Raw genomic sequence first — 72,089 nt, forward strand, 5'->3', positions numbered from 1 at the left:
AGTGTGATGCTGACCTTGTGATGGACTAGACCAAAGAGACTGTATACAGACCTGTTAAATATTGATGTTTTGGTGGGAGAGGCAAGAAAGATCTGGAACGTGGAAAGCTGCTAAGGAGGGAAAATCAGGTGAGTTGCCACAGTGGAGAACCAGAGTTCCTGAGGGGCAGGGTGGAGAATTTCACAATTGTGTCAAGGGCTGAACCCATAGCAATGGTCGTGATTTCCTACCGCATTCTATTTTTCTAATGATTACATTTTCTCATCTACTTATTTTAGTAAAATACAAATTCTGGATGAAATTTTCCCCTGTAAAGAGAAGAAGCAGTATGCATAGAATGTGTATATTCAAATCTAACAAGATATAGGAAAGTGATTAGTTAGTAAGGGATCCTGTCCATATTCAATCCCAAAGAATCAACATTGGAAATATATATTTTTTTAAGTGAGCTTTGTTTTTTCCTTAATCCAGTTGATATACAAGGAGACCTTGGTATATATTCCATATTTGCCTTTCATTGCACACTCTTCACCCCAGCTAATAATTCCCGTTAGGAAACTGGTCCCTTCCACTTCAGTAACATGGGGTCCCCCACTATCACCTTGACATGAATCTTTACCACCCTCATGGAAGCCAGCACAGAACATGTTACTACAGATGGTGACCTTTGTAGACCGAAGGCACGTGGCTCGGTCAACAAGTGGAACTTTAAGGTACTGAAGAGTTGAAGCTGTTCTCCCTTTGCTGAAGACTCTTCCCCAGCCACTCACATAGCCAGATCCAAATTTGAGGAAGATGTTTGTGTATTTCTTGTTGGCAACACAAATAGGTGTCACATAGCCATTCAGCTTTAAGGGTTTATCCAGTTCCAGAAGGGCAATGTCATGGCTGTACTTATTAATAGTTGCGTTGTAGCTGTGGTGAGGAATAACTTGAATCACATTTCGCTTTTGCTCTGTAGGTTCTGTCTTTTCAATGTTATGTTTACCTATTGAAGATAAATCTCATTTTCAGTCACAAAAAGTCTTTCACATAAAGAAACAGATTTTCCTAGTGTTTACCCAGCAGCACTGATGTAACTGGAAGCTAAGAGTCAAAGATCTCAATCTCATATTGTGATAATTTTGGTAAAATGTAATGTAATGCTGTGCCAATGCATGTTTTTTTCAGACCAAAACGCCATTTAGGACCATCACAGAGATAATTCCATTTACCCATGATGTTACAAGTCTTACACTGGTGATAATGAATCTACTTGTCATGAATTATCCTAGACTTTTCCAGTTTCAAGTATTCTGACCCCTTTCCTGAGCACGAATTCTTGGTTATTAATTCAGATGTTGGCTGAGGACCCACTACAGGTTGTGCCAGGCATGATAGACACAAGATCAGTGATATGACATGGGCTTTTGGGATGGCTCAGTCTGGTGCGGAAAAGGACACATCAATAGATAATTGCACCCCACTGAGATGAATGCTAATATGGGTACACCAAAAGAACTATGGGAGCTTGGAGGATGGAGCATGCTAGGTTTTGAAATTATGGCCCCTCTACCACTAGCCCAACTTACTTGGTAACTCTTCTATCAGACCTTAGTAAAATATGATGTACCAATCATATAGAAGATACCGTGATGTTGCAGATTATTATCCTTTTTCTTTATTTACCTGCAGTAACTATAATTTTAACGCCAGGTTTGATACAGTGGGCAGCAGTTACGACCCATTTTTCATTAATGATGGAACCTCCACAGAATGCCTCAGTTTCACTACTCAAAAGGACCTGTGGAAACAAAATTAAGAATCTTACTGCATAATATATTTGATCCAGAACAAAATAAATATGTGCACTGTTTACAGGAGTGGGCAAAAAGTTGGCTTCTAGGTGCTGGCAGAAATGGAGTGTTTCTGGAAAGTGTCAGCTTTGCACATGAATTAGTGTTTCTGGAGCACGATCAAAAAATCCATTTCTATATCTGTCTTGAAGAGAAGGCACAATGAGAGAGACTGGGGGAGCTCTAGCTGAGGCGAATCTAAGGAATGGCTTCTTTTGGTGATTTGGGCCCTTGGGTTCCTTTCCCAGGGGAGTCAGATTCTCTGATGGCACAAATAACTGCATGGGGATACAAAAAGTACATTAGAAACACACTAACCTGAATCCTCAAGATGAAGAGTTATTATTGAGTCTTCTGTCTCTGCATAAAGAAATTTCTTTGCTGCAGGTCACTTGAATGAGAAAAAATACTGATTTTTTTTTTCTAGGAGGTCTTTTCAAGCCCTTTCCAAACTGGAATATTAAGAGAGGAGATGTAAGGCCTCCATAAGGGCCTTACGTGCTCCTTGCACTCTCCGTTAACCGTATTTGACTCCCCCTGGCTGACTATGTAAGCTGCCTTTGTCCTAAAAGGTGTACTTAGCTCTGCTTGAGTTTCGAGCAAAGTGGACAGAGGCATTTGGGTGCTGCATTGAGCCTGGGCATTATTAGACAAGAGACCAGTCCATTCTTTCATCTGTACATTCATTGCATAATCACTGAGGACAATGAATATTGTCACCACCTCAATGTCTAGATCAACTTGGAGAATTTCAGTTCCAGTGTAAACAAAGAAGAAAGCTGAGAAGTGTGAACACTAGAGGGCACACTCAACATTCAGTAAAGCCTTCATGGGAGCCAACTAACTCCTCCCGAACTGATGCCCTTTTACTAAAGCACAGGTAGCCCTAGGCATAAACCCATTTATAAACAAGAGAGAGGGAGTGGTCAATCCCTTTCAGAGTGGGTCAGAGATAGTCCTTGGGGCATGTTCTTTTGAAGGTTGTTTTTATCCTACTGAACACCTACAATGTCCTAGACACTGAAGTACTAGCCTCTGGCCTGGAACATATGGGGACTCACATTACTGGCCTCTGACCTCCTTTTCCATACTCTGGCCTTCCCTCTCTTTCTAGCTGTTGCTTTTTATTTTGAAAAGTTGTAACAAGATAGAAAAAACAACTAATAATATAATAAACACCAGGGTGCCTACCACGCAGACTTAAGAATCTCCCTAATTTTTTTGGAACATTTATTGAGTGTTGACTTTGGGCCGGTCATTGTGGTAAGTGTTTTACGTACATTTCATACTCACAGCATAATATCCTTATGGAGTGATATTAATATATCCATTTATAGATGAGCCAATCTAAGGTTTAGAGATATGCATTCGCTCCCCTGAGGTTAGTTAGTGGTAAAGCTAGGATGCAAACCCCAGTCTGCCCGACTCCAGAATTTGTGCTTCTAAGCACCCAGTCTCTCTCCAAGTGTGGTCTCTGGACCAATTGCAGTAAAATCATCTGGGGTGCTTATAAAACACAGACTTAGGGGCTTATTCAGACTTAATTAATCAGAATATTTGGTGGGGGGGGACTGGGAAAAATGAAGCTCTCCAGAATATTATTATTATGCATAATTAAGTTTGAGAGGTGTTATATACACAGACTTAGGGGCTTATTCAGACTTAATTAATCAGAATATTTGGTGGGGAGGGGGACTGGGAAAAATGAAGCTCTCCAGAATATTATTATTATGCATAATTAAGTTTGAGAGGTGTTATATACCTACCGAATCAGAATTTCCAAGGCTTAGTAATCTTTATGTTTTAAATGTGCTCACTCCAGGCAGGGATAGCTCAATAATACTTTGTGGGGCTCAGTGAGAAATGAAAATGTGGGGTCCCTTGTTCAAAAGCCAGGAAAAAATGTGCTATTGAGGATACTGGAATACAAGACTTTTTTATTTTTTCTGCAGTCTCTCTTGCAAACTGTCACTTTATTTTTTTAAATTTGCTGTTTTGCAGGGGAGGGTAAGTCAATCTTCCCTTGCTACTGGCCTACTGCAGCAATTCAGGCAGAGAGGTGATTCTCAAGGGATTGCAACCTCTGTGCCAGGGTGTGCTCAGCACCTGGAATAGACATGGGCAGGAGGCTTCCTGTCACCATTCATCCTCCAAATGTGCTGTGGCGTACATTCCTGGTCTGGAGATGCCATGTGGCCATGCCCCCTCCCAAGATAGCACAGGGCATGTACACTGGCCCTCAATCCTCCCTGCACCTGTGCCCAGTCCCCTGTGGGGGAAGGAGGGCAACAATGGTAGCTGGGTGGGAACAAGTAGGGGAAGTATGCCTGGGTACCATTGGTTAGGGGGTGGCAATGGTCATTGGACAGGTATGGGAGGAGAGAGAGGCAGGGGTGGCTAAGGCACTAGGAGTAGGGGAGTGGGAGGTTGAGAAACCACCCCAGAGAGGAGGGTGAGAAGTGGGACTGCAGTGATTTGAAGTCTCAAGTCCCCAGCACATGCTCTGTTGTCTCATTGGACTTCAATTACAGAACACAAATGCAAAGCATTGAACCCCAGATGCGAGGCCCTGAGTTCCTCAGTGCCCAGTTTTGTGCAAGTGCACTGGTCGCGAGACCATGTGGCTGACCCTGACCCTGAGTGATTTTCATCACCGAGCAAATTTGGGCAACACTGATACTGATGGTTACAACTGAACACATCTAATTAACCAACTGGATAAGAATTCACATGCAGTGATATCATGGTGCTTCTCCCCTGGACACTGTATTAGAGAGAATTGGACATCTCTCAGCTTAGTGGGCTACTTAGGCCAGACAATGATATCCACAGCCCCTGGGCACAGAGACTGTGACATTACCAAGTCTGCCTCCTGCCAAAGACTTGCTGCCTGGAGCTTCTACTGCATTCTGGTGGATGGCTGAGAAATATGGTTGTGTTGTTTTAAGCCTGAAGAACATTCTTTGTCAATCCCCGATTGGTATTAGACATTTTAGAAAACATCTTTGCAAAGAAAAAGACTAAACTATATTTGTGTTTAATGATATTACCAACTACTATGTTCTGGAATGTTTGCTTGGCCATCTCAGGATCACAGTTATCTAAATATTAGTCATTTGGGGGATGAGCTGTCTGCAAGTTCTTGCAAGACATCACTTCAGAGAATGATGGGGAAAGTGGGAAGGCATACATTCTAAGAAAGGCATCTCAATTCTCATCTGTCAAATATTTGTGTTTGTCATAGCCTAATAGGAGCCTGTTTTCCCTCTTTCAGACTCACCCACATATATACACACTAAACACAGCCACACGCATCTACAAAATGCAGTAGCACATTGTGTTTATGCTCCTCATTGACAATCCAGCCCAGAACAATAGCTGTTACCCTGTTCTCTTCCTAACCTTTAATTCCAACCTAGTCTTTCCCTGGGATTCTAGTAAACCCTTATTCTCCCTTCCTACCTACCCAGCTTTACAATAACACTTTTTATATGTTTGCTCTCTCTTGTATACAAAGCAAAACCATTTCTACATGATGTACAGCTTGCTATGCCCACAGATGTGATTTACCCTTGGTCCTACGTCATTTTGCTGGGCACAGTAAGATTACACATGTCATGTTCTTATTTCTCCTGATTGGAATTTTATCATCTGAGCTAGGAATGATAGAGGGTTACCTTTTTCAAGTGAAGATATTTCTATAGTCTTAGGACCTTCATGTAGCACCCCCGCCTCGCCAAAAAAGAAAGTTCTGGTTCATACATATGGTAACTTTGCATGTGTCGCCCATTGAGGAGTGTCCTAATCGAATGGAAGGATTGGACCTATGTAGCTAGCCATGCAGGGCAAGAGCTCAGGTACCTTTAAGGATAGCTTCAGGCCAAAGCTGAGGGAAGCTGAGATGGGAAAATGCTAAGACATTTTAAAGATTGTTTAGGTCAAGAGTAGATTAAGGAATGGACAGACTGCTTCTCTGTACATTTTCTGTAGGTTAAAACGGTTAAATATTGGTAAATGCGTGTGATGCAACCTAATATAATGATAAGGAAAGTTTAAGCACTTGGTTTCTATTGTATTCCTTTTTTCAATCTAGTAGACTGACCTTCAAATGGTTAAATCTTTCGAATAATATGCCTCATACAGAATTGAGGTCCACGGTAAAACAAAATAGAAAGACCAGATACCTCACACACAGCACCACACAGATCTTAACCCAAAGCAGAAAAGGTGGGAGAAGTTCTGGGGGCCAGGTTGCGCATGCGCAGAATTGGCAGACAGCAGGGTCATGGCCTGGGACCAAAACCAAATTCAAGCTTTAGAAAGCCGAACCACGGCGTTGCTTCCTCAAATCTCTCCCTTTTGAGCTGTTGAAAGAGATCTAGTAATTTAGGCATTGTGATTCCCTTTTTTCTCTAACGTTCAACATTTTCATTTCTTCGCTGTGTAGTTGTATGAAAGTCAAGCCCCGTTTTAGTTTCTCACTCGGCTAAAGATACACTGACTCGAAGAAAATATCCTCTGCTCCTGCACAATGCACACTTAACCCTCCAGTTTCCTCTCTCCTCCTGAAGGGTCCCGAGTCTCTGCTTCCTTTCCCCGAGTTCTCAAACAGCTCTGAGCCCAACGCTGGGCATCTGAAGGGAAATCGAAGGAAAGAATTCCCTCCGATTGGCCTCGCTCCGCCCTCCGGTCCCGTCTTGGGCTTTCTAATCTCTGCGAACTTAGGGGCGGGGCAGCCCCGCCAGTGCCTTTGACCTTGGGGGCGGGGGGTCAAAGCTGGGACGGGAGTGGGGGGCGGGGGACGGGGCTTGTCGCGCCGCTCCGGAACCGCAGAGGGTTCCTGGGAAGCGACCGTCGCAAGCGAGGCGCGGCTGGGTCAGCTGCTGCCTCCAGCCGGGCAAGCTGAGCTGGAAGCCCTAGAAACAAGCGGACGAGCTACGTGGACGGTGAACGTGGCTCCCCAGGGTCTGGTAGCTGGACTGGATCTCAGCGATCTCCCAGCCTGCTCTAATTTTTCGCCAGGTGAACGAATGCCCTCCACACGCCCCCGATGGGGTTATCCAGCCACTGCTGTCCCCAGTGACAGAACAGCTCTTCGAGTCAATAATTGGACAAACATTTGTTAACCAAAGTTTGCTCCCAAAGCTGCTCAGCCTACGTCACCTACCCTGTGGTTGGGGAAAGGATTTCTCAACCATGGCCGGAATCTGCCTGCCTGCCTGCAACTTTCTCCCATAGGTCCACAAAGAAGAAATCTTTTTTCCTCTGTGGCTCCAGCAAACAGCTCACCTAAACCTTTTCTTTAACAGACTAAACATTTTCAGTTTATTTAAACCTTTCGTTATTCCAGATGAAATCAAACTCTCCATGTTTTTTGTGGGATTTCTTCACTCAGTGATCACTTTACCAACCCCCACTCCCCCAGCCTCACCACCAATTTGAAAGGTAAAAGAATCAATTCTGAATAGAAAGACCCACAGACTTACAGCCAACTGATATTTAGCAAAGGCATTGTCAAATACATTGGGAAAAAGATAGCCTCTTCAATAAATGTTGCTGGGAAAATTGGATATCCATAGGCAGAAGAATGAAACTAGACCTGTACCTCTCACCATATACCAGAATGAACTCAAAATGGATTTGAAGACTTAGTATAAGATCTGAAACCATAAAACTACTAAGGGAAAATACAGGGAAACACTTCAGGAATTAGGACTGAGCAAAGACTTCATGAACAAGACCCCAAAAGCACAGGCAACAAAAGAAAAAATAAACAAATGGGACTATATCACACTAGAAAGCTTCTACACAGCAGAAGAAACAATCAACAGACTGAAATGACAACATACAAAGTGGGAGAAAATATATGCAAACTATACATCCAACAAGGGAATAATATCCAGAATATACAAGGAACTCAAGCAACTACACAGTAAGAAATCAAATAACCCAATTAAAAATGGGCAAAGGAACCGAATAGACATTTTTTGAAGAAAGACATACAAATGGCCAACAGGCACTTAAAAAAATGCTCAACATCACTAGTCATCAGGGAAATGCAAATTAAAACCACAATGAGATATCACCTCACCCCAGTCAGACTGGCTATAATCAAAAAGATGGAGAATAATACACGCTGGCAAGGATGTGGAGAGAATGGAACACTCTTGCACTCTTGGTGGGACTGTAAATTAGTACAACCACTATGGAAAACAGTATGGAGGTTTCTGAAATACCTACAAATAGAACTACCATGTGATCTAGCAATCCCACTACTGGGTATATACCCAAAGGAATGGAAATCATCATGTTGAGGGGATACCTGCACTCCCATGTTGATCAGAGCTCTGTTTACAATAGCCAAGATATGGAACCGACCTAAATGTCCATCAACGGACAACTGGATAAGGAAGATGTGGTATATATGCATCACGGAATGCTACTCTGTCATAAAAAAGAATGAAATTCTGCCATTTGCAGCAGCATGGATGAGCTTGTAGAAAATTATGTTGAGTGAAATAAGCCAGGCACAGAGGGAAAAAGTACCACACGTGCTCACTCATAAGTGGGAGCTAAGAGAGAAAGAAAGAAGGAAAGAAAGACCACAGTGGTGTGTTGGACTTGCAGAGGGAGAGAGCACACCTAGGGTTGCAGAGTGGGGTGGGGCAGGGAGGGAGGGGGATTAATTGGGTGGGGGACATGGGGAATAATTACAATTTGTGGTAATGGGCATGCTGATAGTATTGATCTGGCCATCACATCTTGGGCACAGGTGGGGACGGTCAGCTTTGTACCTCATGAATATGCATAATCAATTTAAAAAGTCAACTAGAAGGAGGAAAAAAACAATAAGAACAAAAAATCTGAATAGAAAGGCTTTTATGAAGCATTAGCATTTTAAAACACTCTTTTCTAGGTGACATTGGTAAATAGCATTTCATATTTCAGAGCCAGAAATTTAATATTTTGGCCACTGAAACCCCAGGTGTTGCTTGCTTTCTTTTTATACCTTGGCAATTTGTCACAGTCTTGTCTGCGATTAAATCTAGCGTCTTCACCCTACAGATTAACCACGATGTGGTGGAGCTGGCCCATTCACAACTCAGGAGAGATTCTGGTTTGTTTCATTTGCTGTTCCATCTTTGTCTAAAAGTGAGCTTTGCACACTCAATTTAGCTCATATTTTTTTGAAAACCAGTAACCTTTCCTGAGGAACTGGATGGAGGTGGGTGTGGAGAGACCTCTGGTGAGGAAGGAAACAATGCAGAAGTATGACAGTGTCTTTCTCAAGTATCCTAGAAAGTAGCTCAATTCCTCAGCTGTGGAAAAGAATAAAACCTAGAGCTTCGTATGTCTTCAAGTCAGTAATCTCAGTTCATATGGATGAAAGACGGAGTGAAAGTGTGTGTGCTTGTGCATGTGTGCACACGTGTGTGTGAGTGTTCTTGAACACTCCAAATGATCTCGGCTAGGCAGGAAAAAGAGAACAGGTACAATAATGGCTACTGTGCAGGGAGACGGACACAAAAAGATTTCAAATGATGTGTACCATTTCTATCTTCTTCCTCACAGAACAGCTACAACTATCCTCTCCTCTGCTTGCAAAGAAAATGAAATGTCTTCTAAAGTTACTATATTTTTAAAGGAAAGATCTGCATCTGATTTACAGGGCATGGGCGGGAAGCAGAGATTATGTGACTAAATTGAAACTTTAGACCTCTTTTTTTTAGCTCTCACTTAAGAGTATTCGCCATTTCATTTCTGGGATGACAAAAGGACAATGTTAAGCCCACAGTGCATGCATCCTGGCATTTTTTAAAAAATCCTGGTGTGTTTCTTTTTTTTAAAGGAAGTCATCTTCTTAGCTAATAATACGAGGGTACTTCAACAAGTTCATGGAAAGATTCATATTATCTTTTAATTCTATTTTTCCACAAACTTTTTGAAGTACCCTTGTACACTCCTGGGTTCCTGGATCCTCCATTCTACGCACTGCTCTATGTCCCACAAACTCAAGAAAGATAGTTGCCATAAAGTAAGATCTTTTGTGGTAACCACCTTATCCATGGAAGTTGGATACATAAGGAATGAAAATGTATGACAACACAAAAAACATAACTAGGTAGAAAGAATTAGGCATGTGAATATTAAATAGAATGAAAGTATAATTAGAGTGGTTGCACCCAAAAGGGATTGTTCAAAGAAAGGTCCATGAAGAAGACCAGTCTTACAAAGAGTTGTTAAGGGTAAAGATATGGATGAGAGAAGGGAAGGGTTAATGGTGGGTGAGTGAAGCAGCCCTGGTAGGGTGCACTTAAGTAGGGACAGAAGGTGTGTTAAGGGACATAGAGTGTATTTTATTGTCTATAAGATCAGGTCCACCAAATATATATATATTTTTTAAAAAGATAAAAGAAAGGAAGATACAGAGTCTTGGTTGTGATGTTCTGTCACCCTTTGATACCATTTTCCACAATGTTTGTGCGAATTCCACCCCACCCTCCCATCCCCAGGTATATGTTCAATATCTTACAGTCATTATACTGGAAAATGGCAGGCATTCTGAAGAATCCTGGCTAGATACCTAGTTAGTTTCAGAAAATTCCAGTGGTGTTAAATTTGGGGAAATTTACCTGATCCTGGCTTAAATTGTTACCTGCCTGATGATTGCAAAGTCTTTAAGGCTAATGGTTTCTGATGGCAGAAGGTCCAACCTCAGTATAGAAAACACTTTGGAGTGAAACATCCTTGAAATCACTACCAAATCATGATTGTGGCCACTAGGAAGTTTTAAGTTAGACTAAACTATTATAAGTGCTGTCCAATAGAAATTTCTGCAGTGATAGAAATGTTCTATCTATACCAGTGTTGTCCAATACAGCAGCCATAGCTACATGTAGCTATTATGCACTTGAAATATGGCAGCTGTGATTGAAGAATTGAATTTTAAATTTTATTTAATCATAGTTAAATTTAAATTTAAGTAGACACATGTGGCTACTGGTTACCTTATTGCAGAGCATAACTTCAGATAAGGACCAGCCTGGCTCCTTGGCTGGCGTGTGGGTAGGGGGTCCTATTCCTTCTCATAGATGGAATCACTTAGGCTTTAGCTGTACACTCACAACCCAGCTTTTGCTACAAATCAAGCTCTTGGATGTTGTATCAAAAATGTGCACAGGTAATTCTGCACATGTGGGTGGTCTGCAAACCACACTTGGAAAACTAGGTACCATGAGTCTGTTATTAGGTATTTTGGACCCTGGCTTCTGTAACAAGTTTGTTTCCTTTGGACCACTGGTTTTGAAACTGTAGTGTGTATCAGAATCACCTGGTAGGTTTGTTTGCACATGGATTGTGGAGCTCCACCCCCAGAGATTCTGATTCAGTAGGTCTGGGGTGGAAGCATAAAATTTGTATTCTAACAAGTTCCCAGATGATTCTGAAGCTACTACACTTTGAGAAACACAGCTGTGGACCAAGCCCCTATCTCATATCCTGCTTCCAGGAGCCTAGTTCTTGCCTTAACCCTTCCTACTTGAGTTCTTTTTCTTGACTCCCTTTGAAATAATCCAGTTTCTTTGGGCCTAGAGACTTTCTGACTCTCATCAGTTTTGCCAGGGGCTGAAGTGGAAGTACCAGTGACCTCTTTTCTGGACTTCCCGATTGATCAGTTGCTTGTCTGGAATCCTGCTACGCTATGTTCTTGGTGCCAAATTCTTCTTGACCCCCTATGGTAGCTGTCCCTGGACTTGTGTTTCACCAACTGTTCACATAGGGGAGGTTTCTCATATTGCTTCATGCTGAAACTTGCCTAAATACTTCTCTGATCCCAATAGGTCTGTTTAGTGTCCTAGCCTCAGTCTCCCACCTGGCTTGTCCCTTGCAAGCTGAGCTCCAGTTTCGACACACCATCAGTATAGAGTACCTGCCAAGGGAATTGACCTGGTTTGGCGTTTTCTCCACCAACAATCCTAGTGAAGTCTTTAAATGACTGGGTGCTTTGAGTGACGTTATCCAAAACGGTTTCATCTTCAGTAGAATTTTCATTGTCTATATTGGAAAAAATAGTCTCAGCACGGGTGAACGTCTCAGAATTGGATGAAACAGAAACTCTTCCACATGGAAATGGCACTAGAAAAATAGAAAAAAAAAAATAGTAGTCTGATATATCTCATTGGCAAATGGAACATGTATTTCAAAAATTGAGAACAAGACTCATCCTTGTCACTTCCTAGAATCAGGACCAACAATTTTTAAAATTTTAAATCTAATGAATGAATGTCAAACTAAATGGTTGATTGCATTATTTTTGTTGAAAGTTTTCAAGCCTGTCATGAAAAGAACATTTGGCTCAGGAATTCATCATCTTTACAGAAATAGGTATTCCGGAATCAAGTCTGGTAAAATTTTTATAGAGTCTAATGACTTTCTGTTTAGTTTCTTTACTAAAACGTCTTACTCCCAAGTGCCATCCCTGGATGGAAGTCTGATGATTTTGCCATGTAACTTCAAGTTTAGAATTAGGTAAATAGGATTTCTGCTGCTTATCATTTACAGGGTTTCTTCTGAAGACTAGAATACCTTGTAGATTTCAACATGGGTTTTAGGTATTTGCTGGGGAGAGATCATTGTGATTCAATTACCTGGCTGTCAAATATTAATCAAATAAATCACTAGTATGATTATCGCAGCCATATTCACCCTGGACCTGGCCATTTTTTTTCCCCTTGGGTGGTTTGATTTCCTAAAAAGAGAAATCATCTACTGATACATTGGGGCCCACTCAAATGGAAATTGATTTTTTTGTTTTTGTTTTTTTCCAGAGTCTCAGTCTTTAATCACCATAGGGCCTCACACACACGCTCATGCTCGGGCTTCAGATCCTGTTGAAAGAGGCCAAGTCCACACTCTGTACGTGCTCCTCAAACTTGGTGATCTCCTCTTCCAGCAAGTCAGTCCCCACCTTGTCGTCCTCTACCACACACTGGATCTGCAGCTTTCGGAGGCCGTAGCCCATGGGCACCATCTTGAAGGCACCCCAGACTAGCCCATCCAGCTGGATGGAGTGCACACAGGCCTCCAGCTGGGCCATATCCATTTCATCATCCTGGGGTTTGACGTCCAGGAGGATGGTGGACTTGGCCACCAGCACAGGCTTCCTGGCTTTCTTCTCTGCCTACTGCCGCTGCCTCTCCTCCCGCAGCCCCGCCACCTCCTTATTCTCCTCCTCATCATCACGGCCAAACAGGTCGATGTCATTGTCCTCATCGCTCTCTGCTGGTGTAGCTCCACTTGGTGCATGGGAGACACTGCTGGGTCTGCGGGGCTGTGGCCCGGTGGGTGGCCGAGCTCTTCTCCAGCAGGCTCAGCCGGGCCTCCAGCTTGGAGATGGCCTGCTGCAGGTCCTGCACCACACCTCGCAGGTTCTGGTTCTCCACTTCCAGGCTGGTGATCCTGACAACAAGCTTCCAGACAGAGATTTCTCAATGTTCTCTCTGGCTCTTGTCATGTCTCGGCGCATCATGCTGGCGCCATTCTCCTGCGTGGAGGAGCCAGCCACAGGCCCGTTCACCTGCTCATAGAATTTCCTTTCTGCATCATCATATTTGAACTTGTCGAACCAGATCTTCTCCTGTACTAGGAAGTTTGTAACCATTTTTCTGACGCCAGCCAAGGACGTGGGGACCGAGCGGGAGGGAGTCAAATGGAAATTTGTAGTCAAACAAAGTCCCCCCATACTTCATTTTCATTTCTCACTTTCCTTCTAGCCACATTCCTTATAACAGACATTTCTATAGCAACCAGCTGTGACAAAGTACCGTGAAGACAGCATGTGGTTGAAAAAACAGGAAATTAGTTCAAAATACTTATGTATAAATATACATGATCAACAGTGGCTAGAGAAAAGGGACCATTATCATTGAGAAGGCAGAAAAGCTTATTTTAGGTTTGGCCTACTTATTCTGCTAAAGCTAAGCCTGCATTGAAATATAACACTTAATAGTTAGAGGTGGTTCTCAATTCTTTTTCTCTTTTATAACTTAGCAGGGCTTGTAAGGGTTTAGCTACCGTGCCACCTATCTGTACTGGATGTTAGGTTTTTAAAGTTAACATACACATACTCACACACACATGCTCCTCCCAAGGTAGGCTAGCTTTGAGGCCGCGTATGTGAAAAACCAGGCAGAAGGACAGGCAAGCAGTCCCTGAAGCATTAGAGACTCTTCATTTTAGTTGCAGCATATATGCTCCTGGTTTTTTTCTTTAATTTCCTCTGCCTGGTGCATTACTGAGATAGATATCGAACCCAGTTTTAGAGCAAAGGTGCACAATTTAATGTACCAATTTAATAAAATATCAGACTTTGGAAAAGCAAAAGAAATATACCAAGTTTGCTTCAAAAAGGCCCCTATTGGGCCGAGCCCGTGGCGCCCTCGGGAGAGTGCGGCGTTGGGAGCGCAGCGACGCTCCCGCCGCGGGTTCGGATCCTATATAGGAATGGCTGGTGCACTCACTGGCTGAGTACCAGTCACGAAACAGACAAAAAAAAAAAAAAAAAAAGGCCCCTATTTATCAAATATAATTGATCCTGCAGAGCCTACTTTTTTTAATCAAAAGTTTCTACTGCTTTCATCTTCAGAGAAGAGCATGTGAGTATGGAGTGGAGATGTCCTGAATACACCAGTCAGCTGTCAACATGGTGGTGTGGTTGACATGACTGGGAACGTTGCTTTGTCCACTGCTGTATAGACTGTGCTGATCGGACTAGCAGAACTTAAAGCAGCGAGTGGCTGGAATCATTCTGACACGAACTGTTTAAACTCAGCTTGAGACCCAAGTATAGGAAATAACTTTCTCAGAGTAAACTAGCCAGGCCCTGACAGAATCATGCTTAAAATTCACCATCTTTGTACTGGAAGCTTATCATTCAGTTAACCTTTTGTGTTCTTTTTATGGTACAGTATTATCACATTAATTTGACTTGATGAATTACAAATATATATATAGAAATTACACAAATCACTTTCTTTGTGATATAAAAGTCAGAGAAAAAAGTTGGACACAGAAAAGAATTCAGGCTGTACATAATTACAGAATTTATATTTAAAATGATGGTGCAATTTGGAAAATTAATTTGTCTAATTCAAGCTTTTCTATGATTTCAAAAGGAAGTAGATACAAATAGGGATTAAAATTATGTAGGCTAATTAAAATGAAGGTTCAAATATAGATTTTCTTTAAAAAAAAAACTGATTTAGATTCTGACCTATTGGTTCACAGGACTTTTGGTCTTCTGCAAGTTGGTATCCCTCAGTACAGGAGCAAACCACCTTGCTATCAGCGGTATTTTTACAAAACTGCTTGCATCCGCCATTCTTAATGCTACATGTTGAATCTGAAAGAAAGCAAAATCAACAGGAATAGCATCATTTAACACGCATTTCTAAAAAGTACATGGAACTACCGACTCATATATGGGTCAAATATAAGCTGGGTGCATTCATGGTAAGAAACTTGGGAGCTTGAGCTAAGAATAGAAAGAGAGGTAAAATAAAATTCTCATTAAGGTAAAAAAATGGTGCTAGCAATATATTTAATTTGGCATGAAATTAAGTGTTTAGATATTCTACTTTTGCTAAAGCATTAGCTGCAATTAAAAACACCTGTTTGTTGAAGTATAACATATATTCAGAAAAGTACAGAAAACTTTAACACAACTTTTCACAAAGTAAGTGCACCTGTTTAAACACTAAACAGATAACACATAGGACATTATCAACAGCCCAGAAGCTCTCCAAATGCCTTCTCCCAATCACTCCATCCTTCCTCCTTTTCAAATGTTACCATTACCCAGGCTTTTAACACAGTGAACAGTTTTGCTAGTTCATGAACTTCATATAAATAGAAGTTCACAATATGAACTCTTCTGTGTCTTTCATCTAACGTTTTGTCTGTGAGATTATCCATAACAATAGTTCACTTACATTGCTGTGTAGTATTCTATTGTATTAATATTACAACTTTTATTCATCCATTCTACTGTTGATGGATATTTGGAGTGTTTGCAGTTTTGGGTTCTTATTTATAATGTTGTACTAAACATTCTTGTACATATCTTTTGGTAACATAGCATGCATTTTTAGCAGATTTATACTAATGAGTGGAATTATTGAATCATATGTTCAGGTCTAGTAGATACTGCCAAGCAGTTTTCTAAAATGATTGAACAAATTTAAATTCCCACCATCAGTGTATGAGAGTTCCAGTTATTAGATACACATATTACAGATATCTTCCTTCACTCTGTGACTTGCCTTTTCACTCTAAATAGTGTCTTTTGCTTAACAGAAGTTCTTAGTTTTAATATAGTTCAGTTTATCAGTCAAAACTTTTTGTATTCTGTTTAAGCAATTTTTGCTTACTCCAGGGTGATAATTATCAAACTTTATTGATTTATATTTCTTGTTAAGATCTTTAGTATACTTGGAATTGACTATGGTATATGGTATGAGGTAGGGATCCAGATGCGTTTTTCCCCGTATAGATATCTAATTGACCCATTGCTATTTATTGAAAACACCAACCATTCCTTACTTCACTGTGGTGGCACCTCTGCCATCAGTCAAGCCTCCATATATGTGCAGGTATGTTTCTGGACTCTTCATTGTGTTCCATTGATTTATTTGTGTATTCTTGAGTCAATACCATACTGTCTTAATTAATGTAAGTCTATAATAGAGTCTAGCTGAGATCTGCTGAGTTAAAAAAAAAAAAAAAACAGGCTCTGTCCTTGGGACTGTTTTTGTCTCTAGAGCAGTTCAGGAACACAATGAATATAAGACACCTTTTGCCTTATCTACATGCTCAACAACAGTACAACTTTCAACAGAAATGCTCAGTTGTCAGTGTAATTATAACATTGAATGTTTGAAAATGAGTGACTGTATTACATACTTCCTCTGTGCCACCTTAGTTCCTCTCGGACTCACTTGTGTCTTTTTCCAGCTCTGTGGTGATTAACTCTGCATGGACTTCAACTGATCTCATATGCGTGGAGCCCTGAATTGCCTTGGCTCATAGCTATACTATGTGACTTTTGCCTCTTGCTTTGGGGCTTCCTTGTTGATGTTGAGGCATGGGATGCCGTATGACTCTCTGGGTGCCCAAGCATGCCTAACTTGGAAACGTGGAGGAGTTAAGACTGCATAGGCTGAAATTTTGACCAATGGGAGACAGATGCTGGCGGACAAATTCTTTCACCTCTTCTTTCTTCTCAAGTGGACTATCATGAGGCCAGTTTATATGGCTTTTTGGAGACAGTCTCAGGAGATGAAGCAATCAGTTGCAGTTATAGGCAAGTAGTTTGACAGCTCATCCTCTTATTGGTTCTCCTTTCCTTGCTGCCTCACTCTCCTGTCCCTTATTCTTGCCCCCTAGCACTGCACACCCTAGTAAATAAGCTTGTGTCACAGGCTCTTTTTTCTGGGAGAATGCAGGCTACCACCGTGACTATATGATTTTGGAGTATATATCATGAATTTTTGAGTGACAAATCTAAACTCTTACACTCTATTTTACATATGCTAGCATAAACTAATGTAATAATTAGCTCATAGTTCTTACTGATACTTCAGGAAATATAGGGAGTCAAATCAACTGTTGCCAGATGGACAAAGGAACCAGCCTGAGCTTTAACTTTTGATACCAATAATTTACTAAGTGCACGATCCAACTATTTGGCATTTGGTTTTTTACAGTTAGTTTTTAGGACCTTTCTCCTCACTAATAATGATAACATCCCTGGTTCTTTTCATGTTGCTAGCTATCATTTTGTTGCTACAAAGTGATACTAAAGTGTTCAGCCAAATCAAGTACCACCTATAGAAAGTGTTCAGTCAATATGAGATTGTGATAAGTTAACAGTGGTAGGTGGTAGGTGTAGCCTGGTTTTGTCCAGAGCAGACACAATGGGAAAGAGTAAACTCAGTGTGGTTTCCCCAATTCTGATTCTGTGTCCTTGGCTAAATAACCAGACTCCTGTATCATTTTCCTCATTTGTCATTGCCCTTTACTTCCTAGTATGTTACTGCTGCTGTTGGTCTCTGGCTGGGTCTGTGCATGTAGTGGGAAATATTGCTGCCTAATCAGCAATCTTTTGCCCTTGGGTAAAAGGCTCAAGATTCTACACATGGAATGACAATGCAAAGAATTCCAGGGGAGAAATCCCTAGAATAGCACCTAAGGAACAATCAGAATGGGACTCATTCATCAATTATTAAGTTCTTAGATGCCAAGCAGTATGTTGGCTATGGGTTCTTCCCGGTCCTGAAGCTGGTCTCACAGAATATCTTTTGAGGAACATCTCAAAGCATCTGTTCTTCTTCTCCATGTTAGCACAAACACTATTTCTAATTTCCTTCATACTTACTACAAAAGTTATGTTCTGCTTTACTTTACTCTGTCTTCATCTTCCTTGATATATCAATTGATGTGACAACCAAAGACTAGACAAAAGATGTTCTATTGAATGTTTACTACAAAATATGCTGTTATTCAACTAAACTCAACATATTTCCTTTTCTTCCCTCCACAGAAATACACAGTAAATAAGACAGTAGTGTCTGTGATGTTCTGGAAAAAAGAGAAAAATAAAAGAGTGTTTATGCGCTTGTGATTTTTTTCTTTCTATCCTACCTTAGTGTTGAAAAATGCCTCTTGTACTCTTTAGAGAGGCCAAGAGTGACCGAATTCTTACAGACCTTTATATATCTGAAAGAGATTCAAATTTGATATGCAGCTGGTGACATACAGAGGTCTTTATTGTAGCCAAAGGGACCCAATATCCAATTAATTGTTATTCTAACTAAAAAGCATACCCTGAATGTTTGCACCTCTCTCCCCTAGCAAAGAGCCTGACGAACAAGGAAAAAAGAAAACAAAAGGTCTTAAGAATGGAAATCTCCTCCTTTTTTCCAAGACAGTGTAAGGCAAGACTCTTGGGGCCCAGATACTCCATAAACTGTGCTATGCAGTAGCTTTTGAGATTAGTCTTTAGTTCAGTTTGAAACAACAAGCTTAAATGGGAATTTGTATATTCTTTTGCTATTGCTTTCCTCTAGTGTCTGAGATAAAGGGCTTTGTGAGAGAATTCCCATTTTTGTTTCTGAACTGAGCTGAAAAGATTTTTCTAAACCTTGATCAAATTGACTGGGTGAGATCAATAAACCCCAGTGGCCAGCTGTGGTGGTGGCAGCAGTACAACTGCAGAGCTCTGAGCAAACCACAATGTGGGAACCCAAGAGTATCGAGATGTACACTCAGCATTTTTGATGTGTGGACCATAACCTCACACACGTAGCAAACCCTGTTACAGAAGTTTTGTGCTTATGTTTACATCCCTCTGTGCTATTCTCATCCTTTTAAAGTGTCTTTATTTTTAAACTAGATAAAGACCTTCATATTTTCAATTACTGTTCACTACATTGTGCTCTTCAGTCATAACTGAGACTCATGGAGTTATTTATCCCCTCGGTTCCAACAGTTATATTATTTAAGCCAACAATGAGTAGCTACTCCAAAGATTTCTGTAGATTTTCATAATAGCAGAATCAAATTATCTAGGTAAATCTGAATTTGAAATTACAATCTTTTGGATGAAAGTAGCACTTCAGAGATGTTGAACCAATTAACACACCTGCAGGAAAGGTAACCCAGGGATTGGCTTGTCCCCACACTGGGAAACCTAAGGAAATGGCAGTCCAAGCCAAGTGTACTAGCTCATCCACCTGCATTCATTTTTTTTCTTTCTTTTAAAATGTTTTTTGCCCTGTAACCTTTTCCTTTTCTCAGCTTCTAAGATCTCTCAGATCTCAAAGGAAGATGATCAATGAATTTCTCTTTAGTACTGAAAGGATTTCTGAACAACATTACAGGTGACTTTTTTCCCCCTTTCTCAATAGGACAAGTGCAGCTACTACATTTTATTTCATTTTAGGCCTTTTTTGTCTGTCAGGCAGATTGCTATAATGCTGTCATAGAGTCCTGATAATTTTCTACTCTTTGTCCTTAGTCATGTAGGCTGTGGTGTTAAATTCTTTCCTTGGGATTGAATTTTTGTTTTTCTGGAGTTTCGGAGTAGAAAGAGAATCCCTCATTAGCACTGTGTGCTTTTCACAATCACGTTACCAGTAGTATTGTATCCAGAAGTAATAAACAAGTAGGTAAAGGACTTCGGGATTTACTGATCCAGTTACCAATACGTCAGCAAAAATATATTCCAGGCTATGAGAAGAAAAGGTTTACAATGATCCTAGCTTTGCCATGTAACTCTTTTGATGTAATCAATATAGTCAAATTCAGGAATGAGCTCTAATTTTTGTCAACAAATTTAGCATGTGAAATGGTTTGCATGCATGGAGAAGTTCCTATTATATGGGATAATTGGCCTGTTCTATACTTAATTGACTTCCCTTGTCTATGTTGATAGCAATTTAGTCATGAGTTCAAACAATTTTATGGGTTCAATTTTCTCTTTATTTTGAGTATAGTAGTTAGAAGCATGTATTTTGGTCAAACTGAAGTTCGAGTCCTGGCTAAACCTTTTATGCTTCTGTAATTTTGAGCTTTTGAAGCTGCAGTTTTCCTATCTGCAAAGAATGGGGGCTGTAATGGTACCGAGCACATATGGTTGTATTAAGGATTAATAAGTTAAGTAAATAGAACATCATTACCACTTAACATTAGCTACCAAATATTGTTATTGCTCTTAATATAGTTTCTTGAACTCATGTCCTGAAAACTGTGACAACAGATGAATATTTATAAGCTTTGAAAGTATATGTTTTTAAGAGGAAATTATGCTACATAAATATTGCATTTTTCAGTTTCATCTGGTTTCAAAGGGAAACTTTGAGCCATGAGTAATCAAAAAATACTTACCTAATTCACAGTTCTTTCCTTCAAATCCATATCGACACCAGCATTCATAGGAATTAATGTCATCCTTACAACTGCCGCCATTTAAACATGGATTGGACTCACACTGATCTCCATCTTTGAGATAGGTTAAGAAACTGAATTAGCAGATAACCCGCTTTCAATGCCCAGTCCTCCCCTGTGTAGACTCTTGTGGATGGGAGTCAGATTTTAGGGTCGGAGCAGAACTACTGACCTGGAAGCCACCTGCTTATAGGTATATGATGTTCCTGTCCTGCTGAGTTTCTGAAAGCCACCCAAGCAAAAGTTCTTAGGCTAACACTGTCCTAGGAGATTGCCCTGAGGAAGGCATGTACATAATTTATGCAGCTCAAGGGGAGAGGGAAAAGAACCTCTTTGTTTAGAAATGTACTGTATTAGCATAGAGTGAGAAGGATTTTCACTCCTTCCTTAAGAATGATGGCAAAGTTAATTCCAAATCAAATCAAATTACTTCAAGAAATATAATCTATGTGTCATGCAAGGCCTGCTCTACTACAGGTTTTGCAGAGCAAGCTGAGCTAGATAATATGTGGTGCTTCTGCTCAAGGAACTGGCAGCCTAGGCATGAAGCAAATGCATCTACTTCCTTGTACTGTCATTTAACTTTTAAGTATTGTGTGCAGTAATGGTTCAAGACAATAGAAAAGATGCCAGAAGCATCTGTTACTGCTAAAGATATTCTTCTGTCGATGAGTTAGGTTCCAAATGGTCGAGGTAAAGTGAGAAATAACATTCGATAGATCGTAAAGAAATTTAAAAGATTCTGCAATGTGCTTTGTTTATGTATAGATTGGCTATGTTTCCATTCTACCTTTCCTGAAGTTTCTACATCTGCAGAGTTCTTGAAAGCCTTTGAAGACACTCCTGGTATAAAAACAGAAGGAAGGAATAAGCGAGAGGGGAAGGGAAGGGTCAGGATGAGAAAGAAAACTTTAAGCCTGGTTTCTTAGCACTCTTCTTCATTCTGGACTTCTAAGGAAGCTTCAGGAGAGAGGGATGGATAGAACTACAAGGGAGACTGGCAAGCACTTCAAGCTAAGAAAAATATCTCTGAAGAAAAAATGAGAGCTAGATCAGTAGGACTCAATAGATGAGAAAGAAAAGAGTAAGAGATGAAGACGACACTAAGAATCAAAGAATGAGAGAAAAGGGGGAAGTCAAAGACAAGTTTCTCATGATAGACCATGCTTTATGGCAAAATTCGCTTGCATCTAGTGTGTAGATTCCTGCCCGTTCTCTTTCCTCTCTGTCAGAAGCGTGTATCCAGGTTCCATTGAATAAGGGACTAATATTCCTTTCTCAGAAATAGTCCCTCTCTGGAAAATCTGCTTGCTGTAAAAATTCGACCTTGTCCCCTCTGCCCCTTGATCCAATGTGCCTTTGCACAGATACTTCAATTTGTTCCAATTCTATGAAAACAAAATACTTTATCTCTAGTTTATTATTATTGATGTGCAGAACTGGTCTAAAAAACAAGCTACATTTGCACTTTATGTTATAGACCAACAAATGTGAATTATTTAGGATGTTTCACTGAAAGGGTCTGGGCTTCCCGCCAGCTACAGAGGAACTCATTTGCTGAAACACATCTTTAAAATTAGTGTCATTTTATCTTGCATTTAGTCCTCCTTTGGGTTCTTGTCTGGGTGTACTTTGTGCTGAGGCAAAGCCATAGACAGTAGGGGTCAAAGACAACAAGAGACAAGACTTTGCCAAGTGAGAAATTCCTGCTTAAGACTACTAGTTTCCTGTTTAATGAATAACTGCATTTAGATTTGGAGGCCATGAGGTGTAACAGTGAAAGCAAGGGGTTGGGCAGTAGAGAACTTGGGTTCTCTTCTAGGATTCATGACTCCCAACCTGGGTATCCTTTGGCAAGTCCCTTAACCTCCCTAAGTCTCAGTTTCCTCTTCTTCCAAATGGAGTTAATAATGCCTTACTCACAAGAATGGTGTGAGGGTTAAATGTGACAGTCATTCCGTAAACTGTATACTGCTTGACAGATGCTAGTTATTGTAGTCTAGGGATCATTCTTCAACCAGGCTCTTAATGGGGTGAGATGATGGCACAGAATGGTACAGCAGTGAGGAGCCTGGGTCCTTGGTTGGTTGGTTAGGAATCTTCATTGCAAGTGAAAAAACGCAAGGAGTTTGTTTGTTTTTTGTTCTTGCTTTTGTTTTTGTTGTTTTATTTTCTGGTTGACAAAGCAGTAGTGACTGAATCATGTCCTTTAAGTTTCCCAGGTATCTATACCTGAAGTATGACAAACAATGCACCTATGTGACCTAGAAGGCAGGGGTCCAACTTCAAAATATGTTCCTGGGGGTGGGGGCGGGGTGTGTGGGGGTGAGCAATGAGGGGATCATGGGGTTTAAATAGAGCCAGAATTTTTTTTTTTAAAGTAGACATCAATTTCCTTTAAGAAATAAACTATAAGTTTCAAAGTTTTAAATTCCGTGGGAATAGAGTATAAGAAGACTTGTTTGAAGTAACTTTAGGGGGCTATCTCAGTAGAAATGGTAGCATTTATCACTAAGAACAAGGAAAGGTAGATAAAGCAATATAACAGAGTGAACCTCTTTTTCCTCTCACGACTTAAAATAAAAGTGGAGGAATTATGAGTTACGAGGGCAGGTGAATGTCCTGTAGTGTCTCCAGAACAGGAACTGTAAAAAGTAGAATTGGATCTCATATTGATGGAACTCAGTGAATTTGGTGTCCAGGTTAATTGTTTCTATCCATGCAAATGGCCTGTGGTAAGTCAACCTGTGAAACTTACCCTCCCTCAAAATCCTACTGCTGGAGGAAGGAAGGAAACAAAGACCACAGTAGGGCAGTGGTCTTACAGAGGGAGGGAACATTCCCAGGGCTAAGAAGCAGAGTGGGGGGGAGAGGGGGAGGGGGAGGGAGATTGGGGGATAATTGAGTGGGGACATGGGGTACAAAAGCAATTTCTGGTAATGGGTATGCCCCCAATATGAATCTGGCCCTCACATCATGGGCATGAGGGGTGACAAGTAGCTTTGTATCTCATGGATGTTCATAATAAAAATAAATAAATCAATTAATTAATTAAATTAAAGATTCAGAGTTAGGTATGATGCTAACATTACCTGGTTGTTGAGAAAAATCCTTCACAACTGTAATGAACAAATATAAAACTAATATAAAAATAATTGTTATTAGAATAAAAACTTTATTTTTCTCAGGAAAAAAAAATCCTACTGCTGGATTTTGAATTAGTTTTAAAATTAGTTGTCATTAAATTTAGACTTTTTCTCCTTTCGGTCAATTCATTGGACAAATATTTACTGAGTCTATTTGTTACAGACAAATTTGTTCTAGGTGTTGCGAATATATCAATAAACAAAACAATCGAATATCCCTGCCAACAGGAAGCTTGCATTCTAGTGGGATGGGACAAATAAATGATCCATAGTGTAAGTAAGAAAATGATATATGTTCGATGGTGCAAAGTGCTATTGGAAAACATGGAGCAGGATATGGGTGTCTAGAGTGGTGAGGCTACAGGATGGGGGCAGGTTGAAGTATTAATAGATAATCAAGGTCGGCCTCATTGAGATGGTGACATTTGGGCAAAGACCTGAAGGAAGTGAAAGAGCAAGGCTAAGGGAAGCTGGGAACAGCCAGGTAAAAGAAATGGCCCGATAAAGCCTCTAAAGCAGGGGCATTCCTCGAATGTGCAGGGAGCAGCACGGAGGACAGGATCGCTGGAGACCTGCGTGTAAGGAGGAAAGCAGTAGAGGAGGTTAGAAGGGCAAAGGGAAGGAAGACCGTGGAAGGCCTTGTAGGCCATCAGAACGAGGAAGACTTTTAAGCAATAAACATTTAAGCATTTAAGTCAATCAGCATTCTCTGGTTCTCTACTGAAGACTGCAAATTCTCATTAGGACCCAAGATAACAATCAATTCAGTTTCTTCCTTCCAGCCTCCTGGGGTGGAATGATGTTCTTTGTGAAGCCCTAGGGAGGGGTAACTTTATGTGCCAGCTGGTATCTCTCCTACACCGGCATAAACTTGTAGTATAGCCCCATTCAGTCATGCGTTAAAGAGTCAAACCGATTCTTCTGAGTCTTTTTAACAGAGTTTAATATTTTACCTATTTATACAGAGAGAAAATATGTCATTCTCAAATTTTTATATACCAGCTAGAGGATAAAATGAATTGCTTACCAACATACTGCTTCCAAAATTCAGTCTATAAAAAAAAAAAAAAAAAGACAAGTTAATGGCACCATATAAAGTGTTTTGCTGTTAATTCCTTTTCTTTTATAGCATTTATAATACACATATGTGTACGGATAGTTCAAAATTCCAAAGAGAAATTTCTTTTCTTTTGGAGTTTTCAATTTTTTGCTCTGCATTTGAAGAATATCATGTAGAAATACTCACGGTTTTTTCAGTGTTTTCAAAAACTTCTCGTGCTTCTTCAAAACTGCACTTTTCTTCTATACATTCCCTCTCAAGGTTCCCTTGAACAAACTCTTCCAGTTTACCTGAATTATACCTCTTTGGCCGATTCAGAATTTTGGTGGCATTTTCACGATCAAGAAAAACTGAAATATAAAAGAACTACACATTCGCTTTGGAAAAAAGAAAACATCATGAAAATTAAATACATCTCTTAAGAAAGGCTTTGTTTTTAAACCAAGTAATTCCAAAGCCAATTTCTCTTTGGGGCACAGAGCCAAAATCTGTGATGTTTCCACAGTACTGTATACACATGGAGATTTAGGAATTAAAATTCAATTTTACTTTTAGTCAGGAGAGCTCCAGTAATAAAAGGTCAGATTTTCAATCTCATTTGAATTTACTTTGGATGAAAAAGAAAGTTCTCAAATAAGCAGTTAACTTCACACTTTGTCATCACTTGAAAATAGCTCATTGCAGATCCTTGCAAGGTGATCCATCCCCCTGGCTGAGCTGTGTTTTCAGGATGCAGTTGCCCAATGACTTTGCAACAAATGTCTCCTGAAGAACAGAAAGCCTCATTTTGGTCCAGCTGTAAATGTGAGACTAGTGTCTCTCACTAGATGGTAAAGGAAAACCACTGCATTAATTTTTTTAATGTTCAAACCCACAACACCTTCAGTGGACATGTGTTATAGGAATTCCAGTGATGCAAGCATTTATCTGGAATTTGAGATGTGGTTTATTTTAGCTATGACTGCCTAGTCTGTAGGGACACTCCTGAACTCCGGAGGACCGAGGTCTCTATCTGAATTCTCTGCCTCCTTCCCTCCCTTCTCTGTCTTTCTGTGTCTGTCTGTCTGTCTCTCTCTAAATATCATATATATACACACATAAAGGTGCATGTGTATTTATGTATATACATATACGTGTCTATGTGTATACAAAATATAATTAATAACAGGAATTCAAGAAGTTGCCTGGAGTTGCTTCTTTCTTCTAGAGAATAGCAATATATTTGATACCATCTCAACAGAACCAAGTGCTTATAGGATGAACTTTCCAGGGCATATGGGACTACTTCCTCATTAACTACAAAAAAAAAAAAGAAAAGAAAAGAAACTAAACTTTATAAAAATTAAAATTTTTCTTTTTCTTTTTTATTATTGGCATATTCATTATTATAAATTGTGATTTTTCTTTATGCCCTTTACTCGACGAATCATTCCCCAAACCCTCTCCCTCCCTCCCCTCCATCTCTAGTATACTTAGGTTTGTTCTCTCCTGAAAGTTCAACTATTGCTGTGGTCTCTTTCTTCTTTCTTTTTCTTTCTTTTCCTTCCTTCCTTCCTTCCTTCCTTCCTTCCTTCCTTCCTTCCTTCCTTCCTTCCTTCCTTCCTTCCTTCCTTCCTTCCTTTCTTCTCTCCCTCCCTCCCTCCTGCTCTCTTTTTCTCTTTCCTTCTTTCTTAGCGCCCAGTTATGAGTGAGAACATGTGGTATTTCTCTTTCCTTGTCTGACTTATTTGACTTCAGATAATTTTCTCCAGACTCATCCATGTTGCTGCAAATGGCAGAATTCCATTCTTTTTTATAGCAGAGTAGTATTCCATTGTGTATATATACCACTGTTTCGTTATCCAGTCATCCACTGATTGACACTTAGGTTGGTTCCATATTTTGGCTATTTTAAATAGACCTGTAATGAATATGGGAGTGCAGGTATCTCTTTGACATGATGATTTCCATTCTTTTGGGGATATCCCCAGCAGTGGGATTGCTGGATCATATGGCAGTTCTATCTCTAGTTGTTTGAGGAAACCCCATACTGTTTTCCATAGCAGCTGTGCTAATTTGCAGTTCCACCAAGAGTGTAGAAGAGTTCCTTTTTCCCTGCATCATCACCAGCATTTGTTATTCTTGGTCTCTTTAATAATGGCCAGTCTAACTGGAGTGAGATGATATCTCAGTGTGGTCTTGACTTGCATTTCTCTGATGACAGTGATGCTGAGCATTTTTTTTTATGTGTCTGTTGGCCATTTCTATGTCTTCCTTTGAAAAATGTCTATTCAGCAAGTGAGCAGATATGATGCTGATGGGGGAAGGGGGGGAGAAGGAAGGGGGAAAAGGAAGAATTGGTAAAGGGACACGAAAATCAACTACATTCTATATTGACAAATTAAAATTAAAAAATAAAATTAAAAAAGTCATCTATACAAATTAGATTGTTTCATCATCATTTTAACAGTTCATCTAATACATTCAGGTGACAACTAAAGAAAAAACAACAAAAATGTCTATTCAGCTCCTTTGCCCATTTAATTGGATTGCTTCTTTTTATACTGTATAGTTGTTTGAGTTTATTATATATTCTGGATAGTAATCCTTTATCTGATGTATAGATTGCAAATATTTTCTTCTGTTGCTTGTGCTTTTGGGGTTTTATTCATAAAGTCTTTACCTAGTCCTACTTCCTAGAGTGTTTCCCATACTTTTTCCTTTAGCTAGTTTATGATTTCAGGTCTTACGTTTAAGTCTTTAATACATTCGAGTTGATTTTGGTATGTGGTGAGAGGTACTGGTCTAGTTTCATTCTTCTGCATATGGATGCTCAGTTTTCCCAGCACCATTTATTGAGGAGGCAGTCTTTTCCCCAATGTATGTTCTTGGTGCCTTTGTCATAGATCAGTTGGCTGTAAGTACGTGGACTGATTCATGGGTTTTCTATTCTGTTGCATTGATCCAAGTGTCTGTTTTTATGCCAGTAGCATGCCATTTTGGTTATAATAACTTTGTCATATAATTTAATTTGAAGTCATGCAATGTTGTGCCACCAAATTATTATTATTTTTTTTTGCTAAAGATTGCTTTGGCTATTCAGGGTCTTTTGTTGTTCCATAGGAATGTTAGGATTGCTTTTTATATTTCTGTGAAGAATGTAATTGGTATTTTGGTGGGGATTGCATTGAATCTGTAGATTGTTTTGGGTAGAATGGACATTTTCATGATGTTAATTCTTCCCATCCAAGAGCATAGAATGTTTTTCCAACTTTTGGTGTCCTCTTTAATTTCTTTCATTAGTGTTTTGTGGTTTTCATTGTAGAGGTGTTTAACTTCCTAGGTTAAATGGATTTCTAGTTTTTTGGTTTGTTTTTTTTTTGCATGTCTACCGTAAATGGGCTTGCTTTCTTGATTTATTTTTATGCTAGTTTGTTACTGGATTATGAAAACACTACTGATTTTTGGATGTTGATTTTGTATCCTGCAACATTATTGAAATTGTTAACGAGCTCTAAGAGTTTTTTCGTAGAGTTTTTAGGTTTTTCTATACATAAGATCATGTCATCTGCAAACAGGGACAGTTTGACTTCATCCTTTCTAATCTGGATGCCCTTTATTTCTTTCTCTTGCCTGATTGCTCTGGCAAGTACTTGTAATACTATGTTAAATAGGAGTGGTGAGAGTGGGCATCCTTTTCTTGTTCCTGTGCCTAAGGGAAAAGCTCAGGTTTTCCCCATTCAGGATGGTACTGGCAATTGGTTTATCATAAATTGCTTTTGTTGTGTTGAGACAATTTCCTTCTATGCATAATTTGCTGAGAGTATTTATCATAAAGGGATGTTGAATTTTGTCAAATGTTTTTTCTGCATCTGTTGGGAAAATCACATGATTTTTGTCCTTGGTTTTGTTGATGTAGTGTATCACATTTATTAACTTGTGCATGTTGAACCAACCTTGCATCCCTGGGATGAATACTACTTGATGATGTTGCATACTTTTTTTTATTGGTTATGAATATTCATGAGATACAAAGCTGATTGTTACCCCTCATGACCATGAGGTAAGGGCCAGATTCATACAGGCAGCATACCCATTAACACAAATTGCATTTGCACCCTATGTCCCCCACCTAATTATCCCCAACCTCCCTCCCCCTCCACTTTTCCCTGCCCCCACTCCACTTTGTAGCCCAAAGAATGTTCTCTCCCTCTGCAAGTCCAATGCCCCGATGTGGTCTTTCTTTCCTTCTTTCTTTCTCTCTTAGCTCCCACATATGAGTGAGTACATGTGGTATTTATCCCTCTGTGCTTTGCTTATTTCACTCAACATAAGTTTCTCTAGGCTTATCTGTGTTGTTGCAAATGGGAGTATTTCATTCTTTTTTATGGCAGAGTAGTATTCCATGGTGTGTATATACCACAGTTTCCTTATCCAATCATCCATCGATGGACATTTAGGTTGGTTCCATGTCTTGGCTATTGTAAATAGAGCTGCAATGAACATGGGAGTGCAGGTAGCCCTTCAACATGGGGATTTCCATTACTCTGGGTATATACCCAGAAGTGGGATTGCTGGATCATGTAGAAGATCTATCTGTAGTTGTGTGAGAAATCTCCATACTGTTTTCCATCGTGGTTGTACTAATTTACAGTCCCACCAACAGTGTAGGAATATTACCATCTCTCTACACCCTCACCAGCATTTATTCACCGTCTTTCTGATTATTAGCCAGTCTAACTAGGGTGAGGTGGAATCTCAATGTAGTTTTAATTTGCATTTTCCTGATGACTAGGGATGGTGAGCATTTTTTCCTGTACCTGTTGGCCTTTTGTATGTCTTCCTTTGAAAAATGTCCATTCAGCTCCTTTGCCCATTTTTTAATTGGGTTATTTGGATTTTTACTGTATAATTGTTTGAGTTCCTTGTATATTATGGGTATTAATACGTTGTCAGATACATAGTTAGCAAAAATTTTCTTCCACTCTGTAGGTTGTCATTTCACCCTGTTGATTGTTTTCTTTGCTGTTCAGTAGCTTTTTAGTTTGACATAGTCTCATTTGTTTATTTTTTCTTTTGCTGCTTTTGCTTTTGGGCTCATGCTCATAAAGTCTGTGCCCAGACCTAGTTGCTGAAGTGTTTCACCTATATTCTCCCTTTGTAATTTTACAGTTTCATGTCTTATACTTAAGTCTTTAATCCATTTTGAGCTGAGTAAGTGTATAGTTTCTAGTTTCATTCTTCTGCATTTGTATATCCAGTTTTCCATGCACCACTTGTTGAAGAGGCAGTCCTTTCCCCATTGGAGATTTTTGTTGCCTTTGTCCAATATCAGATGGCTATAAGCCTGAGGGGTGATTTCTGGGTTCTCAATTCTACTCCACTGTTCTGAATGTCTATTTTTATACCAGTACCATGCTGTTTTGGTTATAATAGCTTTGTAGCATGATTTGAAATCACATAGTGTTATGCCTCTGGCTTTATTTTTTTTTTGCTCAGGATTGCTTTGGCTATTCGGGGTCTTTTGTTGTTCCATATGAAAGGTAAGATTGTTTTTTTTTTTCCATTTTTGTGAGAAATGTCATTGGTATTTTGATGGGGATTGCATTTAATTTGTAGATCACTTTGGGTAGTATAGACATTTTCACAATGTTAAGTCTTCAAATCCAAGAGCATCGAATATCTTTCCATCTTTTTGTGTCTTCTTTAATTTCTTTAAAAAGTGGTTTGTAGTTCTCATTGTAGAGGTCTTCACCTCCTTGGTCAAATTGATCCCTAGGTATTTTATTTTTTCATGAAAATTGTAAATGGGATTACTTTCTTTATTTCTTTTTCTGTTAGTTCATTATTTGAGTATATAAATGCAACTGATTTGGGGGCATTTATTCTGTATCCTGCAACATTACTGAAGTTATTAACCAACTCCAGGAGTTTTTTGATAGAATCTTTAGGGGTTTTTTTCTATATACTATCATGTCATCTGCAAATAGAGACCGTTTGGCTTCATCTTTTCCAATCTGGATGCCCTTTATTTCTTTCTCTTGCCTGATTGCTTTGGCTAGTACCTCCAGTACTATGTTAAATAGAAGTGGTGAGAGTGGGCATCCTTGTCTTGTTCCTGTTCCTAAGTGAAAGGCCCTCATTTTTTCCCATTCAGAATGATACTGGCAGTGGGCTTGTCATAAATGGCTTTTATTTTGTTGAGATATTTTTCTTCTATACCTAATTTGTTGAGAGTCTTTTTCATGAAGGAATGTTGAATTTTGTCAAATGCTTTTTCAGCATCTATTGAGATAATCATATATTTTTTGTCATTTAGATTGATGATGTGACATACCACATTTATTGACTTTTGTATGTTGAACCATCCTTGCATCCCTGGGATGAATCCCACTTGATCATAGTGTGTATAATTTTTTTAGTGTGCTGCTCTATTCTGATTGCTAATATTTTGTTGAGGATATTTGCATCTATGTTCATCAAGGATATTGGCCTGTAATGTTCTTTTTTTGTTTTATCTTTGTCTGGTTTTGGTATCAGGGTGATGCTGGCCTCATAGAATGAGTTTGGGAGAATGGCTTCTGTTTCAATTCTTTTGGGAAAGTTTGAAGAGAAGGGGTATTAGTTCTTCTTTAAAGGTCTGGTAGAATTCAGCTGTAAAGCCATCCAGTCCTGGTTTTTCTTTGTTGGAAGATTGCTGATAACTGCTTCAATCTTGCTGCTTGTTATTGGTCAGTTCAGATTCTCTGTTTCTTCTTGGTTCAGTCTAGGTAGTTTGCATGTGTCCAGAAAGTTATCCATTTCCTCAAGGTTTTCATATTTGTTGGTGTACAGTTGTTTATAATAATCTCTAGTGATTCTTCATATTTCTGTGGTATTGGTTGTAATGTCTCCTTTTTCATTTATGATTTTTGTTATTTGGGTCTTCTCCTTTTTTTTGTTAACCTAGCTAATGGTTTGTCTATTTTATTTATCTTCTCAAAAAGCCAGCTTTTTGTTTCGTTGATCTTTTGTGTTATTTTTTTGAGTCTCTATTTTATTTAGTTCTGCTCTGATCTTAATTATTTTTCTGTCTACTGCTTTTAGGATTGGATTGTTGTTGTTTCTCTAGTTGTTTGAGGCATAGTGTTAGGTCGTTTATTTGAAGTCTTTCCATTCTTTTGATGTAAGTGTTTATTGCAATAAACTTCCCTCTTAGTACATGTTTTTGCAGTATTCCACCAGTTTTGGTATGATGTATCTTTATTTTCTTTAGTTTGAAGAAATTTTTTGATCTCCTGTTTAATTTCTTCTTGGACCCGTAGGTCATTCAGGAGTCTGTTGTTTAGTTTCTGTGTACTATACAAGTACTATACAAGTGTACTATACAAGTTTCCAGAGTTTTGCTTGTTACTGATTTCCACTTTTAATATAGTGTGGTCTGAAAAGATATTTGAGATGATTTCAATTTTTACTGGTTTGCTGAGATGATTTGTGACCTCACATTTGGTCTATCCTAGAAAATCTGTGTGCTGATGAGAAGAATGTGTATTCTCTAGTTGTTGGATGAAATATTCTTTTTATGTCTACCAGGTCCAATTGGTCTTAGGTGTAGTTTAAATCTTGTGTTTCTTTTTTGATTTGCTGCCTGGAAGATCTGTCCAAAGCTGACAGAGGGGTATTCAGGTCACCCACTATTATCATATTAGGGTCTATCTCTTTTTTTATATCTAAGAGTGCTTGCTTTACATATCTGGGTGCTCCAGTGTTGGGTGCATACATATTTATGATTGTTATGTCTAGTAACTGGATAGATCCCTTTATCATTTTATAAGGGCCTTCTTTGTCTCTTTTTTAGGTTTTTGGTTTGAAATCTATTTTATCTGATATAAGAATAGCTCCCCTTGCTTGTTTCTGGTTTCCATTTGCATGGTATATCTTTTTCCATCCCTTCCCTTTTAGTCTGTGTGTGTCTTTATAGGGGAAGTGGGTCTCTCAAAGACAGCATATAGTTGGGTCTAAATTTTTAATCCAATCAGTCACTCTGTGTCTTTTCAATGGGGAGATTAATCCATTTACATTTAGGGTTGTTACTGACAAAATAATGTTTTACTCCTGTCATTATATTGCTTTTTGTTTAGATGTTTTAAATATCATTTATTCCTTTCTTCCCCTTTTATTTTTCATCTTCAATGTTGGTTGGATTTTTGAGGTGGCATGATTTAGCTTCTTTTTTTTTCTCTTTTGCATTTTTGTTTTAATGGTGAGCTTTGCTCTTCTTGTAAATCTATGATAGCGATTATTGTTTTTCAGATTCCAGATGCAGGATTCCTTTGAGAATTTCTTTCAGGGCTGGTCATGTGGTAGTGAATTCCCATAATTTTTGTTTGTCTGTGAAATACACTATTTCTCCCTCATTTCTGAAGGGTAACCTTGCTGGGTGTAGGATTCTTGGCTGGCAATTTTTTTCTTTTAGTATTTGAATATGTCATCTCATTTTCTTGTGGCCTGTAAGGTTTCAGTTGAGAAGTCTGTCTGCTATTAGTCTGGTGGGGGCTCTCTTATAGGTGACTTGATGCTTTTCTCTTGCTGCTTTTAGAATTCTCTCTTTGTCTTTGAGTTTTGTCAGTTTGACTATAATGTGTCTTGGAGAGGATCTTTTTGGATGGAGTCTGTTTGGGGAACTTTGGACTTCCTGGATCTGTAGGTCTGCAACTCTCCCTATATCTGGGAAGTTTTCTGTTATTATTTCCTTGCATACGTTCTCTATGCCTTTTCTTTTCTCTTCCCCCATTATTTGGATGTTTGTGCACTTGAGATTGTCTGCTAGCTTTCTTAGATTTTCTTAATTTTTTAAAATTCTTTTTTCCTATTTTTTGTATGCCTGGGTTATTTCAAAAAGACCATTTTTGAGGCCTAAAATTCTTCTGCTTGCTGTAGTCTGGTGCTCAAGTTTTCTGCTATTTTAAAAATTTCATTGAGTGAATCCTTCAGTTCTAGGAGTTCTGCTATGTTCTTTTTAAATGTATTAATGTCTTTTAAATTTTCTCCTTCATATCCTGGATATTTTTTCTTGTTTCATTGTGTTCTCTATTTGATTCTTCTCTTGTCTCTTTGAGTTTTCTTATGATCTGTGCTTGGAATTCCTTTTCAGACATCTGAATGGTTTCCTGCTCTATGGGGTCTGGAACTTGAGAATAACCATATTCCTTCATTAGTGTCATATCATCTTGTAGTTCTAGTATTTTTTTGTTGATGTTTGGTCATCTGGTAGGATACCTGTTTCTTCTATTACTCTGGAGTGAACTATGAGGGGAAAAACTTCCTCCTCTATTTGTAGGCTCTGTTGGTGACACTTCTTGCATCAGTGTGGTTGAATGTGCAGTGGACTGCCTCAGCTACTGCTCTTCAGGGCTTGGGTGTGGTATGGCAGCTGTGGTGGTGGCAGCACGTGGGGCCATCAGTCACCTGGGCTCCTGCTCAGTCTGTGGTCACTATCTAAACTTTATCCCCTAATTTTAATTGTAGCTGATCACATTACAGAGCATTCTATTCTCTTGACATCCTCACTTTTCTTTGCAAGTCCTCTTTGGGCTCACTTTTTTCCTGAATTTAGTCTAGACATTTTTTCTTCAACTCTTCACTTGCCAACTTTATCAATTTTTTTCCTTCCTTTTCAATGCTGTGCCTACCCTGCAAGCCTAATTTCTAGATCAGTGCAGCAACCTGCCTTCTTTCTTCTCTTCTGAGGCAGTGGGGTACCATGCGGGAAAATCACAGGACTGCAGATGGATGCTGTCACATATCACTGCCCTTGAGTCTCCACCAGGCCCACCTCTCTGTTCAGCAACTCATTTACATGGCTCTGGGCACTCCTAAATAGCATCCATGTCTGCATCCATTCATAGTGGATCACTGCTCTTTTCCTTCCTTACTCCCTTCCATATAATGAAACGACTATTGTCATGATCTGCAATGGCCTCCTGAAGGACAATTTTGAGTTTAGGTATTTCTAGACTGCTTTAAACCTTTTCTAATTGTTGATCCCTCCCTTTACAGGAAACTCTTTCCATGAAATCACTCTATTCTGGTTCTTCTCTTTGCTCTAACTCTTGTTATCTATCCACTACTTGAATTGATTAACTCCCCTTCCTCTGCCTGGTCCTTAAATGTTCAGGGTTCTCCCAGGCTTCAGCCTCAGCCTTTTCCCTTTTTACTCCATACATCTTTGCCAGGGCTGGGACTAGTGTGAGGTAAATGATGCATCTAGGGCATAACATTTAAGGACCTTTCACTCAGCATTTGCCCTATGGGACTTGCTGGCTGCACCCTAGTGCAGCCCTGACCCTTTCCATGAAATTTACTGAGCACTCAACCACCACTTCCAGGCACTGGACTAGGTGCCATGGTAGTTATGCTCACTCTCTGGATGCTCCCATACATGTGGTTGTAACTATGTCTTAAACAACACTGAGTCCCAAATTCCTATCTCTAGGCAGATATATCTTCTAAATTCCAGATCATCTTTTCAGTTCCCTAGTTCCTAACGTGGCCAGTGAGAGCTGATGTTTATGTAATGCCTCTGATTGCTGAACACTGCATTCAGTACTTCACATCCATTATTTCACTTCCTCTTCATAAGAGTTCCATGAGATAGGTACTGTTGTTTCATTTTTGTAAGTGAGGAAGACCGAGGTTCAGAGAAGTTGAGTAATTTGCCCAAGGTAATATACTAAAGCAAAGGAGCCAGGATTTAGACTCTGGCAGTCAGACTACAGAGCCTGTGCTATACTGTGTGTCCCGTAGTCACTTCAAACTCCAAAGGCCCAAAACGTACTCGATACACTTCCCTTAAACCTATTCCCCTTCAATAGCCAATGGTTATTAAGTCACATCTTTTCTACTTCCTTAAAATCATTTGAAATCTCCTGTTCTCTGTATAGCTACTGTCTAGGTTCAGGTCCTTGTGTTTCACCTGGATGATTGTAATAGTCTTAAGACTGGTCTACCCCCCACCCCAACATCAGTTCATAGGGTGTTGCCAGACTGAATGTCTTAAATCAGCCATCAGTAGTGCTCCCTATATTTATACTTTTGATATCTCTACATTGCCTTCTATTGTCCAATCTCCTTAGTTTAAGGCCTTTATTATGTGATCAACTGGCTCTGCCTAGTCTTGCTTCACTTGTCATAGTCAACACTGAAATCATATAGAGCTCCTAAAATACCTCACATTCTTGTGGATCTGTATCTTTGCACATGAGCAATTCTCTCTGCATAGAATGCTCTAAATCAGACATTTAAGGAGTGTGAACTCCTACCCGTCTTTTAAGACCCAGCTCACAATATTGTCTCTCTGCCAAGTGTTTCCCCATTTAATGTGTACCTTTCTCTATGTTCCTTTAGCACCTGGTACACATTTTATCACATAATATTGAAATCTCACACCTGACCTCATGGTCAAAGAGAGAATCTGCTTTATCTCCATGCCCTTAGTACCTTGCCACAATACCTGGCACCATAGTAATAACTCAGGAATGTCTGAATGAGTGAAAGACAGCTTTAATCCACACACTTTGCAAAACCAAATTGACTTCACAAAACAGTTTTGATTTCAAAATTCCAAATTGATGCAATAAATACCTAAGGGCAGCAGCCATGAAAATGCAACTTCTCAGTAAATCACTCACAGAAACTCCCTTTAGGAGCCACTGACAGTTTAACAGCAGAAGAGAGTACAATCCATCCTTAGGGAAATTCCCCTGGCTCTTTTCTCTAGGGCCTATTATTTCTGACTACAATGGTTCCAGAATCACTGCCTTTCTCCTCAGTATTGTATGCGGGTCATACATTTAACCTCCCTTCAGGTTTATCTCTAGTCATTATTTCCCCAGCTCTGAAATCCTGGTTCCTCTTTCTTTGTATCTATCCTTTTTCCAACATAGGAGGTCTTCAGAGGGGCAGCAGCCCTCTTATAACCTCCATCATCTCACCACTTATCTCTAAGAAAGTGTGTGGATCCTTTGTCCTCCCAGATGTCACACCAGTGAGATATGTCTAATGACCTGGATTTACGTCCTGCTTTGTGAATTTTCCAGCACATTTTCTTTATCCCTTGACTTTACCCACTTTGCTCGTTTGATTTAACCTTTGCATTCTCGCATCACTATTTCAGCATTTCAGTCTGATTCCATAGCTGACATCATGTCTGGACTGGGACCCACAGGGCCAGTCTGCTTTCTGGGGTTGTTTAGTGTTGGCACCCCTGATCCTGGCACTGTCAGCTACTAGATTTGATTCTAGTAGGTTGACAAGTAAGTGTGATAAATGTTTCCTGTGAGAACATGCTGTTTGTCCAAATGGGATAATTTCTTTCTCTGTGTGCCATCCTCTGGGGAGTATATAAAGTCACTGTAGTTGTGAAAAACCAAAGTGATATATGTTGCATTAACTAAGTTCCTACTGTTTACATCAATTCCCGGACTTGTTTTTCTCCCCTAGGAAACTAAACTGAGTATTGAGTTTTCCCAAATGTCAACTCTGAGATGCTTGGAATCAGAGACAAAATAATTTCTTCATAATCTATTAAAAACTTTGGTGATAAATAACAACTTATTAATGAAAGATTAATCTTCATGTTTTAACTAAAACTTTAAATTGAAGTAATATAATTTAAAAAATTAGAGACATGTCTCATTACATACTTTAAAATTTTGAAACACATAATGTATCTTAAAATCAGATTTTTGTTTGCAGTTCTAATGTTTCCTATTTTGATTTCAAAGTGGTAAGTCCAAAACAAGAATAACATAGTTAATTTTTTTGCATAGTCTGTTGTTTCCTTGTTAAAACATTTTCCCACTTTTAATCTTTTTTTAATGAAGGAGATGAATGGTTTCTAAGAGGAAATACATTGTCAAATCATAAGCTCAACAGTGTCCATTAAATAAAAATTAATCATAAGCATCATAAATCTATTTCATTTTACAAATGAAGATGAAGAAGACCGAGCTACCAGAGAGCTGATACTTACCAACTCGTGTGCTGTCTGGTAGAATCTGAAATATTGCTATCAAATTATGTAACCATTAGTGAAGAAGACAGCACCAGACATTTCTTTATATAAAAGAGAAGCATCATCAATGTATTTTTTAGAAGGAAACAAACCTGCACATTCAGCACAGAGTAGATATCCTAAAAGGCAGATGGTGATGAGGCCGGGTGATTCTGCCATGATCATGTTCAGCCACTGCATAACATTTGCTAGTAGGTTGTGCAAGTGGCAAAGTGGATCAATTGTTCCAAAGTACAAGCTGAGCTGTATTTACTTCTGGGAAATAATGTCTATCTCCCTGAATGGGTCTTTGGGCTATTTACAATGACCTTTTGGGTCAAGTGAAGAGAATGGGCTGTGATCATCATTAAAATTCACCTCGGATTTCATGGGCTTCTGCCACTGTGGCTGATTTGAGGCTGAAGCAGGAAGTGACATGTCTTCAGAATAGGGATAGGTATGGTGGCTACAGTTGCTGTGGTTGCAAAATTCATCAGAGGAACCCATCTTATCTTTGTCAGGGAGCACTGATGTCACACAGTTTAAAGGTAAAGAGATTGAAAGAACAGTCATTTGGTCACTCACTTTAAAACACCTTAAAACCTGCTTATATACCGAGTCATCCAATGAATCCCTTAGGCTCCTCCTCATAATCAAGAATTTATAACCTTTGTTGTGCTATGTACCCATATGGCGAAAGAGATGGACCCTATCTTAGAACATATGTATGTATAAATATAAATACACACACACATACATATACACATATATATGGTGTATATATAAAAATGTATAACTATTATTATTATATAAGTATAATAATAGTATCATTATATGAATATAATAGTACATAGTAATGTATGGTATTATAACAATTCACATATAGTACTAAAAACTCAGAAGAGTACACTACTATTTGCTTGCCATTCTTTGTGATGTTGTTGTGATGCATTTTACTTCTACATATGTTGTAAACACTATATAACATTGTTATTATGCCTCTGCTTTAAGCAGTCAACAATCTTTCAAAGAAATTTAAAACTGACTAAAAATTTGTTATATTTACACATGTATTTACCATTCTGACACTCTTCGTTTTTTTGTTTAAACCCAAGCTTCAATTTATTACAAGTTTTTTCATCACCCTGAAGAATTTCCATTCCACTAATAATTTTGAAAGTGCAGGCCTCATAATAAATTTTCTCAGCTTACAGTTATTTGTAAATATCTTCATTTTACCTTCATTTAAAAAAAGTATAATGATAAAAAAGGTAATTGGATATAGAATTCTAGGTTGAGCTTTTTTTTTTTTTTCCTGACTCATTAAAGGTGTCTTCCCATTGTCTTCTGGCATGCGTTATTTCTGATGAGAAGGCAGTGAATATTCTTGACTACAATGAGCCAAGTTGTTCTTGGGATTCATTGAGATTCTTAGACGTGCTTTGACATTTTTAATAAAATTTAGAAAATTTTTGGATCTTATTTTTTAAAATTTTGTTTTGAAAAAATTATAGAGTCACAGGAAATTGCAAAAACAGTACAGAGAGATGCCATGTACTTTTCACCCAGTGTTCACATCTTTTGTAAATATAGCACAATATCAAAATCAGGTAATGGATATTGGTATAATGTATGTGCATAATTCTAAGTCATTTTATCACATGTGTAGATTTATGTAACCACCACTACAATCAATATAGAGACCAGTTTTATCACCACAAAGATCTCCCCTGTGCTACTAATTTATAATCACACTCACATCCCTTGCCCCAGTCATCCCTAACTCCTGGAGCCACTAATCTGTTTTCAGTATCTATAATGAGAATGCTCTATGAATGGAATCATACAGTGTATGACTTTTTGAGACTGGCTTCTTTTCACTCAGCACAATGACTTTAAGATCCAACAAGGCCTGTTGCATTTTCAACAGTTAATTCTTTTTTATCACTGACTAGTATTTTATGGTGGGGATGTAGCACAGTTTACTTATTCACTATTGAGGGAATAATTAAATCTGTTTTGATTGTTTCCAGTTTTTTGCTATTTCAGTAATGTGCTATAGACATTCACGTACAGATTTCTGTGTGGATATAACTTTTAAAAATTTCTCTGGGGCAAATGCCCAGGAATGCAGTTTCTGGGTCATATGGTAGCTCTATGTTTAGTTTTTAAATAAACTACCAAACTGTTTGCCAAAATGGCTGTCCCATTTTACATTCCCACCAGCAATGTATGAATAATCCAGTTTTTCTGCATCCTTGCAAGCATTTCTTATTGTCACTATTTTTTATTGTAGCCAATCTGATAGGTGAGTAGCTATATCTTACTGTGTTTTTCGTCTGTATTTCCCTAATGGCTATTGATTTGAACATCTTATCATTTAAGTATGTGTCATCTGTATATACTCTTTAGCGAAATGTCTGTTAATGTCTTTTGCCCATTTTCCAATTAGATTGTTTGATTTTTTTTAACTGTTGGATTTTAAAGGTACTTTTTATATTCTAGATAGAAGTCCTTTGTCAAATGTGTGGTTTGCAAATATCATCGCCAAGCCTGTAGCTTGTCTTTTTGTCCTATTATCTAGGTCTTTCAGAGATCAGAATGTTTTATTTTGATGTAGTCTACTTCACTTTCTTTTCTCTTATGAATCACAGTTAGAACTCCACAAACTCTAGATCCTGATGATTTTTTCTGATGTTTTTTCTAAATGTTTTATAGTTTGAAGTTTTAGATTTCATTTTGAGTTCATTTTTGCATAAAGTATGAGGTTTAGGTCAAGCTTCATTTTTTTTTTTTTTTTTTTTAGCTTATGAATGTTATAAAGACTACCCTTCCTCGATTGCATGGCTTGTACATTTTTTTCACAAACCAGTTGAGTATATTATTTTGGGTCTATTTCTAGGTTCTCTATTCTGTTCTCTTGATGTATGTGTTTATCCTTCTGTTAATATAATGCTGTCTTCATTACTGTGACTACACAGTAAGCCTTTGTATCACGTAGAGTGATTTGCCCCACTTTATTCTTCTCTGGCAATATTGTTTTAACGATTCTAAGGGCCTGTACCTTTCTATATAAATTTTAAAATATTCTTATCTGTATCTAAAAAAACTCTTGCTGGGGTTTTGATAGGTATTACATCAAACCTATATGTCAATTTGGGGAAATTCACATCTTCATTTTGCTGAGTTTTCCAATCCACGGACGTGATATGTATGTCTCTCTGTATATTTAGGTCTTTGATTTCTTTCATCAGCATTTTGTAATACTTAGCATATCCTGAACATGTTTTGGTAAGTGTATGCATAAGTATTTCACTTTCTCTGGAGTTATTATGAATGGTATTGTGTTTCTTTTCAAGACACTTATTTTTTTATTTAAAAAAGTTTTAAAAAATATTTATTATTAGCATATTCATTCTTACAAATCGCGGTATTTCTTTATGCCCTTTGCCAGACCTATCACTTCCCAAATCCCTTCTCTCTCTTCCTCCATCTCCAGTGTCCTTAGGTTTGTTCTCTCCTTCTGAAAGTTCAACGTATTGTTGTGGTCTTTTCTTTCTCTCTTTCCTTCATTCATTCCTTCTTCCCTCCTTCCCTCCCTCCCTCCCTTCCTTCTTAGCAGCCAGTTATGAGTGAGAACATGTGGTATTTCTGTTTCTTTGTGTGGCTTATACTCTGGTTTCTCTTCAGATCATATAAATCTTTCACCTTTTTAAGATACTTTGAAAGAGCAATTTATTACTAAACAGCAAAATTGAAAGGAAGATACAGAGATTTCCCATATATCCCCTGCCCCCACACATACATAGTATCCCCCATTATCAACATCCCCCACCACAGTGGTGCGTTTGTTACAAGTGATGAACTTATACTGAGACATTATTAATACCCAGACTCCATAGTTTACATTAGTGTTCACTCTTGGTGTTGTCCATTCTACAGGTTTGGACAAATGTATAATGACATGTATCCACCATTATAGTATCATACAGAGTAGTTTCACTGCCCTAAGAATCCGCTGTGTTCCACCTTCCCTCCCCCTTGTCCCTCTGGTAGCCACTGATTTTTTTTTTAAATTTTAGTTTATTTTTTCATTGTACATGTTTATGGGGTACAACTTGTTGTTTCAATACATGCATGTATTGTATAATGATCTAATCAGAATAGTTAGCATATCTATCACCTAAATATTTATCATTTTTTTGTGTTTGTAGCATTCAAAATCCACTTTTCTGGCTATCTTGAAATATACAGTATTATTAGCTATTGTCACCATAGAGCACTAGAACTTATTCTTCCTATCTAACTGTAACTGTGTAAGTTTGTACCAGTCTACCAACTATTCCCAAGCCCCTCTCCCTTTCCCTGCCTCTAGTAGCCACTATTCTACTCTCTATTTCTCTCTTTTTACTTTAATTTTCTTAATTGACCCATGATAATTGTATATATCTGTGGTGTACAATTTATTTGGATACATCCATAGTGTGTGCAATGATCCATCACTTCAAACATTTGTTACTTCTTTCTGTTAGGAACATTCAACATCATCTTGACTAACTATTCAAAGAAGCACAGTACGATGTTGTTAACTGTAGTCTCCCTGTATTACTATAGAACACTAGACCCCATTCTTCCTATCTCTCTGCTATTTTGTATTTATTGACCCCTTTCTCCCCATCCCTTTCTCCCCTTCCCCCTCCCTCGTCCCCCCACCAGTCTCTAGTAACCACTATTCTACTCTCTACTTCTATGAGATCAAATTTTTTAGCTTCTGCATATGAATGAGAACACATGGTATTTCCCTCTCTGTGTCTGGCTTATTTCATTTGACATAATTTCGTTTGACCTCATTGTGTTGCCACAAATGGCAGAATTTCATTCTTTTTCATGGCAGAGTAGTATTCAATTGTGTATATATACCAGAGTTTCTTTATTCAGTCATCCTTAGAAAGACATTAGGTTGAGTTCACCTCGACTACTGTAAGTAGAGCCATGAGAAACATGAGAGTGCAGGTACCCCTTCAACTCATTGAGTTCCATTCAGTAGTGGGATTGCTGATTGTATGGTGGTCCTATCTTTAGTTGTTTGAGAAACCAAAACCTCCATACTGTTTTCCATAAAGGCTGTACTGTTTTACAGTCCCACCAACAATTTATAAGAGTTCCCCTTCTCTGCATCATCTCCAGCATTTGTTATTTTCTGTCTCTTTGATAATAGCCATTCTAACTGGGGTGAGATGATACCTCACTGTGGTTTTGATTTGTATTTCTCTAACGATTAGTGATGAACATTTTTTCATGTACCTGTCTGCCATGTGTTCTTCTGAAAAAATGTCGATTCGATTAAGGGGCCATTCAGCTGCTTCTGGTACTGTTGGCCAGGCTGCTAGGTGGGACTGTTCAGGACAGCAATGCCTGGTTGCTTCTCTGGGAGAGTGTGGATGCACTTTATTTCTAACACTGGCCCAAGGGAGTATTACTTAGGGTACAGATCTGTGAGCTGTTTTTCTGGGTCGGGGGCTCAGTTGTATACAGCTCATTCAGTTGAGGGGTAGGAGAAGGTATGGGGAGTAGTCCATCTGAGGAGGTTGTGCATGTCTGACTTCTGGTTGAGAATGTGGGGGTGCATCCCTTCAGCAGGCCTGGGGTTGGCTTTTCAGACTGCGGAACTAGAGTCACAGCTGCTGTGAGCCCAGGCGTCAAGCCTCTGGGGTCAGAGCCTTTTAGCCTCTCCTATGAGTGCACTGGGATGAGGGCAGAACCTTAACGCTGGGAAAGCACTGTGGCTACTGGCCCCAGGGCAGACCCTGTTCCCAGCAATGGTTCTGGTTTCAAGATGATGCCATCCTGCATCAGCATGGGTCCCAAGTGTGGGTTGTGGTGAGTGCACAGTTTGTGCTACTGTTCTAGAGTGATGCAGTGTGTGTATTCTAGGACACTTCTCACACTCGGCTCTGGGTTTGTCCTGCCAAAGGATCTGCAGGTCTCTGTGGTGAGGATGGGAGTTGGTGTGGGTCCTCTGCCTATCTTTTTGCAGACAGGGAAAATTCCTCCTGTGCTGTCAGACTTGGTGGCTGAGGCCGTGTGCCTCTCTCTCCTCTCTATTCCACCATCCTGGGCTTTTGTGCCCCACAGAGATCTCACCAGTCTCCTGTTGCATTCCTGTGCTCTCCCACAGATGCCCCTGTCAATATTTAGCTGTCAGTTAGTTGTTCTGGTCTTTTCCTGTGGGAAGAATGTACCCTGGGCTCCTCTAGTCTGCCATCTTGCCCCACCTCTCTCTTCTCTCAGTTTTACTGTCTTCATAATTTTGCCTTTTCCAGAATGTCATATAGTAGGAATCATACAGTATGCAGACTTTTCAGATTGGCTTCTTTCACTTAGTAACATCCTTTTAAGTTTCTTTCATGTTTTTTCATGGTTTGATAACTCATTTCTGCTTAGTGCTGAATAATATTCCATTGTCTGTATGAACCACAGTTCATTTATTCATCTATGGAAAGACGACTTGGTGGCTTCCAAGTTTTGGCAATTATGAGTAAAGTTTCTATAAACTTCTTTGTGCATATTTTTGTGTGGACATAAGTTTGCACCTCCTTTGGGTAAATAATGAGAAGTGTGACTGCTGGATTGTATGGAAAGAGTACGTTTAGTTTTGTGAGAATCTGCCAAAATGTCTCACAAAGTGGCTGTGCCATTCTGTATTTCCACCAGCAATAAATGAGAGTTCCTATTTTTCCACATCCTCACCAGTGTTTGGTGTTGTCAGTGTTCTGGATTTGGGCCATTCTATTGAGGATGTAGTGGTATCATATTGTTGTTTTGCAATTTCCTGATGACATGACTTGGAGCATTTTTTCATATGTTTTTCTGCTATCCGTATATCTTCTTTGGTAAGGTATCAGTTCAGATATTTGGCTCACATTTTAGTCAAGTTATTTGTTTTCTTAGTGCTAAATTTTAAGAGTTCTTTGTATATTTTTGATAACAGTCCTTAATCAGGTATATCTTTTGCAAGTATTTTCTAGTATATGGCTTGTATTTTCATTCTTTTGACAGTGTTTTTACAGAGCAGAAATTTTTAATTTATTTTTTTTAAGATGACCAGTAAGGGGATCTTAACCCTTGACTTGGTATTGTCATGGGCCAGCCCTAGAAATATTTAATTTTAATGGAGTCCAATTTGTTCTTTCATGGATCTTGATTTTGGTCTTGTATCCAAAAAGTAATCACCAAGTGGAAGGTCATCTAGATTTTCTCCTATGTTATCTTTTAGGAGTTTCATGGTTTTGCATTTTACATTTAGGTCTATAATCCATTTAGAGTTAATTTTTTGTGAAAGGGGTAAGGTTTTTGTCTAAATTTATTTTTTTGCATGTGGTTATCCAGTTGTTTTAGCACCAGCTGTTGAAGGACTCCATTGTATTGCCTTTGATCCTTTGTCAAAGATTAATTGACTATATTACATGGGTCTGTTTCTGGGCTCTCTATTCTATTCGATTGATCTATTTGCATATTCTTTCATCAATACCATACTGTCTTGATTACGGTAGCTTTATAATAAGTTTTGAAATTTGGTAATGTCAGTCCTTCAACTTTACTCTTCTCTTTCAATATTTTGTTAGCCATTCTGGGTTTTTTGCCTCTCCATATAAACTTTAGAATCAGTTTGTCAATATCCACACAATAACTTGCTGGGACTTTGATCAATATTACTTTACATCTATAAATCACATTGGGAAGAACTGATATCTTGACAATATTGAGTCTCTTATCCACAAACATGAAATATCTCTCCATTTATTTAAATCTTCTTTGATTTCTTTCATCAGAGTTTCAAAGTTTCCCTCATGTAGATCTTGTACATATTTCATTAGATATATACCTAAGCATTTCATTTTGGGGGGTTCTATTGTAAATGGCATTGTTTTCTTAATTTGAAAAGCCCTTGTTCATTTATTGCTGGTATATAAAAAAATTGATTGACTTTTGTATATTAACCTTATTTCCCACAACCTTGCTATAATCACTTATTAATTTCTGGACTTTTGCTGTTGTGTTTTTAATTTCTGTTTTTGCATATTAAATTTTTCTAAATGAAAATGCAATTAATTTTTCTGCATTGATTTTATATCTTCTGATCTTGCAGAACTCATTATTAGTTCTAATAGTTTTTTTTTTCTTTTTATAGATTGCTTGGAGTTTTCTACATCAACAATCATGTTTTCTGTAAATAGCATGGTTTTATTTCTTTGTTTCTTTTAAAAAATTTTTTATTGAATCATAATTGATCATACATATTTTGGGGGTTCAACATTGACATAGGTTGATCAAATCAATATTACTAGCATATATTGTGTTACAAATTGTACTTATTCTTTATGCCCTTTTTCCAATCTCTCCATATTCCTCTCTCCCTCCCCACTCCCACCTGTGATAACCCTAGATTTCTTCTCTCCTTCTGAAAGAGTAATGGTCACTCTGTTGATTTGTTGCCTAGATGATCTGTCCAATGCTGAGAGGTGTGTTCACATCCCCCAATATTATCATACAGCAGATGCTTCTTCTGTCATTCTGGAATGGGCTTTGTGGAGAGAGACATCCTCTTCTTTTCTTTGGCCTCTGCTGGTGACTATCCTTTTGTCAATGCACTCCAGTGGCTGGCGGACCATCTGTGTGGTGGTTGTGGTGTCTAGTTGCTTTCATGGCAGCTGTGGTTATTGTGGTGGCTATGGTGGGCCACCCACACAGAGGTGATGTTTTTGGCATGCTCCTTGGTGCTGGTGGTGCGCCTGGTTGTGAAGGACGTCCAGTCCCTGGTTCCATACCTCAGGACCCTGGGCAGGCCCAGAGGTGCTGGTGGTGTGCCTGGTTGTGGGAGGGGTGTCCAATCCCTGGGTGGGTCCCTAGGTGCTGGTGGTGTGCCTGGGCAGGAACTAATTTTTTGCCCTTTGCTTACTTCTAAAATGGGGAACTTTCTGTGGTGACCAGTACTTGAGCTGCGTGGTTTAGCTAAATTTCTGCTTTGCTGCCAGTTCCCTAGGGAAGGCTTTTTGTTCAGCTCAGGTTTTAATGGTTGATCTTATAGGTACTTCTGACTCTTCAGAGACCCAGTGCACCTGGGTTGTGTAGAAACTCTGATCTGGGCCTGAGTCTTTTCATCAAACTCCACCCCATGCAATTCTACATTCTTGACCAGTCTCCACTGAATTGTCCTTCCCTGATTGGGATGCCAGTCAGCTATCCTTGCTGTGCCCCAGTGTTCCCCCAGTGGGCCCGTCTCCTCCACTGCCCATGCTGCAAACAATTCCCATGGGAAAGGCCGTGCACCAGTCCCTTGTGATGACTCACTGGCCTCTGTGTGGCTCCTTTTTTTCAGTTGTTGTGGCTCCTCACTCCTATGTGGGTCCACAGGAACCCTATTAGTGGTCTTGCTGGCCTGGGGGCCACCAAGGCCCTCTTCTCCCCTGCTGCCTCTAAGCAACTCCATCCAAAGGGCAGAGCTGTGGCTTTTGCTAGCTCCTGCTCTGTGCGCTTAGCAGTTCCAGCTTTAAAGCGGCCATGGCACAAAATGGTCGGAGGGATTTTTTCTTTCTCTCATCGTGGCTTCTCCCACCTTCAGGCACTCCATAGGTTTCTCCTCCTCTTCCCCTGAGCTCTAGCAGCCTCAGCTTGGCTGTTGTTCCTTTTTTATAGTTGTAAATTGGTTGATTTGTGGTAGAGACTGATGCTGGGGACTGTCTATTCTACCATCTCCACTGGAAGCCTCATTTCTTTATTTCTGATTTGTATGCCTTTATATATTTTTCTTGCCTGGTGCAATTGCTAGAACTTCCACTACTATGCTGAATTACAGTGGTGATAGCAAATACCCTTGACTTTTTTCTGATCTTAGGTAGGAAAGCATTCAGTGTTTCTATGATAATTATGATGTTAAGTTGTAGGCTTTTTGTAGATCTTCTTTATTTAGTTGAGGTAATACCTCTGTCATCTGACTTGCTGAGATTTTTTTTTTCATAAATGGGTATTGGATTTTGCTATGTTTTTTCCTGTGTCAATTGACATGATCATATGACTTTCTTTCTTTAGCTTCTTGATAATGCAAATTATTACCTTGATTGATTATTGAATGTTGAACCAGCATTGCATAACTGGAAAAAATCCCATTTGGTCATGGCATGTATAATATTTTTCTATTTTATTTCATTGTGATAAGAATCTTTAACTTGAGATCTACCCTCAACAATTTTTTAAGTGTATAATACAGTATTGTTGGTTATAGATACAATGTTGTGCAGAAGAGCTCTAGAACTTTTTCATCTTGCTTAACTGAAACTTTATTCCTGTTGCTTAGTAACTCCCCATTTCCTCCTGACTCCAGCCACTGGTAACCACCATTCCACTCTTTGATTCTATGAATCTGATTATTATAAATATCTCACATAAGTGCAATCATGCAGTACTTTTCTTTTTGTGATGGGATTATTTCACTTGGCATAATATCCTCAAGGTTCATTCATGTTGCTGCATTTTGAAGAATTTCCTTCTTTTTGAAGGCTGAATAGCATACCATTGTATGAACATACCACATCTTTAAAGTCCATTCATCTGTTTTTAGACACTTAGGTGGTTTCCACTATTTATTTTATACATTGTTAGATTTACTTGCCATTATTTTGTTGAGGATTTTTACATCTAATATCATGAGTGATATTGGTTTTTAGTTTTCTTTCTTTCTTTTCTTTTCTTTTGCACTGTCTTTGGTTTTGGTATCATGGACTCCTAAAATGAGTTGGGAAATGCTCCTTCACCTTCTGTTTTCTGGAACAGTTTATGTAAAGTTATATTAATTCTTAAGCTATTTGGTAGAACTCTGCAATGAAATAATTTGGGCCTGGAGATTTCTTTCTCAGGAGCTTTTTAGTTATGAATTTAATATCTTTCCTGGTTGTAGGGATATTCAGATTTTCTACTTTATCTTGTTTAAGTTGTTATTTTGAAGGAATTTGCCTATTTCTTCTAAGTTGTTAAATTTATAAATGTAAAGTTGTTTGTAGTATTTTCTTGTTATATTTTAGTGGTTGCAAGATCTGTAGTTATATTCTCTATTTCCTTCCTGATATTGCTGACTTGTGAGTTATTAGAGGTTTCTCAACTTTATTTTTTTCAAAGAACCAACTTTTTGTTTCATTCATTTTCTTTATTGTTTTGCTATTAATATCATTGGTTTCTGCTTTAATATTTATTATTTTCTTCCTTCTGCTTGCTTTGGGTTTATTTTTCTCCTCTCTTCTTAGCTTTTTGAGGTAGAAACTCTGATTATTGATTTAAAACCTTTCCTCATTGTAATGTGAGCATTTACTACTATAAATTTCTTTCTCAGTACTGCCTTAGATACATGTCACAAAATTGGTACACGATGACTTCATTTTTATTCAGTCTGATGTATTGTTTGATTTTACTTGAGACTTCCTTTTTAACCCATGGCTTATTTAAAAATTAATTGTTTTATTTTCATGTATATATGTATTTTCATGTTGTCTTTTGGCTATTGAGTTCTAGATTAATTCCATTAATGTCAGAGAACATACAGTATGATTTCGGTCCTTTTAAATATGTTGAAGTTTGTTTTATGGCTCAGGATATGCTCTATATTTGTGAGTATTCTATGGTTCTTAAAAAAATGTGTATTCTCCTGTTATTGGGAGGAGTGTTGTATATATGCCAATTTGATCCTGTTGGTTGATTGTGTTGTTCGTATCTTCTGTATTGCCGATTTTATGTTTAGAACTTCTGTTGGTTGCTGAGAGGGGAGTGTTGAAGTTCCCAGCTATAATTTTGGATTTATCTACTTTTTATTCCATTGAATTAATTTTAACTTAATATATTTTGAGGCTCTATTTATTTACTTACATAGACAGAACTTTTTTTGTGTGTGCCCTTAAATTTTTTTTTCTTGAAACATATTTATTGTACATATTTATGTGGCAAAAAGTTAAATTTCAATACATGTATACAATGTGTGATGATCTACTCAGGGTAATTAGCATATTTATCATTGCAAAACAGTCATTTCTTTATGATGTGCAGATTTGATCTCCTCTCTTCCAGTCTTTTGGTAACATGCACTAAATTGTCATTAATTATAGATTCCTGGGTCGACTGCACACCAGTAGGGCTTATTTTTCCTATCTAGCTGTAATTTTGTGTTCATCAACCAACCTCTCACTATCCTCCTCCTCCCTCCCTTTCCCACCCCTAGTAACTACAGCTCTTCTCACTTCTTTTAACAGTTCAACTTATTATTATTTTTGGTTTTTGTTTAGTTTAGTTTTGTTTTGTTCTCTTTTTTTAGCTCCCACACATGAGTGAGAACAGGTGGTATTTCTCTGCCTGTGCCTGGCTTATTTCACTATGTTCATCCATGTTGATGCGAATGGCAGAATTTCATTATTTTTTATGGCTGAGTTGTGTTCACTGTGTCTATGTACCACATTTTCTTTATCCAATCATTTGTCAATGGACATTTAGGTTGGTTCCATATCTTGGCTATTGTGAATGCAGCAGCACTAAACATAGGAGTGCAGGTATCCCTTTGACATGATGGTTTTCTTTCCTTTGGGTACATACCCAGTAGTGGGATTGCTGGATAATATGGTAGTTCTATCTGTAGTTGCTTGGAAACCTCCATCTGTTTTCCATAATGGCTGCACTAATTTACTATCCCACCAGCAATGTACAAGGGCTCCCTTTGTCCTCATTCTCACCAGCATTTGTTATTTTTTGTCTTTACAAAAATGCTTTATTATTATAGTTTTTTATTAAAACATAATTTACTATACATATAAGGGTATAGCATTGAATATCAATACTGTGTGCAATATGTGATGCTCAAATCAGGACAATTACTATATTTATCATTATGTAATTTAATCATTTTTTGTAGCCTTTTACCAATTTCTCCATAACCCTCTCCTCCTCCCCCTTTCCCTCCTCTGGTGGCCTCAGTTCCCTTCTCTCTTCTTGAAAGTTTAATAAATTACTGTGATTGTTGTTTGTTTGTTTTTGGTTCTTTCTTTTATTTAGCAATTTATTTTTAAGCTCCAAATTATGAGTAAACACATGCAGTATTTCTCTTTCTGTGCCTGGCTATTTCACTTAACATAATGTTCTCTAAGTTCATCCATGTTTCTGTGAATGGAGAATTTCATTATTTTTCATGGGAGAGTTGTATTCCATTGTGTATATATAACACATTTTTCCTTATCCAGTCATCCATTGATGGACATTTAAATTGGTTCCAACTCTTAGCTACGGTAAATAGAGCTGCAATAAACATGGGAGTGCAGTTATACTTTCCACGTGATGATTTCCATTCCTTTGGGTATATACCCAGCATGGTGTGGGATTGCTAGATCATATGGCAGTTCTATCTGTAGTTGTTTGAGGAACCTCCACACTATTTCCTATTGTGGCTGCACTAATTTATAGTCCCACCAACAGTGTAGTAGGGTTCCCCTTTCTCTGCATTCTTACCAGCATTTGTTATTCACACTGTCTTTTTGATAATAGCCAGTTTAACTAGGGTGAGGTGATATCTCAGTGTTGTTTTGATTTGCATTTCCCTGGTGCTCAGTGATGTTGAGCACTTTTTCATGTGTCTGTTGGCCATTTGTAAATCTTCTGTATTAGTCTGTTTCTGTTGCTTATAGCAAAAATACCTGGAACTGGGTAATTTAAAAGTAAATAAAATTTATTGCTTACAGTTTTGGAGGCTGGGAAGTCCAAAGTCCAGGAAACACATCTGGTGAGGGTCACATTGGTGGCAACAGTGATCTAGGGGTCTCACATGGTAGAAAATGGTGGAACAGAGAGACCAACCTCCTCATTTACTCTTCTTTTAAAGCCCTCAGAAACTTGCCCATGACTACCATTATTAATCCATTCACTAGGCATGGTCTTACAATCTAATCACCTCTTCAAGGCTCCCCCTTTTAATTACCATAATAGGATTTCTCACCCTCAACAATTACAGTGGGAATTAAGTTTTGGGGGAACATTCAACCCAAGGCAAGTACTAACCTTACTTCTGGCCTTGTTTTAACCTTTCTATCATTATTTTTGCCTTCCCCTGATCTCCTGACTTTTTATCTTCTTATTTATAATTTTAATTTTATTGTGAAATAAAATACATTAAATAAAATTGTATTATGTCATATTATATAGTAAGCCAACTTAAATCCTTTTAGTAACAAGGGGGAATATAAATAACTTGTTTGAATGCTACAGAAGTCTCAAAGTGTATGCTGTAGTTGTGCCCATGGAAGTCAAAGCATTTTTCTTAAATGGAAAGTGGATGTTGCTGTGCTAAACCATTCAGCCGAACCTGCTCTAGATACTCATGTGTTCAGCAGTGACTCGGAAAGGTTTTTCGTTTGTGGCAGTCACTTGCCTTGGTTAATGGGAATACCAATCCAAATAGCTAGGTGCTGAAAAGAAGCGTTCGACAGGAGATGTTAAGTTTGGGTGAGAGTGGGGATAGATTTTAAAAGAATCTGGAACTTGGACAATGCAAAGAGGAGGGGTAAAAAGAGAGAGATGGAGGGGCTCTGGGAGGAAGGTTTATTCTGTAAGAATCCCATTAGCCCTCAACTTCAGGCTTTTTGCAGGGCTGATTGTCAGGTTGTGAATCTCCCATCTTATTTATTCCTGTCAGTCCAGGGCTGTAAACAAGGCTGTGGTAGAACAAGTTTAGAAAGCTGCAGGCAGGGGCAGTGTATGGACAGAAGTTTTCTATGGAGCCAGGTTGATCCAAGAAGGATGTTACTCTGTGAGTTATCAGCATGTGCTTGGTGGGAAGATGATAGACACATTTGCCAGGAGGAAGTCAAAGCTGAAAGTCTGAATGGACTAGGTTATCTGTCCAGCTGAGGGGGTGATTTATTTATTTTTATTTTTATTTATTTTTTTGATTACTATTTATTTATTATCTTATTTAGTTCTTCCTATAATCTTATGGTGGTTGATACTATCTCCTCAGATGACAAAACAAATTCTTTTATTTATTTATTTATTTATCTATCTATCTATCTATTTATCTATTTATTTAAATTTTATTTTGTCGATATGCATTGTGGCTGATTATTGCTCCCCATCACCAAAACCTCCCTCCCTTCTTGAGGGGGTGATTTAAAGTTGAAATGGTCAGGGGCCAGAGGATGAAAGAAGTCAGATTGAGGAAAAAGGTATGAAGTGAGTGAGAGTGGAGAGTGCAGGATATGAGTTTGTGAGCACTGGGCATGTGGCAGACTGTGGCAGAGGCGGCTTGTTAAAGTTCTGTACTGGGCTGAACTCTGCTTCTTCCTGGTAAGAGGCCAGTTAGAAGGTTTCTGGGAATTGACAGTTGAGGCTTGTTACCATTAAGATGGAGTTAGCTGGGTTGATATCTGACTCTGCTTGCCTGACATCTATACTGTCTGTATTTGGCCAAAATGGAGCCTCTAAAAATGATTTATTCAAATGTCACCATACGCTTTGTTCCAGTAAATAGGACCCCAATGAAGAACTATTAAAGCAGTTGTAGATCTGAGAAATAGCACCACATTCAAAGAAAAATAGCACTGTTTTCAGAAGTAATATTGGAAAAAGCTAAGATAGAAATCTCTGTTCAGCTTTCTTTTGTTCTCTCCCCCTGCCCCCACACACTTCCATGATGGATTGATTTTTTATTTTTCCCCTCTGCTGTATTTCTTTCCACAAATCTTGTTTTAATTTTGAGATTTGAGGAATGAAACGGTAATATACAAACTCACATCCCCCTTCTCTTATTAAATTATAGAGAGAAGAAAGTCATCTAACACCGAATACTTGTTATGAGCCAGGAACTTTATTTACACTATCCCCTTAAATCCTCACAACAGGCCCATGAAATAGCAATGGTATGTTTGTTGTAGATGGAGACATTGATACTCTGTAGCTAAGAGTATAGCAATAGCATCTATAGCTTGTTTAAGTTTGGGCCACTATTAAGTGGGGAGCCAAAATTCAAACCCAGGTCTTTCTGATTGCAAAACCCTTGTGGTTAGCTACTATGTTGGCACCTACCTCGTAGAGTTGTTGTCAGGATCAATTAAGATTAAATAAAATTAAATTAGACAGTGCATGTAAAGTACTTAGAAGAGTGGTATACAGAAGGAGCTCAATACCAACACCCCGCCTTCCAAGTAGCTGAGGCTGAATGGAGCAGAGGATGTGTAATCAACTCACTGCAGTCTGTAAATAATTGCAATAGTTCTCACTACATCAGCCATGCTCACTTACTGAACGTGAACCATATGCCTTTTCTCGTGTTCTTTTTATACTTATTCTTTTTTCATCTTCATAACATTTTTAAGTTGCTATTTTCGCTCTTCCCACTTTACAGATGAGGAGACTGAGCCTCAGAGAGATGAGGTCATTTGCTCAAAGTCACAGCTAGGAAATGGCAGAACTTGGGTCCAGATTTGCCTGACTCCCAAACCTATACTTTTTAAACTCCTCCCTGTAGTTATAAGACAAAATTACTGAGGTTCTTTTTGTATCTCACATACGTGGTGCACTGTAGAGACAATATCCTCCATGCACTAGGCCATAATTTATGTGAATCTTTCCAAAGGATCTCACTGCAGAGAGTTTTCAAGGATCTCTGCAATTTCCAAGGATCATAGTAACTCTTATTAAAACTGATGATTTGTTCGGTTTTTCTATAAAGTGATATAATCAACTGGCAGAAATTTGAGTATTAAATGCTCTGATTAAGTTTTTGTCAAACACCGGTCTGATTTCTGGGGCTGCCAAATGGGATCAGGGGATGGTTCAGAATTCAATGTGGGCACAGCTCTCAGAGCATGCTCAGGGTTCATAGGGCTACCTCAAAATATGATGCTGAGAAATTTCCACATTGAACTTTCACGGTCAAGAGAACTCAGAGTCCTTTATAATGAGGTGTGTGAAGGAGAAGCAGTTACAATCGACTCATAAAGAAGAGTTTTTGAATAAAAACAGTTAACTGTAGAAACTTTCCTTCACCAAAGCCTGAGGAATAAGAACGATGACTAAATGTACAAAGAATACTGAAATAAATAAAGTACCTGTATTTTGGAGGTTGCGAAAATAGTTACTGAGAATTGTATTGGAATAACTGAATTATTAGGAAGAAATTGTGTTAGACGTATCCTCTCAGATTTGGTTCAGCCATCCACAAAAGAAATAATCCTCATGCTGCAATATACCTGGGAAATAATTATGGCTGTCGATAGGCCTCCTGGTAAGCAGGATAAGTCAGCATACTTAGAAAATGAAAGCGCAAAGAGCCAGCCTGTGCCAGGCTAGGCAAGAGAGTCTCATGCCAAGAATAACCTCTAGGGGTTTTGCTGGCAGACTTTCATCTCATCCTTTCACTTCTCTCTGGGGCTTGCCGAGCTCAGGGAGAGAAGGCCTCCAGCATTCTGTTTCAGTTGGTGTTTCCTGAAACACTCTCTTGCATTTTTCCAAGAGAAGCAGCCACAGGAAGGAATGCCTTAGAAATGATTGCACTGCTTTTTAGAGATGGGTTTATGTTACAGGAGCAGAACACTAGGTCGTAGAATTGTTCCATTCCCATACGTCAAACTCTGCAGGAAAATCATATTATTATCTTCTGTTAAATAAAGTACTGAGCATTCTTTCTGTCCGGGGAAATCTCTGACTGTCAGCCTCTGCCTTCTATAGCTTCCAGCCTATGGACTCAGCCTCAACCAGACGGAAGGCAGAAAGGCTATTAAGAAATCCCATCCCTACCACTGGGTGAGGTTTGGACCTCCTTTTTATCACCATGGCCTATATCCCACTATGCCTAAGGTGAACCCCCTCCCCCTTCCAGCCAGGCCACATGACTCATTTTCCTCCACTTGGCCCACCAGTTTTCCTGCAAACTCTCTTCTACCAGTTTTCTTTATAGTTTCCTTTACCTGTACTTTCCCTGGAGCCTGGAACCAGCTCTTATGATATCAGCTGCTCACAGTTTTTCAATTCGGATGTGCTAATGTGGGCTGCCATCTGCCTTGGCCTACAGAAGCTAGCTTAGTGTGGTAGGTTGTTCACCACTCCGTTCAGGGGCCAGGCTGCTGCATGTTTTGAGCTTTCTTCTCCACCCTACTGGCTCACTGCAGAGGTCTCAGTATGCCTCCCACCTGAACCTGTGCTGCTTATAGATTATTGTGCATAGGTGAGTACTTGACCTAATCTGTGATGTGATAGAGGCGTTGTAATACAACGGAAAGAGCAGGAAAAGAGTGATTTTTCTAGAGAGAGCTAGCAACTGTCTTTTTCTTCAGAGAACTTCTGTGTGAGTTGGAACAGCTTCTTTTTCCCATGCCATTTAGTGACACGTCCAAAACTTTGGCTATGTTAGTGAACTTGAGGCAGACTGTTGGAATAGAAGCTCTGGGTTCGAATTACAGCTCTCTCATTCATTGTGTGGGACCTTGGGTAAGAAGCACCACCTTTCTGAGTCCCAGTTTCCTCATCTATAAAAATGGGGGTGATAATGGCTTTATACCTCATGATAGTGGCAGGAGGATTAAATGAAAGAATGGATGTTGAAAATGTTTCATGGGGTGCTCTTTATTTCATGGAGGAGAATCTTGTGAGCTATATTTTATGAATAGAATCTTAAGAACTTTTCCTCACATGTGAAGTAAAGCATCGGGACATCGAGTGACCAACAAGTCTGACCAGCAGCTGACTGATGCTCATAAGACAAGGAGTGGAGTTTCAATTATTGGCTTAAGGTGTGGTTCTGTGGCTTAGTGCATAGAAAATTAAAGATTATGGGTTTGATTACAGCCAGAGTTTAAGGAGGGAGCACGCAGAGGTGAAGAGAGCATGGGCTTTACATTTAGAATACTTGGGTTCAGATCTCAGCTCAGCCATTTAGTGGCTAGGTGACCTTGGACAAATTAATCAATATTTTTGAATCTCAGTTTCATTATAATGAATAACCCTATTCCTACACTATTTCTAGTGGTTGCACTAACAATTAAAATATATATCCTTAAATTTTGCCAGTTTATTTAAAATTAATATTGTACCATTTCATTTAAAATGTAGAAACTTTTAAAACATGTAAGTCCCTTTAACCCACACTGTCATCCTTTATGTTATAATTATCATGTTTTATATCCACCTACATTGAAAACCACTCAAGAAAATGCTATCCATTTTCTTCAAACAGTAATATGTATTTTAAAGAATTTAAGAAGTAAAGCCATTAGTAATGCTTTTTATTTGTCCTTTATTTATTTATTTATTGGCAGCTGGCTGGTCATTTGCTCTTGAAGATCCAAGCTTCCCTCCAGTACTATTTCCCTCGGTCTAAAGAACACTGCAATGTGTTTGCTTAGTTTTCCTTTTTCTGAAAATGTATTTCACCTTCATTCCTGAAGGATATTTTCACTGGATATAGAGTTCTGGGTGACCTTTCTTCTTTCAACACTTTAAATTTGATATTCCACTATTTTACATTCTTCATATTTTCTGATTTATTTTCTTACCGTAAGACCCCAGAAAACATTAATTTACTTTTTCTCTCTGTTGATTTGCCTATTCTGGACATTTCATATAAATAGAACCATACAATATGTGGTCTTTTGTATTTGGCTTTTTTCTCTTAAAATAATGTTTGTAAGTTTCATCCAAATATCAGTTGATACTTGAATGAAGTATCAATCCTTCATTACGTTTTATGCTGAAAAATGTCCCACGTATGCATATAATACATTTTGCTTATCCATTCATTAATTGATGGACATTTGGGTTGTTTTCACTTTTTGGCAATTATAAATAATGTTGCTATGAACATTCACATAAAGGTTTTGTGTTGATGTATGTTTTCAATTATTTTGGTTATATACCTAGGAGTGAGATTGCTGGGGTTCTATGGTAATTTTATGTCTTATACTTTGAGGAACTGCCAAACTGTTTGGCTCTCAATTCTATTTCATTCATTTGTACGTCTATTCTTGTGTCAGTATCACAATGCCTTAATTACTATAGCTTTGTAGAAAATTTTGAAATTGGGAAGAGTGTGTCCTCTGTTTTTTTTCTTTTTTTGAGATCGTTTTGGTTATTCTGTATCGCTTGCATTTGCATATGAATTTCGGGATTAGATTGTCAATTTCCGCACAAAAGCTATCCAGGATTTTGAAAGGAATTGCATTGAATCTGTAGATAATTTTGAAGAGTATTGCCATCTTAACAATATTAATAATTTCATTTTGTGAACATGGTATGTCTTTCCATTTATTTACATCTTCGTTAACTTCTTTTAAAAATGTTTTGTAGTTTTCAATGTACAAGTTTTGCTCTTCTTTAAAAAACATTCCTAAGTATTTTATTCTTTTTGATGCTATTGTAAATGGAATTGCTTTCTTAACTTCATTTTCAGAGTCTGCATTGGTGGTGTATAGAAATACAACTGATTTTTGCATATTTATCTTGTTTCCCACAGCTTTGCTGAACTCAATTATTAGTTCGAATAGATTTTTTTGTGAGATTCCTTAGGATTTCCTATATATATTATCGTGTTGTCTCTGCAAGAGATAGTTTGATTTTTTCCTATCCAACTTAATGACTTTTATTTCATTTTCATTCATAATTGCCCTGTCTTGAATCTCCAGTGCAATGTTGAGTAGAAGTTTTAGGAGTGTAGATCCTTGTCTTGCTCCTGATGTGAGGAAGAAAACATTCTTTTTTTTCATAAGTGAGTGTGATGTTAGCTGTAGGTTTTCACAGATGGCCTTTTTCAGGTTGAGAAAGTTCCCTGCTATCCTACTGCATTGAGCATTTTTATCATGAATGGGTGTTGGATTATGTCAAATGCTTTTTCTGCATCTATTGAGATGATCATATGATTTTTGTCCTTTATTATATTAATATGGTATATTACATTGATTGATTTTCGTATGTTAAATTATCTGGAATTCCTGAGATAGATTCCCTATAGCTATGGTGTATAGTCCTTTTTTTGAGAGGACTTCAAAAAGTGCATGGGAAAATAGAATTAAAGGATAAAAACAAAAAATATAACTTTATTTCTCAAAATCAGTTCCATCAAGTCCAAGACACTTTTGTAAGCCATGATACCAGCCATGTAGTCCATTGCTAAAGAACTGAGGGTCCTGAAAATTGAACCATGTCAATGCAGTCTTTTTTGCATTATTAACTGGAGAAAAATGGGTGCCCTTTAAAGATTTTTTAAGATTAGGAAACAAAAAGAAGTCAGAAGTAGACAAATCAGGGTTGTAAGGTGGATGCCTAATGATATACTATTGAAATTCTTGCAAAATTGTCATTGTTTGATGAGAGGAATGAGCAGAAGCACTGTTGGGGTGGAGAAGGACCCTCTAATGAAGTTTTCCTGGGCGTTTTTCTGCTAAAGCTTTGGCTAACTTTCTCAAAACACTCTCGTACTAAGCAGATGTTATCTTTCTTTGTTTCTCTAGAAAGTCAACAGGCAAAATGCCTCAAGCATCCCCAAAAAACTGTTGCCATGACCTTTGCTCTTGACGGGTCCCCTTTTGCTTTGATGGGACCACTTCTAGTTCTTGGTAGCCATTGCTTTGATTGTACTTTGTCTTTAGAATTGTACCAGTAAAGCCATGTTTCATGCTTCAGGATCTTGATCCCACTTGTTTAAAATTTCCTTGAAAGGTCTGCTACTGTTTGTAGCTGATCTGGGTGCAATAGTTTTGGCACCCATTGAGCACAGAAAGTTTGCTCAACTGTAATTTTTCATTTAGAATTGTGTAAGTTGAACCAATTGAGATGTCTATAGGGTTGGCTATTGTTTCTGCTGTTAATCATCAGTCCACTTCAGTTAGGGCACAAACAAGATTAACTTTTTCTTTACAAATTGATGTAGATGGTCTGCCACCATGGGCTTCATCTTCAAAATTGTCTTGTCCCTTTCTAAAATGGGTTATCCATTTGTAAACTGCCTGTTTCTTTGGGCATTGTTCTATAAACTTTTTGCAAACCATTAATGATTTCTCCATTATTTTATCCTAGCTTCACCATAAATTCGATGTTTGCTCTTGCTTCAATTTTAGCAGGATTCATGTTGCACTGATAGGGGCTCTTTTCAAACTGATGTCTTAACCTCCTATTGTTTCAAACTAAAACCTGTTCAGACACATTATAACAAGTTAGTACAAGTTTTTTTGCTGTAAAAAAATTTTGCAATTCATTCATAGTTTTTTCATGATATACATTTTCCATTAACTTTATAAAGATCCTTCCCATATGTTGCTGAATTTGCTTTAGTGGTATTTCACTGAGAATTTTGGCATCTAGATTCACAAGATATATGAGTCTGTCGTTTTATTTTCTTGTGATGTCTGTGTCTTGTTTTGCTGTCATTGTATACAGTTTGTGTTTTGTTTTTGTTTTTTGTCTGGTTTTACAATTTTGGTCTTTTATTTGGAGTAGTTAGTCCCTTTACATTTATTGTAATCACTTGTATAGCTGAGTTTATATATATCATGTCATCATCCATTTTTTCTTGGCTCATCTGTTTTATATTTCTTTTGTCATCCTTTTTTACTTTCTTTTGGATTAATTAAAAATATATTGTTCTTTTTTTGTTCTTCTGATAATTCATTAGTTATACATTCCTTTGCTATAATTTTGGAGGTTACTCTAAAGATTATAAAATGGATTTGGGAATTATTTCACTGTAATACAAATTATTTTGCCTTACCTCTATAATCAATAAAATCTTAGAACCTCTAAACTCCATTTACCTCTCTTTTGACTTTTTGTTATTGTCATTTATTGTGAATTCTACAAGGCAGTATCATTATTACTTTGTGAAGTTAGTATTATGTTTACTCACATATTAGTCCATTTTTCTGTTCTTCATTCTTTCCTGCTTTTCCATGTTTCAGTTTGGGATCCTTTTCTTCTGTCTCAAGGATTCTCTTTATTCTTTCTTGTAGTGCAGGGCTTGGAATGGTTGTCTACTCTCTGAAATTTTAGTTTCTCTCATCCTAATTATTACCAAAGATTTCTCAGGCATTTAAAGTATGACTTTTATAATTTATTTATATTTAAGTAGTTAGTATAACTGAAGTGTTCATTTGCTGTGACTTACTACATTCTACTTGGAAGCAGAAGTATTATGGTTATTTTTAAATGTCTGTTTCTCACACCTTATTGTAAGCTACATGCATGTAGGAACACTGGGTGCTTTGCTTATTTTGAGTTGTCTAACATTTAACAGGTTATTTATAAATAAATGAATGAGTGAATAAGTGAGATAATGTCTATAAAGTCTTTATCACTTGGTAGGTACTCAGTAAAATAAATGTAACATTCCTTTCCTAGCCTTTTAGAGCTTTGATGTCTGTTAACTGTATATCACACTAGCATGGGGGCTAAAATTTGGATCTATAATCAGTCATTTCTGCTTGCCTGTGAATAGAGGGATAAAGAGAAAGCATCAGGGAAGGATACAGGGCTGAGAGGTTGAGGTACCACTGGCTGACCTACTTAAACAGGTTTATTGGAACTCAGTCTTGTAACTGACAGCATGAGGATTAGACTCATCATTTTATAGTTTTGCAATTTGGGTTGCATCAGTGGATGATTTGTGAAGTAACCACACTCATGTTTCAGCTGAAGAAATGTGTTAAGTTGTACTTAATCTATTTATGAATTAAAACTGGAGGATACAATGATAATAATTCAGTACCCTCTCTGTGTAAGAATCTTCAAGCAAGTAAAAGAGCCCAGGGAAAATAAGGTGCAATTGTGCAGCATAATGTGACAGTGTGAATAAAAAGGAACAGAGAGGACACCATTCAGCCCAAGTTAGATAATAAGGTTTTTGACATATAAAACATAGTGCCATATAAGTAGATGGTTTTCAATATGTATCTCAGGCTCATGTAAAAGTAGTTGCTACATCTCTGCATTCTAGATTAAAGAGCCATATTGGTAAGATACAGCCAATTACAATTGGCTAGCCAGCAACTCTGATTATCAATTGTTATGACATAAATAGACGGTAAAGGATTTATACTTGGTCATTTTTTCAAAAAGGTTCTTCTAAGAGAAATTGATTGGCTTGTCTGAAATTCTTACATTATTATCCTCAAAGTTGTGACATTTTTGGAAGAGAAGCATCACGTTGTCTCCAAAGGTAATACATCATAGCAGTTGAAACATAAAAGGAATTTTTGAGTGATTCAACACAACAATGTTCTTTTGCTTTTTAAAGCATTTTATTTGGGCGGAGGGGCTGGCGAAGGCTCCTATATTTTAACAATTCCATTTTCTTACCCAGCTTGGGAAATAAGTAGAAGCAAATTCCTCCTACTTCTCCCAGTAGTTTGGCTTATACATGGACAGCATTTTGTAATTGATAGAGCCCACTCCCATTCATGTTCCTATTTGAGTCTCACAGCAATCCTTTGAGATAAGCAGGGAAAGGAGTTACTATCTGTCTTACTGGTATGGAAACCAAGAGTCAGTCCTAGCCAATGCTCTTGCCATTATCCAACTCTGCCATCCCAGAAGCTGAGTTGATGTTAGGGCTAGCTTGATTATCACTTGTTCAGCCATCTTAAACCCTTGCACTTCAATTTTTAGTGTACCAGAAAGGAAATGAATGAATACATTTTTAAATTCTTGTTGGATCAAAAAGATCTATTTTCTCAAATATTTAGTTAGACTTGCATGTAGTAACCTACCTTGAACTCTGCTTTTATCTGAGAAATCATGTCATAGTAAAATAGTCTTAGAACAACCATATCAAAAGGTTAAAAAAAATGGAAAAAACAAATAAAAAACGCAGGTTGAGATGAAATTCCTGACTTAAAAAAATTCTTGTGAAGTTAATTTTCCCATTGAAGTGACAGAAATGAGTGGTGAGAAAGGCAAGACTTTGCAGTATAAAGGACAGACATGATTATTAATTCATTAGTAAACCACATTTTCCTCCTGTAGCATCTATCATTTTCCTTCTGTTAAGTCTAGTCTGTTTTTCTAATGATGATGAACTACCAGATAAAAAAATAATCAGACTTGGTAATTCTGTTTATATCTATAACTGATTATAGCCATTTTATGCAATAAAATGAAAAGTTTATAACCAAGTGTTCCATGAATCTGCTGTTTTTGTATGGCTAATTGAATACTCAGTGGTACTTTATCATAAGCTTTGCAAGGTATTCTTTTAAAGCATCACGTCTACAAAATTGGCTTTAGCCACCTTGGTGGTGCCCCAGGGACTAGGAGTACCTCTTCTCAGCCCTCTAATTCTCATTCCTGCCTCTGCTGCTTCACTGCTAACTGGTTTAGGTTTGCGCTCTCTCTCTCTCTCTCTCTCTCTCTGGTATCCAAATAATTGAATAAATTGCCTGGAGTGAACATTTTATTCAGCATATAGCTACTTTAATAGATTTGCCTAATTTTTATTCTGAATTGACTGGCTCCACTAGCTTCCTTGAGATTTTAATTCATTTATTCAAATGATATTTATTGAGCACTTACCATGTGCTAAGTATACTGTTCTAGGTGTTAGGGACAAAGCAAAGAACAAGACAGACATAAATCCCTGACCTCATAGAATATGCATTCGAGTGTCGGGGGAGACAAAATTATACAGTAAATAAAACATAGTAAGTTGGTGGTAAGTGCTAGGAGTAAAATAAAGGAGGATAAGGGAACAGGGAGTGCATGGATGGTGTATGGGAGAGGGTGCCATTTTAAATTGGGTGGCAAGGTAAGGCCTCACTGAGAAGGTGCCATTTGAATGAAGGCTTGAAGGAGTCAAAAGAATGGTGTATGCAGATATCTGGGGGAAAGAACGTTCCAGGCAGAGGGAGAACAGCAAGTGCAAAGACTCAGATGGGCTTATGTGTAGCCAGGTCAGTAAAATGTTGTGTGGCTGAAGTTGAGTGAGGAAGTCAGAGTGCAGTAGAAGACAAAGTCAGAGAGCACATGGAGATCCAGATCATGGAGGGCCTTGCAGGCCAGCACAAGGACTTGAGTTTGTATTCTGGGAGAAGCGGGGAGCCAATAGAAAGGTTTGTGCAGAGAAGTGATATGATCTGACATGTATTGATAGGATCACTCTGGCTGCTGTGTTGAAAGCAGACTGAAGGGGGCAAGGGCAGAGGCAGAGCAGTGAGGAGGCTGTTGCAACAACCTGGGGAAGAGATGATGGTGGCTGGATCAGGATGGCAATAGTGGAGGGAGGGAAAACTGATGGGGTTCTTTCACGATGTTTTCTGAAATTATGTATTGCCAATAAGATTTTCTTACAGATGGGGCATGGGGTGTGAGAAAAAGAGAGGAGTTAGGATGACTCTCAGAATTTGGGCATGAACAACCAGAGGGGTGCGATTGTCATTAATTTAAATGGGGAAATTGAGCAGGAGCAGGTTTTGGGGGGAAAGTCATTGTTTTTGTTTTGGATATGTTAAATTTGAGATGCCTGTTGGTATTCAAGTAGAGCTATTAAAGTGGCAGCTGGAGGCACACATCTGCCTCAGGATTGGAGCCTTAGAAGATACTCTCTCTCTCTCTCACACACACACACACACACACACACACACACACACACACACACACACACACACACACACTTTTGGGAGTTGTCTGTATATTGATGGAATTTAAAATCATGAGACAGATGAAATCACCAAGACAGAGAGCATAGAGAAAGGAAAATGTCCAAAGATTGGGCCCTGCGGCTCTGTAACACCTAAAGGTCAGGGAGATAGGGAAAAGCTATCAGAGGTCACTAAAAAAGAGAGGTCGGTGAGGTGATCTGAGAGGCCCTGGTTGTGCGTGCCTGACGGTGAGAGTAAATGCAGAACAAAATTTGTTTCTAGGAGTCCCATTGCTCTATTAGGCATTGTTTTCTTTCTAGGTTGGAGGGACTTCAGAGTCAACTGTATATTAAGGGACTCTTCATTTAGTTTTAAAGTTTACTGAGATATAATCCCCTCAGAATTTTGTCGACTATGAGATGGAAAAGACATATTGGGCAGTGACAGTGGGTCAAAGCAGATATTGTAACAGAAACACTTTTTGTTCTGGCTGATGCAATGTATTATAATTAAGACATTGCTGTACTTCATCATCATTACAAGTCAATTTTGTACACTGCCAATTTTCTTGTGGGGAGGAGCAGGGTGTGGTAGGATAGAGATGGAAAGGTGAGCATGAGGTAAGGAAGACTAAACGTTTGAACAGATGACTGTATATTTGGACATTCCACAGCAGGTCACAAAAAACAGGACCCAAGTGCTGTTTTTCTCCTTTGTCACCATTAAATGTTGTGTCAGCAGTGACAACTTGGAGGCTGATTCCATATCCCTGATTGTTTTTTTTTTTTTTTTTTTTTTGTCGTTTTTTCGTGACCGGCACTCAGCCAGTGAGTGCACCGGTCAGTCCTATATAGGTTCCGAACCCGCGGCGGGAGCGTCGCCGCGCTGCCAGCGCAGCACTGTACCAAGTGCGCCACGGGCTCGGCCCTCATATCCCTGATTGTTTGAAGAGCCATCCTTGATGTACAAATCTCTTCTGAAGCAGAAGGTCAAGGTCATTTGCATTGTGAATTGAAGGTTCAGCCTAATTTTTGGTTCTTTACTCTTTGGATTTAACCTCCCCTGAACTGACCTGCCAGTATCTGTCATTTGTAAGAATTAATTTAGAAAATAGGTGAGAGTGCAAATTCTGAGCACAGCTTCAAGTCCCAGGTGAGCTTTCCTAAAGCTCAGCGGCACTGAAGCATCCTTGCTGGTACCTGGGAATAGTACTAATTAATTTTCAGTGCCTTTCCTCATCTGAGAATTTTGGTCACAAAGGCTCCTTTCTAAAAAATGGCCTGGAGCAGATTTCAGCACAGAATCCTTTAATTGACATGTGTGAGCAACAGTTGGACTTTCTGAATTGAGTTCTTCCATGGTTAACCAGAGCGCATAGAGACAGCACTAATTGCCTCTTAGCTCCCAAGTGGAGACGAGGGGAGGGAAAAAGGAAAGCAAAGCAATGAATGATCTGACTGAATTAGCCCATGGGCATTGTTTTCAGGGTTTGTTTCTTAGTGTGAACCCTGATTTGAAAAAAAATATTTGAATTATAAATAGATAGCATAGCAGTTGGACTACATAATAATTTGTATAATTTCATAAAAAATTTCAAAAACTTGTTTCTGTGAATAAAATCTTAAAGGGAGAGGGCTTGCTTAATTGTTGAACTTGTCAGGTTTTTGCAGCCTTCATTTTCCTTTTGGGATAGGCTTACAAAATTTAGGCTATCACTTTACATGCTACAATATTCTCTTGGTTATTTCATATACATTCACAAACACACAGGTACACACACAAAGGGTGCTGCTGATTTATGAGAGCCTTCTATTTTAAAATAGAACTGTCAAATTAGTGAAATACTAAAGTGTGTAGAGTATTTGCTCAATTATAAGTTGTCACATTTTATATGGAATGAATCATGCTGTTAGGCAGGTAAGCTATATATAAGTTCTTTCCATAAATATATGCTACATGTATGAGTCCAAGAGAAATTGTGATGGGAGAGAGAAGTACTGATAACGCTATCATACTTGCTTTCTGTGCTGTGCTGTATTCCTGAGATCATTGTTGTTCATGGTTAGGAGACAAGCTGGGCACTAGGTGTCTTTAGGGTCAGACTCTGTACCCTTGCACTGACTTGATGAAGGGTCCTTGGGAAAGCATTTCAACTTCCTTTAATGGGCTCTCTTAATTTTCCAAAATGAACATAATGTGATGGCAAGAGCTATGCTCTATCAAGTCCCCAGATCAGCAGCCCCAAGGCCCTTACTCCATGAAGCACTGCCAGAATCACTGTAACTATGGTGGCTGGTAGGTCACCATATCCAAAATGTCCATTTCAAAAAATGTCCATTTTGCACCTGTATGTAGGACTTGCCTCCTGGTTAGTAGCTTTGGATTTTGACAACTGAGTTGAAATATTGAAGTTCTAGGCAATAAAGCATCCTTTTTATTCAAACTGCTCATTATATGATAAGGGTTTCAGGTCCACACTTAACTGCTACTTCCGCTAGCAGGAAAAGAGGCTGAGGGATCGTGCGGTTGTTTTCTCTGTTATTAGAGTGTGAACAGTTGCAAATGGAGGGCACCTCTCTGTCAAACGTCTTGGCCCGGGCATGTGCTCTGTTGACACCCTTGCTCAGTGCTTTGTCCCTGTCTGTGCCCACAGGCCTTTGCCTCAGGCATGCTTAACCTCAGCTGTGCAGAGCAATGTACTACATTCAGGTTTAAGTAGAGACAAGGCCTGCTTATCTGGCATGACATCGTCTCCTTTTCTTCATACTTGTGCATTCACTTATTCAATCACTCATTCAAACATTTTTTCTAGAAATAACCACAGGAGAGATCCTGTGACACCTTGTAACTAGTGGTTAGCAGTAGCTGGGAATTATAAAGCTGCAAGTGAAGCCGTTGTAAAGTTATCAAGCTATAGCTGCAAGTTACTGAAGAAATATGAGGCAGACCTTTGAAGAATCTGGGATGAGATTTGGGCTGAGGTGATGAAGACATCTCCAGAATGCACACAAATAGCAGTTGGTTAAAGCTTCTCTCCTCTTTATTTCAAAAAAAGTGGCATCCTACTTTCTTTCTGACAATTCACACCCCCTCCCTTTCACTTCAAAATTCTGCTCTGTCAAATATCCTCTCTCCATAGATCTTGAAGTTCCCCCTTTCTCCTGGTGCCTTTCTCTCACCCTAAAAACATTCTCAAGCCTCCCCTAGCACCCCCTAAGCCAATTACCATGCCTTTATAATATCTCAGCCCTTATCCCCTTTCAATCTGCCTTCTGTGCTGAAAGTGCTCATTCAGTGGGTATTATGGGATGAATCGTGTCCCCTCTAAATAGATAGCTTGAAGTACTAACCCTTAATATCTCAGAATTTGACCTTGTTTAGAAATAGGGTCTTTACAGAGGTAATCAAGTTAAAATGACATTATTAAGGTGGGCCCTAATCCAGATGACTTGGACACAGAGAGACACGTACAGAGGGAACACAATGTGAAGATACAGGGAGAATGTCATATACAAGCCAAGGAACACCTGTGGCCACTGGAAGCTTGCAGAGAAGCCTGGAACAGATTCTCCCTCACAGCCCTCGGAAGAAACCAACCCTGCTGTCAGTTTGATCTCTCACTTCTAGCTTCCAGAACTGTGACACAATAAATTTCTGCTGTTTAACCACCTAGTTTGTGGTATTTTGTTATGGCAGCCCTAGCAAGCTAGTACAGTGGGCACAAGTGTGATTTCCTAATGATTAAATCCAAAGGCTCCTTAGCTACTCTGGTCAACACCTTTGTGCTCTTTAACCCCATAAACAACCTTCCTTTATAAAATTTGCGAGTCAGGAATTTTATAAATTCCTTTATAAAATTTTGAAGTTGGAATGAACCCAGAGCTCTGAAGTTAGGCCAAGCTGGGTTTAAATTCCTGGGTAATTTTACTCATCTGCTCTAAGCCCATGAAATAGAAATTTTATCTGCCTCATATGGTGATTGTGAGGAATACGTGGGCTAATGTATATAAAACATGTGGCATATGGTGGGTACAAAATAAAAAATAAATGTTAGCTTTGTAGTCAGCCTGGGAAGAACCCAGACAATGAGTGATGCTATGGTTTCAATGTCTCCTCATGTTGAAGCTAATCCTCAGTGGGGCAGCGTTGAGAGGTGGGACCTTGCCCTCATGAATGGATTAATCCATGCTTGGATTAATGCATTATCATGGGAGTGGAACTGGTGGCTTAATAAGAAGAGGAAGGGAGACCTGAGCTAGCACATTAGTACACTCAGCCCCCTCAACATGTGATGCCCTGTGCCAGCTTGGGACTCTGCAGAGTCCCAAAAAGTAAGAAGACCCTCACCAGAGGTGGCCCCTGGACCTTGGACTTCCCAGCCTCCAGAACTGTAAGAAATAAATTTTGTTTTTTAAAAAATTCCCAATTTCAGGTATCCTGTTATAAGTGACAGAAAACAAACTAAGACAAGTGGTCAGCTGAGATACCAAGTCAAATGGGAGGACTCTGGAAGTGAGAATCTGGTGGTGTTTTAGCCAGAGTAAATGTTTGCTTCTCCTTCATGTTCTTATCTTTCTCACTGTACTTAGCAGGCTGAATAATTTCGTTTATGTGTCTCCTCTCCTGTTAGATTTCAAGATCATTGGTAGTAGACATAATGAATATTTGGTGAATGAAGAAATGACTGAATGGAACAAATGTAGAGCTTTCTTGGCTAATCTGAGGGCTAAGTGTACAAGCTATGTATCAAGGCTTAGTATGGAAAGGAGTGAGCTATGTGGATCTGCAAGATGACAGAAGATTGTCTGGACTAAAATCTGTTTTTCTGAAGTTCCCAACAATCCCCCTCTGTCAGGACTGAATAAAACAATTTTTTTTTCTTTTGATAAATCGCTACTGGACTCAACCTGAGTAAGTGATGAAAATGCACTTTCAACATCGTTTTTGAAACTTGAAACTGTATTTACTAGTGCTGGGTATTGCTATTGCTGTGACTTCTGTGATTTCATCATCAGACTTGTCCACTTGTGCTACTCAGATGCAAAATAACCTCAAGATTGACTTTTTTAAAAAGCAGTTGTTCACTTTATGGGCCAAAATTTTATGGCAGCAATCCTGGAAATCACAAATATGAGTAGATCAGAACTTTCTAGTTCCCATGTCATTTCAGAAAGTTAGCTGGCTGTGCACAAGAATGAGCTTCCTCAGCAAATACTAATTTTCTTTAATGAACAGTTTGGAGGCTTTTTGTATTTTTTATTATATGAGACTCCCCAATGGGTTGGCACTGACTTTGTTATAGTTCAAACGTAAGCTTTCCTTTCACGTCAATCTGAGGACTATCTTTTCTAGTTATTCAGGGGTCTAAGTAGCTTTTTCAAACAATTCTGTATGTCCTCAGTTTACTCATGGCCTCTCTCCTACCATCCACTTATTCTTGTCTAGGTACAAATATTTCTCAATGCAGATGTAAAAAGAAAAAGTAATCACAGTAGATTTTTCTAGTGCTATTTATTTCAAGATTTATCATACAGCTTAGAATAAAAGGCCGTATTTATACTTCACTGAGTAAGGTTTGCTTAGCTAGATAACATGGTAAGCATTAACAAAATATTAATAAGATTTAAAAAGAGAGAATGGGTATGTTACCCCCACTTTTGTAAATGAAAAGCATAAGGCAGGGAGTGGCAGGAGATGAAGCTGAATAAATGAGACATTTTTCCTGAGAAAGAGAAAGAGTAGTAAAGTGATTCCCAGCTCCACTTAAGTGGCCTGATTCAGTGCAGTCCAGTGTATACTTTAAAACTCAGAGAATTTAGGATACACAGTCAATGTCTTATTGTATCATACAACTGAGGTCTTCTTTTAGGTACCCTGGCCTGCATGTTCTCATTTCAGTGTTACTTCTACCATTGAAAAAGTAGGGACAACCTAAATGTCAGACAGTACAGATCTGGTTCATTAAACTATGATACAACTACGTGATGGCAGATTATGCAGCTGATAAAAATTCTGTTGCGGAAAGAGATTTAACGGCATGGGATGATGTTCACAATATGTCAATAACTGGAAAAGCAGAGCAGATTGAGCACACAGTAGTAAGTACAGTAGGGGCCTAAAAAAATAAGTACATATATTCACAAAAGTCTGAAATATAATTTCTCAGATTGTTAATAGTGGTTGATGCTGGGCTGTGGAATTAAAGATGGGTTTTATTTTTCTTTGTGTTTTTCTATATTCTCTATCCTTTTTATAGTGAATAGGTATTAACTTTACAATCAGGAAAAGAAAAAGAGAAGATACCTCTCATCTTGGTAAACACTATGTAGTGGGTTGAATGGTGGTCCCCCCAAATACGTTTTTACATCCTAAACCCTAGAATCTGTGAATGTGACCTTATTTGGAAAAAGAGTCTTTGCAGATAGAATTAAGGTAAGGATCTCATGATAAGATCATTCTGGGTTGTCCCAGTGGGTCCTAAATCCAATGGCAAGTATCTTTGTAGGGACATATTTACACACTTTTTTTTCTTTCGGTGGCTGGCCAGTATGGGGATCTGAACCCATGACCTTGGTGTTATAAGGCTGCACTCTAACCAGCTAAGCTAATCACCCAGCCCCTTTTGTAAGAGACATAAAAGGAGAAGGCACAGACACAGAGAGCCCTGTGAAGACAAAGGCCAAGACTGGAGTGATGTGGCCACAAGCTAAGGAATAGTGACAGCCACCAGAAGCCGGAAAGGAGCAAAGAAAGATTCACCCTTCAAGCCAGTGAAGGGAGTGCAGACTTGCTGATACCTTGCTTTTGAACTTCTGGCCACTCGAACTGTGAGAAAATAAATTTCCATTTTTTTTAAGCTTGTGGTAATTTATTACAGCAGCCATAGGAAACTAATTCGTACTGCAATGGACTGTGCTGCCCATGGGTTAGTCATTCTACATGAACGTCTGACTGGGATTTTCTCTCTGGCTCTCCTAAGCCCTGCTCACTGTCCATTTCAAATTGGCATGTCTCCTCCTTCCTGCCCATTTTCTCTTCGTTCTCATTTATGAGACCTTCCTTATGATTGCTACCTGCCATTTGTCCAGGCTGAGAGCTTATCCTTCAGTTTTCTTTGGCAATTGAACATTTGTTACTTGACACATTCACAAATGGGCCTTAATGGCTTCATAGGGCCTCTTTGTGTATTTTTCTAGGAGACCAAGTATTTTCAAAGGAGACTGAGTGACTTTTAAAATATTTTCAGTGACTTAAGCTCCAAAATGACATTGGCACCCAGGCTACTTGGGATATATTGTTATCCAATTAGGCGAGGAAGGGACTTTTTTTTTTTAAACAACATTGGAAAAAAAAGTTCCTAAAGTCACTAAAGAAGTTTCACAAACACCAGTGGTAGAG

General features: G+C 38.6%; 1 protein-coding gene and 1 pseudogene across 2 annotated transcripts; both read right to left on the minus strand.

Annotated features, from left to right (window-relative positions):
* Positions 1-440: 440 nt before the first annotated feature.
* F9 (coagulation factor IX) lies at positions 441-38,256 on the minus strand. 2 transcript variants are annotated; one of them, XM_063083517.1, is made up of 8 exons: positions 38,169-38,256; positions 25,230-25,393; positions 25,011-25,035; positions 20,778-20,891; positions 15,106-15,234; positions 11,764-11,969; positions 1,669-1,783; positions 441-988 (listed from the first exon to the last, which is right to left on the minus strand). In XM_063083517.1, the coding sequence occupies exons 1-8, from the start codon at positions 38,254-38,256 to the stop codon at positions 441-443; spliced, it is 1,389 nt and encodes a 462-aa protein (XP_062939587.1). The 2 variants fall into 2 exon arrangements, with proteins under 2 accessions (XP_062939587.1, XP_062939588.1); XM_063083518.1 differs by lacking the exon at positions 20,778-20,891.
* LOC134366941 (elongation factor 1-delta-like) lies at positions 12,715-13,511 on the minus strand (annotated as a pseudogene).
* Positions 38,257-72,089: the final 33,833 nt, after the last annotated feature.

Source organism: Cynocephalus volans, chromosome X, assembly GCF_027409185.1.
Source record: "Cynocephalus volans isolate mCynVol1 chromosome X, mCynVol1.pri, whole genome shotgun sequence".
NCBI lineage: Eukaryota > Metazoa > Chordata > Mammalia > Dermoptera > Cynocephalidae > Cynocephalus > Cynocephalus volans.

What these genes read in the sequence shown, in the direction of transcription:
- F9 (XM_063083517.1), bottom strand. Translation starts at nt 38,256, where the DNA reads ATGCAGTGGCTGAACATGATCATGGCAGAATCACCCGGCCTCATCACC. An exon ending in TTGAAAACACTGAAAAAACC is followed by an intron (nt 25,036 to 25,229) that starts GTGAGTATTTCT and finishes TTTTTTTTATAG; the next exon opens with ACTGAATTTTGGAAGCAGTA. An exon ending in TAAAATTATAGTTACTGCAG is followed by an intron (nt 989 to 1,668) that starts GTAAATAAAGAA and finishes TATCTTCAATAG; the next exon opens with GTAAACATAACATTGAAAAG.